Source organism: Quercus lobata, chromosome 2 (assembly GCF_001633185.2).
Source record: "Quercus lobata isolate SW786 chromosome 2, ValleyOak3.0 Primary Assembly, whole genome shotgun sequence".
In the NCBI taxonomy this organism is placed as follows: Eukaryota; Viridiplantae; Streptophyta; class Magnoliopsida; order Fagales; family Fagaceae; genus Quercus; species Quercus lobata.
Window position 1 is genome coordinate 89,006,419 of NC_044905.1, and position 72,089 is coordinate 89,078,507.

At 36.8% G+C, this 72,089-nt stretch overlaps 5 protein-coding genes across 6 annotated transcripts; 3 read left to right on the forward strand and 2 right to left on the reverse strand.

The window, feature by feature from the left end:
• Window positions 1–5,144: 5,144 nt before the first annotated feature.
• Window positions 5,145–6,542, reverse strand: LOC115973743. The gene has a single exon (XM_031093993.1). The coding sequence runs from the start codon at window positions 6,540–6,542 to the stop codon at window positions 5,145–5,147; it is 1,398 nt and encodes a 465-aa protein (XP_030949853.1).
• A 738-nt stretch (window positions 6,543–7,280) lies between these two features.
• LOC115973760 lies at window positions 7,281–9,353 on the reverse strand. The gene is made up of 2 exons (XM_031094008.1): window positions 8,146–9,353; window positions 7,281–7,974 (listed from the first exon to the last, which is right to left on the reverse strand). The coding sequence occupies exons 1-2, from the start codon at window positions 9,351–9,353 to the stop codon at window positions 7,281–7,283; spliced, it is 1,902 nt and encodes a 633-aa protein (XP_030949868.1).
• Window positions 9,354–23,941: 14,588 nt separating this feature from the next.
• On the forward strand, window positions 23,942–29,929 carry LOC115977081 (glucan endo-1,3-beta-glucosidase 11). Of its 2 annotated transcripts, XM_031098732.1 has the most exons (4): window positions 23,942–24,519; window positions 25,498–26,534; window positions 26,768–26,842; window positions 29,557–29,929. In XM_031098732.1, exons 1-4 carry the CDS (start codon window positions 24,456–24,458, stop codon window positions 29,638–29,640), a joined length of 1,260 nt encoding a protein of 419 aa, XP_030954592.1. In that variant the 5' UTR covers window positions 23,942–24,455; the 3' UTR covers window positions 29,641–29,929. The 2 variants fall into 2 exon arrangements, with proteins under 2 accessions (XP_030954592.1, XP_030954593.1); XM_031098733.1 differs by lacking the exon at window positions 26,768–26,842 and having other exon boundaries at window positions 23,946–24,519.
• Window positions 29,930–45,739: 15,810 nt separating this feature from the next.
• LOC115957004 (umecyanin-like) lies at window positions 45,740–48,569 on the forward strand. Its single transcript, XM_031075255.1, has 2 exons — window positions 45,740–46,038; window positions 47,972–48,569. Exons 1-2 carry the CDS (start codon window positions 45,849–45,851, stop codon window positions 48,388–48,390), a joined length of 609 nt encoding a protein of 202 aa, XP_030931115.1. The 5' UTR covers window positions 45,740–45,848; the 3' UTR covers window positions 48,391–48,569.
• Window positions 48,570–59,644: 11,075 nt separating this feature from the next.
• Window positions 59,645–61,096, forward strand: LOC115977082 (umecyanin-like). The gene is made up of 2 exons (XM_031098734.1): window positions 59,645–60,017; window positions 60,477–61,096. The coding sequence occupies exons 1-2, from the start codon at window positions 59,831–59,833 to the stop codon at window positions 60,833–60,835; spliced, it is 546 nt and encodes a 181-aa protein (XP_030954594.1). The 5' UTR covers window positions 59,645–59,830; the 3' UTR covers window positions 60,836–61,096.
• The last annotated feature ends 10,993 nt before the right edge of the window (window positions 61,097–72,089 follow it).

Below are 72,089 nucleotides of genomic sequence, written 5' to 3' on the forward strand. Positions count from 1 at the left end.
AAATCTTAGAATTCATACCCATTATGGGAGATTGTAGGTTCGTGGAACGAGAATCTCACACTTCAATTCATGCCCATTGATTAGGCATTCAGTTATAAAAGAGAAAGCACCAGAAACCCAATGTATGATCAATTACACACAAACACTCTACAGAAATCACTCTCCAGTCTATTTCTCTCAAAAATCTTTCTCCCTAAAATCTTTCTCCCTTACTAACTTAAGCATTGGAGACGGTTTGATTGATGCCACACCGGCGTGTTACTCTTCCACCTAGTTCATTTTGCAGGTTCTCTCTCTATAGAAATTGATGACGAACTGATCGTCAGAATATTATGATCGTCCAGATGGAAGCCGTCCCTCACCAATCCAATCTTCTGCAATTTGTGGACGAAATAAAGGAAATAGTTCGTCGGCGTTGTGCCTGCAAAAAGGTCTCCGATGCCAAAGTCAGAAAGATTGACAAAAGAGAGCAATGAGAATCAAGTGTTAGAGTATTTTTCTTACCCCACCCCTTTTGGGGTTCAGTCTTTATATATGTGTGCTTGCAGGTGATTTCTTTTAGCCGTTGGTGGAGTCTTGATGGAGGCTTTAATCTTGCCTGGTAACGCCCTTGCTGGGTGTTAATGATGAGCTGTCATTCCCAACGGTCTGAAGGTTGATTAATGTCTTGTAACGGTTCCGCGAAGAGTGAGAACGAGTGTTCAGGTTTTTGAGCGACGACCTTTTCCCTCTGGACGATTTTAGTAAGGTCGTCCCTATCCTACATTGTATGGACGACTACCATTTTGGTCGGGCGTATCAGCTGCCCCCTATTCCATGGTCGTCCATTTCTTGGACGATTATAGGAATATGAAAAGATTGTTATTATCATTATTTTTGATTTATTTATTTTTTTCAGTTATGGCGCTTGGAGTTCTGCTCCGCATTGATTGTGTAGTGGCGGCTGTGGCTCCTCTCAGTGCCACGTGTTTGATTTCTATTGGTGGGAGTGCCTCGTTTTCGATGAGTGCCTTTTCAGTTTTCCCGCACTTTCCAAGGCAGAGTCCTTTGATTTTTTGTCTTTTCCTTTTTCCATTTCCCCATTCTCTGTGCGGTTGATCTCTCCTACGCGTATTTTGCTCCTCACCTCCTCAGTTTTCTCCCTAACTTCCAGGTACACCCATCCCCATTTACGCTTTTCTTTCCTTTCTGGATTTTCCTTGCATTTGGGTCACTTAAGTTCCTTTTCCTCTCCGTACTATTCTCTCTTCTTACTGAGTGGTGGTGTTAGTTTTTTTTTCTTTTTTCTTTAATGGTGGATAATTTCGAAGTTAGGCGTAACTTCCCTTCCGTAGCTTTTCTCCTTGCCCGCTTACGTTCCTTGGTAGAGCTTTCCGGTGACCTATTGGGTGCGCCTTCGCTTGCCGGTTCGTACCCACTAGTTGAGGAATTTGTTAGTAGGGGTACCGGGTTAGGTTCGGCATTGGGTGTTTTATACCCTCTTTTGTTAGAGTCTCAAGCTTGGTTTCGGTCTATTAGAGGGCTCCTAAGAGAGGAAAATATGGGTTTAGAAGAAGGGTTAGGTGATTTAGAGAGGGGTTCGTCCTCAAACGTGGTTGAGGAAGAGGCCGGGATCGTCGCAACGACCACCGCGCTTTCCTGTGCTCCTTCGTCCTCCCATTCTCCTGCTCCAGCGACGGTCCGTCAATTTCATGCCCTCAAGGAAAATTGTTCCTTGAAAGTTGAGGTTTTTAGTAAATTTAAGGACAGATTCCAATTTCTAGAGGGAACTAAGGCTCGCCTACCCAGGAAGGGCGAAAAGGCTTGCGCCTTTGCCCACGGAAAAGTTTGCTTTTACGAGGCTGCTTTTTCATGTGGCCTCCGATTTCCCGTCCATCCGTTCATAATGGAGCTTCTTTACCATTTTAACCTTGCACCGGGGCAACTTATGCCTAACTCTTGGAGAATAGTAATTAGTTGTATGGTGATTTGAATGACCATTGCTGACGGGGATATGATCTCAGTTAATGAGTTCGTCCATCTGTATCGTTTGAAAGAGTCTAGAGAATTTGGGTATTATGAGTTCGTACCCTGGAATAGGAAGGCTCGTTTGGTAGCTGACCTTCCGTCGTCCTTTCGCTACTAGAAATCAAGATACTTCTTTGTATGTGGGGACAGTTGGGAAACATTGCCTGATGATCTGTAGGGGAACGTACCTAGGTTGCTGCGACGATGGGAGACCCCTTTGATTGGTGCGTTTACCCCAATGTTGTTGGCCCCCTTTTTTTTTTTTTTTTTAATTGATGTCGTCCTTTGCAGTGAAAGATCGTCCAGAGCTTGAGGCTAAATTTGTAGAGCGAGTGCAGGCTGCGATCAAGTACGCAAGGACGATTAAAGATTTTGGTGAGCTGATTGATCCACGTACCTTAGCTCGTCACTGTCTGGGACCAGAACCTTCCCTCTACGTACTCAGTACCCTCGACCGTGAAGAGAGAAAACGTAAGTTGTACTTCAAGTCATCTCTTTTCTTCGTGTTTATCTGCATTCTTTTTATTCGTCCTTACCCCTCTTTTGTGTAGAAATGACGTCGAAGTTTAACAAAGAGATGTATGACAAAATTAAGGGCAAAAAGAATGAGCCCCTTTCTAGCATAGGCCAGAAGAGGCTGAGAATCACAGATAAAGAAAAGGAGAAGGAGAAAGAGGTGGTGGAGAGAGGATCGTCCACACCTACCCTTGATCTGGACGAGGGTCTGGCTGCATCTCCTGGCATTTCGATTGAGGAGGTGACTCGTCCTTTGAAGAAGCAGAAGGCTGCTAATAAGGGGAAAGAGAAGATCGGTGCCAGCGTTTGGTCGGACGCTGGGATGGCCATGGACCGTGCCAACGAGCTTTTTACCCCTGGTGAGATGAGGGAAGTCACGAGCATTCCTTCGCACGAGATGGTGAGCCGTCACGTTCATAAGCTCGTGCAGGTGACCCATCATACTTCTTGTCTTTTTCTTCGTGTCTAACTGCTTCACCATTTTGGTTGCTTTTGATTGAGCTAATTTTTTAATGACTCTGTTCTCGTCCATAGGTGTTGGGGGAGACCATGCACATCACCACGCAGTATTTAGCGAACGAAGAGAAGGCCGTCGTGGCCAACTCGAAGGTGGAAGCTTTGGAGACTGAGGCTTCGGGCCTGCGGAAGGATTTGATCACGACCATGAATTCCCTCAACGTCTCCAAGGAGCAGGTTCGAGTACTGATGGAGTAGCTGGACGCTGAGAGGCAATCTTTGAAGCAGAAGGATGAACTCCTGGCTGCAGCCGCCCAAAAGATGAAGGTTGCTGTGGCCAAGGCCGTTACTGCCTTCCAGTCCACGGAAGAGTATAACACCATCCTTTTCCAATGGTACTTCAAGGGGTTTGAGCTGCTGCGGAGGTACTTGCTCAAGCATGGTCCTGGTGTGAACCTTGAAGATCTAGACTTTGAGGCCGTCGACAAGGAGATTGAGGAGGATGAAGCGAACCAGGCAGTGGCGTCTGCTGGTGGTGAACCATCTCAGGCTACTCAGGACAATGACATTTCCCTTATAGCTTGACTCTGCTTAAAGAAAATTTCTTCTCTCTCTTTTTTTTTTTTTTTTTTTTTTGGTACTAAGTTAAGAACAGCTAATGTTTGGATGCCCCTCCTGTTTTTGGGGCCCTCCCTATTTTTGTCTTCAGAACAATTTAACTCTATGTTTGATTTTTGGCTATAAATGTCTGTGTGTTTATTTCTGCTTTTCATGATTGCATGAGTTGTGCAAGGATTTTTGTCCTTTCCTAGGGGTTTTAGAAAGGTTTCCCCATTTACTGACTTTTTGTACGTCCTGCATGGACGAGGTCGTGTTGGTCGTCTTGAGGAGTTTGATCCTCTTGCTTTGTATATCCGCTTAAGGAATTTTAACTTTTGAGACGGCGTGTATCCCCTGGAGGGATTTTATCGTCATTAAGCTTTTTAGGGACGATGTACATCCGTTTAAGGAATTTTATCGTCAGTGAGCTTTTTGGCGACGATGTACATCCATTTAAGGAATTTTATCGTCATTAAGCTTTTTAGGGACGATGTACATCCATTTAAGGAATTTTATCGTCATTAAGCATTTTAGGGACGATCTCGTTTTTGCGTTTCTTTGAAAACCGTGGCGCATGATTTGCTCAATAACACTTAAGAAATGCTGGACGATACTTATGATTCGAATAATTGCTTACATAAGATAGAAGTATCAAATTGGTTTTACAATGAATTTTATGGTTCCTTTTCGTAATACCTCTTTAGATGTTCGACGTTCCACGGACGAGGTAGCCTTTTTCCTTCGAAGTCCTCCAGGTGGTAACTGCCTTGATGCGAATAATGGACGACTCTGTAGGGACCTTCCCAGGACGGTCCCAATTTGCCATGTGCTAGATCCTTTGTTGCAGGGGTGACTTTTCTGAGGACGAGGTCACCGATGTTGAATCTTCTGAGCTTCACTCTTTGATTATAATATTCGGCTATCTTCTGCTGGTACTTGGCCATTCTTTCAGCTGCTTGATCTCTAATCTCGTCCAGACTGTCTAAGTTTTCTTTCAATTGGCTGTCATTGGTTTGCTCGTCAAAAAATTCTCTCCTTAGGCTTGTGAGACCAACTTGAACAGTGTTTCTCCAGTTGGTGTCCGCGCTGTCGTCCTATATGCCTACAAGACGCTTGGTAGTTCTTCAGGCCACATTCCTTTTGCCCCCACCAACCGGGACTTGATGATCTTGAGCAGGGTCCGGTTAGTTACTTCCGTCTGTCCGTTGGCCTGGGGATGACCTGGTGATGAGTACTTGTTTTTGATGCCTAAGCTCGAGCAAAATGACCTAAAGCTTTGGCTGTCAAAACTGACGGTCGTTGTCTGATATGATCGTCCTTGGTATCCGGAACCTGCAAACAATATTTTTCCAAACAAAATTTTGTACCTTTGCTTCGGTGATTGTTGCCAAAGCTTTTGCCTCCACCCATTTTGTGAAGTAGTCGATGGCGACCAGCAGGAACTTCACCTGTCTCTTTCTCGGAGGTAAGGGGCCCATGATGTCGATCCCCCACTGTGCGAATGGCCATGGAGACGATATTGTGGTCATCTTTTCCTCGGGGATTCTTTGAACATTCCCATATCTCTAGCAACTGTCACACGTCCTCACGAAATCAGCTGCGTCTCGTTGCATTGTTGGCCAAAAGTAGCCTGCTCTCATGATCTTCCTGACGAGGGACTTTGCCCCCGTGTGATCTCCGCAGATTCCCCCATGTACTTCTTCAAGGATGTACCTGGCTTCCTCCTTTTCAACACATCTCAGATACGGTTGGGAGTAGCCCCTTTTGTAGAGTTCGTCATTAAGGATCGTAAATCTGGCTGCTCGATTCCGTACCTTTTTAGCTTCTTCTGGATCAGGCAGTAGTCGTCCTTCTTGAAGGAATGTGAATATCGGGCTCGTCCATCCATGTTCTGTGTGGACGGAGGAAATTTGGAGTTTCTGTATGCTAGGACAGTTTTGTTCTTCTATCTTCCAATCAAACCTCTTACTTTCGTTCTCCGTCGAGGCACTTCGGGCCACCTCGTCAGCTTCTGCGTTCTGATCCCTGGGGATCTGGACGAACTCTATGTAATTAAAGGAGCTAATCAATTGGTTCGTCAGCTTGAGGTATTTCTGCATCCTAGCCTCCTTTGCTTCATACTCCCCTTTTACTTGTCCAATGACGAGTTGGGAATCGCTTTTGAGTACAACATTCTCAGCTCCTAGGGCCCGGGCTACTCTCAATCTCGCCAACAAGGCCTCATATTTTGCTTCATTATTGGTTACGGAGAATTTAAGTTGGACTCCATACTTGAGGACGTTCTTTTCTGGGGAAGTGAGGACGATGCCTGCTCTGCCTCCCCGTTGAGTGGACGATCCGTCAGTATTAACCGTCCAGATATTCTCTACGATTCCAGGGACGGTGAATTCCGCTATAAAATCGGCCAATGCATGTGCTTTTATCGCTGTCCTTGGATGATATTTTATGTCGAACTGGCTGAGCTCGACTGCCCACTGCACCATTCTTCTTGCCGCTTCGGGCTTGTTCATTGCCTTTTTTATAGGCTGATCCGTCATCACGATGATGGGATTGGCTTGAAAATATGGACGAAGTTTTCTCGAAGCCATAATTAGGGCAAAGGTGATCTTCTCTATACGAGGGTACCGCGCCTCGGCACCCTGGAAGGCCTGGCTGACGTAATACACGGGAAGTTGCAAACCATCATCTTCTCTAATCAATGCCGCGCTGACAGCCGTGACCGAGACGGCTAAGTACAGGAATAGATCTTCACCTTCTTTGGACGGGCTTAAGAGGGGCGGGTTGCTAAGATATCGTTTCAGTTTTTGGAACGCCGTTTCGCATTCCTCCGTCCACAAAAACGCCTTCGTCAAAGTCTTGAAGAATGGGAGGCATTTGTCCGTGGCCTTTGAGACGAACCTATTGAGGGCCGCAATTCTCCCTGTGAGGGACTGCACTTCTTTGACCGTCCTGGGTGAAGACATTTCCAGGATGGCCCTGACTTTCTCGGGGTTTGCTTCAATCCTTCTCTACGATACTACAAACCCGAGAAACTTTTCCGAGGAAACTCCAAAGGCGCATTTGGACGGATTGAGCTTCATGCTGTACCGCCTGAGAGTATTGAACGTCTCTCTAAGGTCGTCCAGATGGTTCTCTTCCTCCTTGCTCTTGACGAGCATATCGTCAACATAAACCTCCATATTTCTCCCGATTTGCTTCTCGAACATCTGGTTTACCAATCTTTGATAGGTGGCCCCTGCGTTCTTGAGCCCAAAAGGCATGACTTGGTAGCAGTAAAGTCCCTGGCTGGTGATAAAAGCGGTCTTCTCTTGGTCTTCCTCAGCCATTTGTATCTGGTTATATCCCGAAAACGCGTCCATAAATGTGAGAAGTTTGTGCCCTGCTGTGGAGTCCACTAGCTGGTCGATTCTGGGCAGTGGGAAGCTGTCTTTTGGGCAGGCTTGGTTCAGATCTGTGAAGTCGACACACATTCTCCACTTCCCATTTGCTTTTTTGACCATGACTACGTTGGCCAACCACTCTGGGTAGTGGACTTCTCGGATGAATTTTGTTGCAAGCAATTTATTTACCTCGTCCATCACTGCCTTGTTTCGCTCGGGAGCAAAGACTCTCCTTTTCTGCTGGACAGGTTTCTTCCCTGGATCAACATTCAGGTGATGCTGGATAAGGCTCGTTGGGATCCTGGGCATATCCTCGTGGCTTCACGCGAATATATCGAGGTTACTTTTCAGAAAGCTGACGATTTCACCTTTCGTCTTTTGACTCATGCTCGTCCCTATTTGGGTCGTCTTTGGAGGATTCCCTTTAGCCAGCTCTACCGTTTCAAGTTTCTCCATAATCTCTGGTGTTTTCTCTTCAATCGTCCACGTATGGTTTTCTTTTGAAGCCAGGACGGCATGGTAGCATTCTCTTGCCAGTACTTGATCTCCTTTAATCTCCCCGACACCACGTTCTGTTGGGAACTTCACCTTTAAGCAGTAGGTGGAGATAGCAGCCTTCCAACGATTAAGCATTGGTCTCCCTATGATCACGTTGTAGGACGAGGGTGAGTCTACTATGAGAAAATTGTGCTGGTTGGTTACCTGCAGGGGGTATGACCCGGCTGTTACTGTCAACGCCACGATTCCTCTAGGGTATACTTTGTCTCCGCTGAAACTAACGAGGGGAGACTCAAAAGGACGGAGCCTTTTTGGGTCCAGCTTCAGTTGTTGGAAAGCAGGAAGATAGATTATGTCTACTGAGCTTCCGCCGTCGACCAGGACTCTTCGCGTGTTGAACCCCTCGATCATGATCATAATGACGAGTGGGTCATCATGGGGCTGCTTCACACATCTGGCATCTTCCTCAGAGAAATGCAAGTCCTCACTGGTGCGTCTTTGCTTTGATGGAGGTATGCTGTGGACATTGTTTACCTGTCTTTGGTATGATTTCCTGAGAGACTTGAATGATCCCCCGGTGGTCAGTCCCCCAGCAATGGTCTTTATTTCCCCCAGTGCGCTTTGTGGACGAGGTTGGAGGCGATCTTCGTCTCTCCGTGTATTAACTGGCTAGCTTTTCTGTCCGTACCTGCTGAAATCCCCCCTTTTTACATATTGTTGTAGTTTCCCGTTACGGATGAGCTCCTTAATCTGTTCTTTTAGGTCCCTGCAGTCCTCTGTATAATGCCCGTGATCCTTGTGGAAACGGCAGTATTTCCTCTTATTGCGCAATCCAGGTGCTGAATGGAGTGGTTTTGGCCACTTTAGGGACAGGTCGTCCCTTATTTCCGTTAGAATTTGATCGACTGGCATCACCAGCGGGGTGAATTTTGATGGACGAGGGTTTTTGTCCTCCCTCCTTCGATTTCCATCGTCAATTCGTCTATCAGCCCGATCTCGTTTTAGCCCTCTTCGATCGTCCTCTTTTTCTTTCTTCTTTTCCCTACTCTTATCTGCTCCGTCAATAGCTGTTGGGGCTTCTTCCGCGTTCATGTACTTCTGGGCTTTCAACAGCGCCTCGGCCATCGTCTTAGGGGGGTTCTTTGCCAAGGATGCCACAAAATCCCTGGACTTCAATCCTGCCTTGAAGGTCGTGAGATGTACCTTATCATCTGTCTCGTCTATTTCCAGCATTCCTTGGGTGAAACGTGTCATGTAAGACCTCAGTGGTTCCTTCTCTCCTTGTCTGATGGTAAGCAGGTGGTCGGCAGTTCTCTTTAGTCGCTGCCTGCCTACGAAATGACGGACAAAGGAACTGCTCAACTGCTCGAAATTGTCAATGGACGATGTTGGCAACTTGTTGAACCATTCCCTGGCTGCTCCTTTGAGGGTCGTAGGGAATGAGCGACACAAGATCTCGTCAGGCGGCTGTTGGAGGCCTAGGGTCGTCCTGAAGGTGTTCAAGTGATCCAAGGGGTCTTTCAGCCCGTCGAAAGGTTCCAGCTGGGGTAGACGAAACTTTGAGGGAACAGGGCACTCCTGGACGGCTATGGTAAAGGGTGAATCCGTCTTCCGGACGATTCTCTCCAAACTTTGGTCCGTCTTTCCTTTGATGGCGTTTCTTAGTTCGTCCATCTCTTTCCTCATCTCTCTTAAAAGATCTGAGCTTGCTTCCTCTGGAGTGCTGGTTCGCCTTCTGTTGCTGTCTTCGTTGTCTCCCCTGTCTGTACGATTACTTTCCTGCAGCAGTCGTTGCTTCATCTTTTGGTTCTGTCTTGTGAGTTCTTCCACAGTTAGTGATAGTGACTGGATTTGTAGGGCCAGCGCAGCAAGATCTGGGTTTGTACTGGATTCCATTTGGATTGGAGACAGATCACGTGTTGAATCGTCGTCCCCACAGACGGCGCCAAACTGATGACGAACTGATCGTCAGAATATTATGATCGTCCAAATGGAAGCCGTCCCTCACCAATCCAATCTTCTACAATTCGTGGACGAAATAAAGGAAATAGTTCGCCGGCGTTGTGCCTGCAAAAAGGTCTCCGATGCCAAAGTCAGAAAGATTGACAAAAGAGAGCAATGAGAATCAAGTGTTAGAGTGTTTTTCTTACCCCACCCCTTTTGGGGTTTAGTCTTTATATATGTATGCTTGCAGGTGATTTCTTCTAGCCGTTGGTGGAGTCTTGATGGAGGCTTTAATCTTGCCTAGTAACGCCCTTGCTGGGTGTTAATGATGAGCTGCCATTCCCAACGGTCTGAAGGTTGATTAATGTCTTGTAACGGTTCCGCGAAGAGTGGGAACGAGTGTTCAAGTCTTTGAGCGACGACCTTTTCCCTCTGGACGATTTTAGTAAGGTCGTCCCTATCCTACATTGTATGGACGACTACCATTTTGGTCGGGCGTATCAGAAATGACTTCATTCACAGCATCGTCCATTCGCTATGACAAGGAGCTCAACTGTTGATTTTTTGCATTATTAGTTTGGCGTCGTCTGTAGGAAATGCTAATCATTCAAGCCATCTTTCCCAGTGATAAAGGAGTTCCTTGGAGTACGAGATGGAAGCAGAGAACACACCTCAGCCAGATGCTATTCAACAACAACAAATCCAAGCCCTTTTGGCCAATGTGGAAAAACTGACTCGCCAAAATGAAAAACTGTGAAAGACAGTGGAATCCCAAAACGTAGAACGTCGGCGAACAGGTGAAAAATAAAATGAAGAAGAGTCAAACTCTTAAGCCAACAGACAAGACAGTACCTTAGGAGAAGATTCCACTAGGATGGAGAACGAACTTCGCAACATGAGGAAGGAGATGGAGGAATTGAAAAATGCTATGAAGGACAAAGGTGAAGAGAATCTGGATGGGATGATTCGAAGGATGGACTCACCATTCACTACTGAAGTACTGAACCGTCCCCTTCCACCAAAATTCAGTCTCCCATAGTTGGAGTCGTATGACGGTTCCAATGATCCCTTGGATCACATCGAATCATTCAAGACACTGATGCCATTGCAGATAACCCCAAACGAGGTGATGTGTAGGGCATTTCCAACAACACTGAAAGGAGCAGCCAAAGTATGGTTCAGTAAGATATCTCCAGGAACTATTGCAGATTTTGAACAACTCAGCAAGGGTTTTGTTTGTCATTTTATTAGGGGTCAAAGACACAAAAAGCCAACTGGCCAACTTCTTAACATTCAACAAGCAGAAGGAGAATCACTAAGACAATATGTCACCCAATTCAATAAGGAGCTACTGCAAGTAGATGAAGCTGAAGATCAAGTTATCCTAACAACCTTCCAAGCGGGTTTGCTGTCGGGAGATTTCTTCTTCTCAATCACTAAAAGTCCACCGAAAACAATCGCAGAGTTGCTCCGTAAAGCTCAAAAGTACATGAATGCAGAAGATGCAGTGCTTGTAAAAGAAATGAAAGGAAAAAGGAAGAAAGACGAAGGAACAAGCAGCAATCGCGACAAGAAGAAGAAGACATAAACTGTTGGGCAGACCACAAGGAAAAAGAATGAACTTCCAGAAAGGAAACCTAAGTTCACTAATTTTACTCCTCTAATAATGCCAAATGAGCAGGTCCTTATGCAGATAAGAGACGATCCTTCCCGGTGGTGGCCAAAGCCAATTAGCACTCTAGTAGAAAGAAGAGTCAAAAGCAAGTACTATAGGTTCCACTAGGACCACGGGCATCATATTGATGAGTGAAGACATTTGAAAGACCAAGTGGAGACTTTGATCCGACCCGGAAAGTTACAAAAGTACGTCAGAAAAACGAAGCCCCACAGATACCAACGGAAGGATGACCAGGATAGAACTTTGGAGGCAGGGGATAGCAAACCCCCTGCAAGAGAGATAAAGACGATCTCGGGAGGACTAATGGCAAGCGGAACACAAGTCCTTGAGAAAAGCACAGGGGAGAGAAATAAACAACGTCCATTCGTGGCTCATGAAGATGCCAAAGAATGAAGAACTTGACATCGTCTTCTCAGAGAGAGACGGTTGCGGCTTCGGGCAATCCTATGACGATCCACTAGTAATCATGCTCAGAGTAGAAGAGTTCAACATCTACCGGGTGCTCATTGACAACGGAAGCTAGGTGGATATCATCTATTTGCCCGCATTTCAGCAGATGAAGCTGGATAAGAAAAGGATCAGGCCTTTCACCTCACCTCTGGTAAGCATCACAGGGGATAGAATCGTCCCTAAAGGCATCGTCACTCTAACTGTGATTGCAGGAACTTACCCAGCACAGGTTACCAAGGAAATTGATTTCCTCATAGTTGATTGCCCTTCAACATACAACATCATCTTGGGAAGACTTGCACTCAATAGATTAAGAGCAATAACATCAACATATTACTTGAAGGTGAAGTTTCCAACAACCCATGGAGTAGGAGAAATCATAAGAGACCAAGTTCTGACAAGAGAATGCTATTAAGCTGCCTTAGCATCATGAGAGAACCACATGTAGGTGATCAATGAACCAGAGCCCATCCCCGAACCATCAGAAATACCACAAGAAGTTGAGATTGTCCTAGGAGATTTGACCAAGGTATTGAAGATAGGAACTACACTCCTAACTTCAGAGAAAGAGAAGATGATCTCCTTCTTAAGGGTAAACCAAGATGTTTTCACCTGGAAACATGAGGATATGCCCAGGATTGATAGGAAGATCATACAGCATCATCTTAACATCAACCCAGAATGCAAGCCCATACAGTAGAAGTGGAGAATATTTGCACCAAAGCGCAATAAAGTTATAACTGAAGAAGTAGAGAAGCTATTAGAAACTGATTTCAACAGGGAGGTCTTCTACCCAGATTGGCTAGCAAACGTGGCCATGGTAAAGAAAATGGCAAGTGGAGAACTTGCATCGATTTCACAGACTTGAACAAAGCCCGCCCAAAAGATAGCTTTCCCTTACCGAGGATTGATCAGCTGGTAGACTTAACTACTGGACACAAGCTCTTAAGTTTCATGGACACATTTTCTGGATACAACCATATTCTTATGGATGAAGATGATCAAGAAAAGACCTCATTTCTTACTAGCCAAGGGTTATACTATTACAAAGTTATGCCCTTTGAATTGAAGAACGCAGGAACCACCTACTAGAGACTAGTGAACTACATGTTCTCTCACCAGATTGGAAGGAATGTGGAGGTGTACATAGACGATATACTGGTGAAAAGCAAGGACGAAGCCAACCACTTGGACGATCTCAAGGAAACCTTCAGCACACTACGTAAATACAATATGAAATTAAACCCTGCCAAGTGTGTTTTTGCTGTTATTTCAGGAAAATTCTTGGGATTCATGGTGTCCCAACGAGGAATAGAGGCAAATCCAAACAAAGTAAAAGCAATAATCGAAGTCAAATCACCAAAAACAGTGAAAAAGGTGTAGAGGTTGACAAGAAAAGTTGCAACCCTAAACAAATTCGTCTCTAGGGCAGCAGACAAATGCATGCCATTCTTCAAGGTATTGCAAAAAGCCTTTCAGTGGAATGATGAGTGCGAAGAAGCCCTTGCCAAGTTAAAGGAGTATTTGATGAAGCCACCACTATTAAGCCCCTCGGTGATGGGAGAGAAGTTGTTCCTCTACTTAGTAGTATCCAACATTGTAGTAAGTTCGGCACTGATCAGAGAAGAAGGGAATATTCAGAAGCTAGTTTATTATACTAGTCAGGCATTCCAAGGAGCAGAAGCAAGTTACCCAAGGATGGAGAAGATAGCTTTCGCATTATTGGTCGCCTCTAGAAAGCTTCGTCCTTATTTCTAAGCACACCCCATCGTCTTCATGATAGACCAACACATAAGAAAGACGATGAACAAGATAGATGCAACAGGACGACTCATTCAATGGGCAACTGAATTAGGCCAGTTTGATATCGAATATCGGCCTTAAGTAGTAATTAAAGCCTAAGTACTGGTAGACTTCATTGCAAAATTCACTTACCCTTGTAAAGAAGAACCCCCTATAGAAATATGGATGATCCAAACAAATGGGTCAACCACGAAGAAAGTGGGAGGAGTAAGAGTAGTTCTTATATCTCCAGAAGGAGAAACATTGAAATATGCAATTAGATTGCATTTCCCAGCAACAAATAATGAGGTAGAGTACGAGGCATTTTTGACAGGGCTAAGCCTAGCAAAAGCTCTAGGAGCAAAGAGTCTCATTGTCCAAGCTGATTCTCAGCTAATAATAGGACAAGTGAATGGAGATTATGAAGCCAAAGAAGAAAGGATGCAGAAGTACTTGAAGATCATCCAATGACTCTCATAGCACTTCGACAGCCTAGACTTCATGCAAATCCCAAGATCCAAAAATGCAAAAGCCAATTTCCTAGCAAGATTGGCCTCGTCAAATGACTACATTGCAACCTCTAAACTATGTATAGAGATAAGGGGGCAGCCAATCATAGAAGGTGAGCAAGTTCTGAAAATAAAAGAGCAAGACAAGTGGATGACTCGAATCATTCGTTATTTCAAAGAAGGATGGCTCCCTGAAGATAAGGCAAAAGCAAGGAAGATACAGATTAGAGCAACTCGCTTTGTCATTATTGACGATGTGCTGTACATACGAGGATACTCACTCCCATATCTAAGATGCGTCAACTCAGAAGAAGCAAACTATGTGCTTCACGAGATACACAAAGGAGTCTGCGGAAACCACATTGGGCAAGATCCTTAGTAGGAAAGGCACTCAGAATAGTATATTATCGGCCAACCCTACAAAAAGATGCATACAACATCGCCAGAGAGTGTGACAAGTGCCAACGCTTCACAAATGTCCAAATGAGACCAGGGGAGACAATGACACCCATATCCTAACCATGGCCTTTCACCCAATGGGGAATTGATATTATGGGTCCATTCCCTCTAGGGAAGAAACAACTCAGATTCTTGATCGTTGCAATCGATTACTTCACAAAATGGATAGAAGCAGAGCCAGTGACGATGATAACAAAGGCTAAAGTCACAAGCTTTGTGTGGAAAAACATCATCTACAGGTTTGGAGTCCCACGCGTCATAATATCAGACAATGGAAAACAATTTGACAACCCTAAGTTTCAAAAAATTTGCCAAGACCTAGGAGTAAAAAACCACTACTCTTCTCCAAGACACCCTCAGGCCAATGGCCAGACAGAAGTGACGAACATAAACTTGCTCAAAATTATCAAAACTATGCTTGAGGGGGCAAAGGGGGTGTGGTCTGAAGAACTACAAAATGTCCTTTGGGTATATAGGACAACCACAAGAGTTCCAACAGGAGAAACACCATTCAGGCTGACATTTGGCATTGAGGCCGTCATACCAGTGGAAGTGGGACTGACAAGCTTCTGAGTCAAAACTTATGAAGACCAGAAGAATCAGCAGGAGTTTAATAGTAGCTTGGACCTAATTGATGAAGTCAGAGAAAAAGCAATGAAGTGAATGGCCAAACACAAGGAAGCAATAGCCAGATACTATAACAAAAAGGTCAAGGTAAGAAGGTTCAACACAGGAGACCTCGTCCTTAGAAAGGTATCACAGGCAACAAAGGACCCATCCCAAGGAAAACTGAGACAGCTTGGGAAAGCCCCTACGAAGTAATTTGTCATTCTAGAGAAGACTCCTATTACCTAAAGTCTCTAGACGACCAAGAATTTCCTCGACCATGGAACATAGAACACTTGAAGAAATACTACCAGTAAGGAATGATAGGCCAAGAATGTATTGACCCCTTATGATGAATTAACCAATTAATTAGCCAAGTTAATTGATTAATTTGATTAATATGCAATACGCATGGTAACACAAACAAATCACCAACTAAGTTAATATGCAACGAAAAATAAAGTTGACACAGTGATTTGTTTACAAATAGGGAAAACCTCCAAGGCAAAAACTCCCACTGGATGATTTTAAGGTAACCATTCCCGAGAATCCAATATTATCACAATAAGCGGTTACAAGTAAAGAAATCCTAATACCTTATACCAACCTACAGTTGAACCTTTACCCAATACCTAATTGGACTTATTTGTAGTGACAATTTCTCCTTTTTAATGCACGACTCCCAGTATGTGACTAACCAATTGATGTATGGATCCAAGTACGTGACTAATCACCAACTTGAGAAGGATGTTGGCTACAAAGTTCTCCAGTTCATTAACACGATGAAGATCACGAAACTCCTTGATTACAAAACCCTACGGTGTACAAACGCAGTAGTTTCTTCAGGAGAAAGATGAACTAGGGCAAATTGTCTCTGGACACAATGTGCTTGAACAAAACCTTTACATCAAGTTGCACTCGCTTGCATCATCTGTGATGACCTTTAAAATAATCCTTATATATGTTTAGGATTGTGAGAAAAGAAAGCCTAAACATGTATACACGGATATGTGTGAAATCAAATCTGAAAAACTGATTTTCGTAAATCTCGATAGATAGGTTATCTATCGAGTAGCTGTTAAGCATTAGGCTGAAGATCCCTTTTAAACCTCGATAGATGCTATTTATCGAGCTAGCTGTCGAGCTTTAAAATGCAGCACTTCTTCACTTGATTCTTGGACAGATTTGCATGGCTTTAACACTTGAACTTGAACTCTTGTTCCTTGAAGTATTAAAGACATTCTAGATCTACCCAATTACAAGTAAAATACGTTTTTTCAAAAGATTAGCCAATTCTAGATGACATATGTTCCTAACATGATTCACATATGTCCTAACAAGGAATGCTTTACATTTCAAGTTGCCTAATCTTCATATTAGTATGTACGACAGTTATTACTTTCGTCATTCATAGATCAACAATACATGAAAGCATTATCCATATGTATTTATCAATGATTTTTCATGAGTTATTTGTTAATGAAAATATGTGCAAAACTCATGAGTCATCCTTGGGAGACGTCTGAAGGACCTTCGTCATTAAAATTCTAAATCAAAAGCTATTCACACACAGCCACCAAAGTCGACTAAATCAGAGTTGTTTAAACACAACCAATATGATCGTCATTCACGAATAGACAAAACATAAAAAATGGTTAATCTAAAGACGCTCCAATACCATGGCTTTAAGCCACAAGTACAATGCAACATCGTCATTCAAACATGACCCAATAAAAAGCTGTTCAAACATAGCTAAAAAACATTCTAAATTGTTCAAACACAACTAAAATCGTCATTCAAGCATAACTTGATAAAAAGCTGGTCAAACACAGCTAAAAATACTAAGTTGTTCAAACACAACAAAGATCGTCATTTAAACATGACTTAATAAAAAGCTGTTCAAACACAGCTAAAAAACATTCTAAGTTGTTCAAACACAACTAAAATCATTATTCAAACATGACTCAATAAAAGCTATTCAAACACAACTAAAAAATATTAAGTTGTTCAAACACAACTAGACTCGTCATTCAAACATGACTCAGCAAAAAACTGTTCAAACACAACTAAAAATACTAAGTTGTTTAAACACAATTAAGATCGTCATTCAAACATGAATCAGTAAAAAACTGTTCAAACACAGCTAGAAATACTAGTTCAAACACAACTAAGATCGTCATTCAAACATGACTCAACAAAAAGCTATTCAAACACAACTAAAAATACTAAGTTGTTCAAACACAACTAAGATCGTCATTCAAACATAACTCATCAAAAAGCTATTCAAACACAGCTAAAAAATACTAATTTGTTCAAACACAACTAAGATCGTCATTCAAACATGACTTAGCAAAAAGCTATTCAAACACAGCTAAAAAAATACTAATTTGTTCAAACACAACTAGACTAGTCATACAAACATGAATCAATGCTAAGATGTTCAAATACAGATAGGGATTGTTAGCCAAGTATGACTCGATGAAAAATTATTCCAACACGGCTGAAGGTAAAAAGTTGTTTGTATGCAAGCTAAGTACGAGAAAGCTGTTCAAATGCAAGCTGAACATAAAAGTTGTCTCAACACAACTAACATCATCATAAAATGTTGTCTAAGCTTAAAAAAGTTGTTTACTACCGCTAAAAGCAAGAAATCCATGAACCTATCTATCATCGTCAAAGGAATTGTTCAGTTTCCCAAAACAATGGGCCCAAAGAGAAAAATTGTTCTTGCCTTGCAAAGAAATAAAGAACTGAAAGGGAAAAAAATAAAAGATTACTGCTCATTAGGGACAGGGTTTGCAGGGGCCTCCTTCATCACTTTAGCAGCGTCTGTGGCTCCCTCCGACACATTCTCCGCTATAGCCTCAAAGGGACGATCAGACATAATTTCCTTCTCAACGTCATCCACAACCAAGCTAGGATGATGCTTCGCCATCCACTTCACGAGGAGATTGAAGCCCTCCATGTAGTACTTGCACAAGTCGTCAAAATACTCGTCAGAGTCTTTGAAGTCTTATATCACCGTGGCCCTAACATTCTGCAGTTTCAGCTCTAAGTCACCGATCTGCTCGTCCTTCAACTTGTAGAAGTCCTTCTCCACTTGTAGGCTTTTCTCCAAAGTTGCCACACACTTCTTATCATTTTCAACCTTGACAGTAAGATAGCAACCTTGTTCTTTAGCGTCTCATTCTTAGCAGATAAAGACTTGACCAAGGGCTCGGACGTGGCCACCTTTTTTTCTAATTCCTTGAGCTTACCAAAGACGAATAGAGACTCCCCCAAAGCCTACAAAGAAATTCTCCCTTAGCAAAAGAAAAAAGAAAAAAGAAAAAGAAGAAGCTAAAAATAGCTTACTTGCATAAGCCTGTGGATATGGGATGACATTACCTCGCTAGGTGACTTCGCCATCAGAGGACCCAGATCATCCACAAAAAGTGCCTCATGGGCCTTCAAAGCTGCTGCGTTAGTGTCATCCCAAAAGGTAGGAAGGAAAGATTTACCACTAGCCTTTTTCTTCTTCCTAATCTCCTCTCCACCAGAGACAATCATCTCCAATGACGAAGTGGGAGAAGCAGGGCGCATGGTAGGTGAGTGGATAGGAGAAGGCGTTATCATAGGATCTTTTTTAACAATGTCACTAGCCTTTTTCTTGGACAAAAGACCACTGACGATGCCACCCTTGGCCTTCTTTTCTTGGGCCTAAGCTAATTTTTGCTTGCTAAACCTAGTCGTCATTCCTAAAAGGATGAGGCAAAAGTAATAAAAAAATAAAAATAAAAAAAAAGAAGAAGAAAAGAAAGAAGAAGGCAGAAATATGTATTCTTTCTCACAACTTCCAAATTCTTCCGAACCTTAGTAGACGGTTCCGGACCCAAAAAGTGTAAAAACAAAGACTGAGGAGAAACGAGTTCATCAAAATCCTTGACAGACTCAAGATACTCCTTTACTTTCTTAGCGCGACGCTGGTACCTCTTCTTCAGATAAGGACACTGGGCAATTGCAAAACAAGAATACAAATAAGTCACCTATCATCGTCACTCATAAAAGAAGGGAAAAGCAATTGAAAAGATGAGAAAGACACAATAGACACAGGAACTCCCCAACTACAAAAAAACTTGGGGGCTTCATCCAAGTCCTCACCAGGGATGAACTCCCAACCACTTCTAGAGATAAAAAAAAAATTTGGCTTCTAGTTTCGGAGAGATGAGGGGTAATTAAGGATTAGCCTAGAAGCCTTATTCCATAGCTTAAACTCATAATAGTCGGGGTCCTTAGATTTCCTCAGGCGATAAAAATGGAGGAATTTGTCCCTCCTGATGACATTACCATCATTGGTGGACATCCATACCACCATGCAAGAAACGAGAATCCGCCAAGAGTTAGGCACTAACTACGCTGAAGCAAGATGCAAATAGGAAAAAAGTTCCCTAACTAAGGGATGAACAGGGAAACAAAGGCCACTGACAAAATTGGCCTCGTAAAAACAAACCTCATCAACGTAAGAGTGACAAGCCCTCTCTTCGTCACTCGGGATCCTAATTTTCACAGAATCAGGGAACTGAAACCTATCCCTAATTGGCTGCTCAACCTTTCTCGTAAAGGAACACGAGATGTTCCAAGCTTTATAGGGGGTGGACACAGAAGTGGCCTCTGAAACCACGCAATCTTTAGATGAGGATAGCCACATCTCTAGATCACTAGATCTCACCTCAGACATTTTCAACTACCTAGCTACCCTAGCAGAATGGGAAACCAGAGGAAATAACGAAGAAAGAACAGAGGTATACGGGCAGTCCCTTCCTACAAAGAAACTAATCCTCTCAATGCACTCCCCTCTATGGACCCAAGTAAACTACCTAAATGAGTGAAAAAGAAAGCTATCGAAGGACAATTTACTTTAATAGCAGAATAATCTACCATGGAAGAATCAGAAAAGAAGAAATATTATGAAGAACTTACCAGGAAATGCAAGACAGAGAAAGGAGGCTTAGAGAAGAAACAAACACTACAACGGAAATTGAATAAGGAAAAAATACAGAAGAAAGGAAAGAGGAGGGAAAAATGCAAAACAAGTGGCCAAAACATGCACGGGAAAACCGAGAGATGTCCGTACGATGAACGCATCTTGGCTGTACACGTGGCATTCAACTACTTAAACATCAAAACCGTCATAAATGCGCAATACACGAAATACGAAGCGTCACACAAATTTGTTCTTATCTCGTCTAACAGACGACAATTCGAACAAGGGGGCAGCTGATGAGTCAGAAATTTATGGTCGTTACTACGTGAAGATCATCATTTACTCAGAGAAGATGTTACACATTTATGATGATCATTGATGACAAAACATAACGGACGGAGTTATGGTCACAGAATGAGTTATGACCTTTAGACAAAGATTTTGTAACGCACTAGCCATTGAGCATAAATACAGTAATTCATTGCCCATTAATTAGGCATTTAGCTATAAAAGAGAAAGCACCAGAAACCCAAGGTATGATCAACTACACACAAACACTCTACATAAATCACTCTCTAGTCTATTTCTCTAAAAAAATCTTTCTCCCTTACTAACTTAAGCATCAGAGGCGGTTTAGCTAATGCCACACCGGCGTGTTACTCTTTCACCTAGTTCATTTTGCAGGTTCTCCCTCCACAGAGACGACTCCATTCACAGCATCGTCCATCTAATACGACGAGAGCTCAACTGTTGATTTTTTACATCATCACCCATCATACCATATTACTAACTCAACTTAAACAAATAATTAAATCATTGATTCAAACTTCATGTCTTGTATAAATTCATTTTGAAATATGAAAATTTACAAATCCAGCTTATGCTCAATCCTTTATATTGTTCTCTTATTCTTTCTCTACATACAAATCAATATTTCTTTTGGGAATAATTTAACAAATATTCATAATATGGTTTGTAATGGGTCCGTTTGGTTGGAAGGATGGAAAAGTGGGAAAATAAAAATTGGGGAGAGAGTAAAAAAGTGGGTGGATAGAAAATATTTAGTTTTCCTTCTGTGTGTTTGGTTGATGGAGTGGAAAAGTGGAGAGATGGAAAACTTTTTTGTTTGACTGAGTAGAAAAGTGAGAGAATAGAAAATGTAGTTTGTAAAAATTTACTCTCATGCCTCTAGTACATAAAAAACTATTTTTTAATAATTTATAAAAATTAATTTTTTTTAATTACTGCAAACTAACACAGCTAATAATAATAATGAAATGTTTCCTTTGGATATAAAATATATAAAAAAGAAGAAGAAGAAGAAGAAGGAGAAGGAAGCAAAACATGAAAACAATGCCAAAAAAAGAAGAAGCAAAAGGCAATTTTTTTTTTTTTTTTTTTTTTTTTTTTGAGGAACAATCAAAAAGCAATACATGAAAATAAAGTCAGGTTCAACGTCAACCAAAAACAAAAAGAAGAAGAAAGAAAAAAGGAAAAAGGAAGTAAAATGAAAAAGAAAAAAAAAAGAAAAAAAAAAAAGAAACGTTAAATAAGAGGAGGGTAGATGGGTAATTTCTCATCAAACTTACTCCCTCTTCACTTTTCTCTCTAGTTTTCTCCCCAAAGTGTGTAGAAATTTTTTCTTCTTGAATGGTGGGCCCGGGGAGAAAACTCCCCCACTCCATCTTCTCCTCCCCTAACCAAATACCCTCTATTCTCCTTTTCTCTCCTATTTTCTATCCCCTCTATCATTTCACCCCAACCAAACATACCATAAGTGTTTACTTCTCCTTTTTGGCCAGTTTCCCATACTTAATTTGATAAAATTTTACTAACCAATTCAACTTGTCCTAAAGCCTTTTAGTTTGAGAATGTGAACTTTCATAATCTAAGGCAAATTTTCAATTTTTGATAAAAATCTAGAATATAATTTGTAAATGGAGAAGAATTCACTAATAAGGTAATAAGTTCAAATGACACCTAGTTCGTAAGAATAAGATGATGATTGCGATCATCAATTCAAGATTCAAATGTGTACGATAGATAATTTCAAAAAAAAAAAAAAAATCAAAAAAACATTTTTTGTAAATTGATGTAGTAAATTGTGTAATATTTTTAACATTTTCCTATTCAAATTATTCTTATCATTATGGGTAAAAAAAAAAAAAAAAAAGAGAGCTTGAAATGGCCAAATTGCATGAATATCCACAAGTTATTCATAGAGATAGGTACAAAGTTTTCCATTGGCATAATAGCATCCTAAGAGATTCTTCTCACCTTTATAATTCTTCGATTTTTGACTGTAGATCCCTATTTTAGCTTTTTGATGAAGCCTAGATCTAGCACATTCACCGTAAAGGGCCCCAATGTGCAAATTTTTTGGCAAAGGATGGAAACAATTATAAGATCTTTTTATGTTGTATTATAATCCTCTTTTTTTTGTATTTTGTACCAATTTTTGGCTAATGCTTGGGAGTTGTGGTGTTCACCAAACTGCACAACCACAACTAAACTGACCAAATCTGCTCACAAAATGGAGTAACTACATGGCAATTGGTGGTGAAAAAACCGCATCACACCTATATAAATATATATATTATATAAAGTAATACTGTTATAAAATATGATCCCTTTCACACTTAAAAACTTGATGATCTACTCATCAGCCCAAAATAAAAGAAAAATCAACCCAACATTTTAAAATTTGGCCCAAAACAAAGGAAAATGCATCCTTGGGTTAGACCAATCTAGCCAAAAATTTTGAAAACTGTTCCAACTCATAATCGACCAAACTGTATTGAACCGCAAATGTGACTGCAAAATTAAATTGTTGTACAGTGATAAAAATGGACAAAAATTGCACCATGAATACCTCTATTTGGTGTAGGGGTGTAAAAAAAACCGATAAACTGAATGGACCGACTGAAAACGCCTGAACAAAATTCAATTTTTTTCATGTTTTCTTGATTTTATTTGGTTTTGATTTGAATTTTTGAAAAAACTGAAATTTTTGGTTCAGTCTCGGGTGTAGAAAATATTAATCCAAACCGAACTGAAACTAACCTATATGTATTAAATATTAATATGTAAAAAATATTTCAAAAATTATACTAGTAGTTTATTGGTTAGGACACACATGTTTCACCCTTTTATCCTAAGTGGGATCCCTATAGAACACATTATTTATTTATTTATTTTTTCTCTTCTTATATCAAAACTATGTCATTTTGGGTTTGTTTAAAAACAAACCCTACTCAACTTTCTATTCTCTCTTTCTCCTTGTCACGCCTCCCTCTCTCTCTCTTCGTCAACACTCTCTTCTCTCTTCACTTCAGCCTTTGGTTGTTCTTCTGCCTTTGTCTCTATTATGCCTCCCCCTCTCTGTCATAACCCACTCTCTATTTATTTTGGGTATGTTCTTTGAATCTTTTTTTTCCTTCTTCTCTTTTTTACTTAATTGTGAGCTGTTTGTTTGCGGAAAAATATTTTTGTTGTGTTTGCTTGGTGTTTTGGCATTTGGGTGCTGAGAAATTTTGAAAAAGTAAAGGAAAATAGTTTTTTATTCTCTTTGATCTGTTTGGTTTCTAAGAAATTAGAAGAAACTGAAAACCGAACAAACTGTATCGATTGAAATCTAGTTAGTTTGGTTTGGTGTTCCATCCCTACAGTTCAATTTCAGTGCCAAACATGGCAAAATTGAAAATTTTAGTTTGGCTGAAAAGTTGCCCTTCAAATTGACTGAAATCGACTGATTACACTCCTAATTTGGGGTGTTATATACCTTAAAATTTGTAGTACTTAATTTTATCTTAATAAATTATTTTTAAAATTAATATTATAGTTGGGGAGAAGGATTTCAATCCTAATTTGAATTTGAGCTACAAGGCTCTTTTTCAAAGCAAAAACCAAATATGTAAAGCGCGTGCGGATCAATCATGGAGCTTTAAAAGTAGTGCGCGTGGGAGCGTAGAGAGTAGTATCCTCCAAAGTATTTATAGTCAAAGTGTAAAACTTTCGAGATGGCCAGTTACACGCTTCAATTAGTAGCCCAACCAAACTTAAAAAACAAATAGAAAAAAAGAAAAAAAAAAAATTACACACCAAACTGAAAGACGGAACAACTATTTTAGAGAACAAACTCAACAGCGCCACTGTAACACAAACACTTACACAAAGCAAACTGAGGCACAGAACAGAAATAATCACTCAAAAGCCCAAACAAAACCCTCTCTCTGTTCCACAAAGTCAAAGAGAAAACGACCGCCAAAACCGCCCACTCTTTCTTCCTGTTATGCTTCTTCAATCACTTGCGTACTGAAAAGATAGAGAGAGAGAGAGAGAGTGTGTGTGTGTGTGTGTGTGTGTACGAGATTTTTTTTAATAAAGAGAGAATAAGAGTGGTATGGGAGTGGAAAAAGGTGAAATTTATTGAAAGAAAGCAAAGAGGGAATCTTTTTTTGTCTTATGGCATGCCTAAGGAAGAAGAAGAACACCATTGAAGGCCTCGTAGTTGATGATTCTGCTCTTTTCTTGGTCCACCCCACCAACCCACTTGCCGATCTTTGTCAAAAATTTAATCTTTTGTTGCTGATTTTCTCTCCAACTCAATGAAAATCTTCTGGGTCCTTTTCCGGTTTCTTACCATGTTCTTGATCTTCTTCTCTTCAATTGGTACTTTCTGTTACTCTATTGAGTTTCTTCTTGAAGTTTATTGTTATTGGGCTGTACTGAGTGTGTTTTTCTTGCTATCTCTCGTGACTGGTTGTAATAGAAACTTCTTGCTTCTTTTGGCCAATGGGTCATAGTATTGAGATAATTACTGAGAGAGATCGATTCATCTTGAAAATTGGGATTGTTTTTCTTTATAAGGGGCTGCTATTTTTAGATTGATCATTCAAAATTTTTTATGTTATTGTTTAGTGAACTATTGGTCCATAATTCCATAATTTGAAATTCTATTAATTATGTTTTTTGGTTTGTGGTTCTCTTGGTCTTTCTGTGTTTTGATAGAGTACTATTTTTGGATTTGGAGGAATTAGTATAGTTGTGTTTGTAGGAACACAAAAAAATCCAATTACAAATTGCCACGTCGCCTATCAAAGACAGAGATTTCTCTACCGTTTATTGTAATCAATAGCAGTGTTCTAAAATTTGTAGTATTCTACTGTTTGACCTTGTTGTGTTAATGCTAATTTTCAATCAAAATTGATGTATTCTCTCATGCATGGATGCTAGTCTGTCTCCTTAATCTATATCAAACTTTGAAGAAGAAAATTTTGAATCTGATTCTGTTGTACTTTTAGTTTTCTGTCAATTTCATTAATGATCATATACTGTAAGTAGATAGAATTCGTAGAAGGGCTCATGAGACTCGTTAAAACATAAGTCGAACAAATCTGCACCCCTTAACATATAAAGAAAAAGAGGTTGGAAAAAAGAAATAAGGAATATGGAAACTAAAATGGTTCACTAAGCTAAGCATCTCAGATTGGCCAGTATAAATAAATACCACTGAGTCTCTTTGATCCTTTTTTTTTTTTTGTCCATGTTTTGACTGATTTTAGATGCAAGGTATGGCACCTAAGTTAGTTTTCATCTATTTTAACCACATGACAAAGTGGTAATGGAGTTTTTTCTGTTTTTTTCCAGTTTCTCTGACAGTGCAAGGATTCACTGGAACCTATGGAATAAATTATGGACGAATTGCAGATAACATCCCTTCGCCTGATCAAGTTGTTACTCTTCTCAGAGCAGCAAAAATAAAAAATGTAAGAATTTATGATGCTGATCACAGTGTATTAAAGGCCTTCAGTGGAACTGGGCTTGAATTAGTGGTTGGACTTCCAAATGACTATGTGAAAGACATGAGTGCCAATGCAGATCATGCAGTGAATTGGGTTAAAGAGAACGTGCAGTCGTTCCTTCCAGGGACAAACATTCGTGGCATTGCTGTGGGCAATGAAATTTTAGGGGGGGGTGATACTGAGATGTGGGCAGCTCTTCTGGGTGCAGTGAAAAATATTTACAACGCCACGCAGACGCTTCATCTAACTGATATTCAGATTACCACAGCACATTCACAGGCTGTTTTTGCTAATTCCTATCCTCCCTCTTCTTGTATATTCAAAGATAATATTGTTCAATATATGAAGCCACTCTTGGAGTTCTTCTCACAAATGGGTTCTCCTTTCTGTTTAAATGCTTACCCGTTCTTGGCCTATATGGGTGATCCAGAGAATATTGATATTAATTACGCTCTTTTCCAGTCAACCCAGGGGATTGATGATACGAAAACTGATCTGCATTATGATAACATGCTTGATGCACAGATTGATGCAGCATATGCAGCTTTGGAAGATGCTGGATTCAAAAAGATGGAAGTCATTGTTACAGAGACTGGATGGGCGTCACGTGGAGATGACAGTGAAGCTGCAGCCACAGTAAATAATGCAATGACATATAATTATAACCTGCGGAAAAGGCTTGCAAAGAGGAAAGGAACTCCTCTTCGACCAAAAATGGTGGTGAAGGCTTATATTTTTGCAATATTCAATGAAGATTTGAAGCCTGGTCCAACTTCTGAGAGAAATTTTGGACTGTTTAAGCCCGATGGGAGCATTGCGTACAATATTGGGTTTCATGGGCTTAAATCTTCATCAGCGGATACATTGCTTTTGTCTTTGAAGGTATGAGGTTCCTTAACACCTGACAAAACGTCTATTTGCCTGCTAACATCTAAGGGATTAGTTTACATTTTGAGGTCTCTCTTTAAGAATAACAGATTTGTTTTTTGGGAGAGAATGCTATGGGAAACATCTCTCTTAAAAACATAAAAATTATTATGAAAAAGATCAATTTAAATCTCACTATATTTCTTTCTATCTCTTTGTCACTGAAATGCTATTATTCTGCTGGGCAGCATTTTTATTTATTTATCTTTTGTGTACCGGAGATTATCATATCAATAAGGGCAAATATATGGGAAGAATATATGGTGAGTTTGGATTTACATCCCTATTTGTTTGGTTTTAAATTATTTTCAAAAAACGTTTTCTGTATTTTATAGTGTTAGGTGTGACTGAAAATGTTGGTCAATGTAAAACATTTTTGGAGGTCAAGGAAAATAATTCTAAATGATGGAAAAGTTTTATGCTTTTCAAAACCGTAAAAAATATTTTCCAAAAGAAGCCTTGACTTTATTTGCATCACTCTCACCCCTTCAACTCCTCTACTACTAGTATGACCCCCCCTCCTCCAACATCACTGACGGCCGCTAACACCACTGTTTGGGAGAGTTAATATAACATTTAGGGACATTACTTGACTTAAGGGCACACTATTGGTGATGGTGATATATGACACTTGGATTGTTAAGAAAAAGGCTTCCATTCAACAAGGAGACTAATTGAAGTGCCAAAAGTGACTTGGTAGCTAGAAGACTCACACGTGAGGGGAGAGATTTGTTGTGATGTTCACGGTTGAGTAGTGAGGTTCATTAAGGAGTGAAGTCCCACATTGAATGCTAATGAGAAGAGTGAGTAGTTAATATAATATAGTTGGGCTTATAATCACAAGCTTAAGCTTTTGGTTAAGTGTTGTCCCTATATGTTATATTAATTGCTCAATTGTTATCTCCCCAAGGTGTTAATCTCTCCAACAACCACCACCCGGCTGCCAATGGGGCCCACCCTCTGACTGGCCATCACTGCTTGCTTGCCTATCCTAAACCATTAGTCACTGTTCGTCAACCACTGTCACACCATTTCTAGCCGCTAGCTATCACCAGTCATTGACCATTGCTGCCACCACTTGCTCCAACTGCCACTGTCATTGGGAATTTTCAATGAAACCAATTGCTAGATAATTATTGTTCGTGTTGCAACCAAATATTGGAAAACAAATTCATTTTTCTGGAAAGCATTTTCCACTGAAAATATTTTCAATAGGAAAACTTTTTTTTGTGAACTAACAGAGTAAGCACTAAGCATCATTAAATTATCCTGCTAATAAAGACTCATAAGAGATAGACCATAACAAATAATCATTGTATTAGGAGATTGCTCATGTTAAAGACGTATTTACCCCACCCTAGAAGTTTCCCTTATATTAGAAGACTCAAAGATATTCAGTCTACCCTACTCTTATGCATCTCTTCTTGTATCTTTTGTATAGTGTGTGTTTTGCAGTTGACCTATTTTTTGTGCCTTTACTAAGTGGATAGAAAAATATTCAAAGAGATCTTTCTACTTCAGATCCTTGTAAGAGCCCACAAGGGCTTCTCTGGACCATCACTGAGGTGGATTTAAGAAGTCCAAGCAAATAGTGACTTTGAGGTTGGAAAAATTGGGGAATTTGTCCCCATGTGGTTGTATTAGGTCTAGGAGGAATTGTGGATTTAGGAATTAAAACTTTTCGAAAGAAGAGTTAGGGTTCAAGGAATGATTAGTAGGAAAGGAAAAATATTTGATTTTGGATAATTAAAAGGGTAATGTGTCTTATTACTCAAAACGCTCAATACTTTTATTAATGAACTCCTCTTATTTGAGTATGATAACACACTTATCGGGGACTAAATCTAAACTTTTCTTAATAGATAATAACTACTTTGACTACTAAATCAAATCCTAATTGAATTGGAAACATAAAAAGACCCATAAACTAGATAAGACTTGCCTATTGATAAAAATAAAACTAAACTCAAGACCCACAACTGACCCTCAACTCTAGAGAAACCAAATAAAACATAAATTAAAATACTAAAAACCTAATTAACTACAAATGGGGACTTATTATTAGGCTATGCCATAAACATAATCTTAGGCTTCCAAAGAGGAAATTTTTGTTTTCTCTAACCATGCTATGGTTGTGCCATCATACTTTCTTCCCCATTTAGAAAATCTAGTTTGCTCAACATGTGGGCTAAGAAACTGCCCATACACATGGTCATATTCCTTCATTGAGTCTGATTATAAGTCATGTGGACACTAGCAAGTGGACTCAATGGCTTGAAAATCTGAACAACAATTGATCCTTTCAAAGGGTTGGATGAAATGTAATTGAAGTTCTTATTTGTTTTTATTCGTCATGTTTCTTGAAGAGAATTTACATTCATGGAGTAATGGTTCAAGCTATCTTGAGTACCAAACACTCAATTCAAACTTGACACAAATTCTTGTGGTTGAGAAGTGGATTTTAACCCATGTGACAGAACTCTCAATTAAGAAAATCTATGTGCTTTACTGTTTTATCCTTCATCCTCCCCCTTTCTCTCCCCCCCAACCAAAAAAAGAAGAAGAAGAAATAACCCATAAAAGATGTTGCTTTATCTTGAAAGTGGTAGAATGACTACTCCATTAAAAGAATGTTGAAGGGAGTGTGAAACTATCTTTTTGTCATTTTTTGGCTGAATGAAAGAGTTTTTTTTTTTTTTTTTTTTTTTGGGGGGGGGGGGGGGTGTGGGGGAGGGGGAAGATGCAGCTGGGGGGACCCTACCTGGGTGTAACTATTGTAGTTTCTCTACCCACTGAGGAACTAATGGCCCTAGATAGTAAGGGGAGTGCAAGCACTCTCTCAAATAGATTGAGCTATGCTTGAGGGACTTAAATAACCTTTCTGTGTTTGCATTTACTCTTTCAACTTGGTTCGTCATTCCATCCAAGTGCTACCTTCTTGTTTGGTGATTTTTGTTCCTTCTTTCCACTGGTGCAGGATATTCGAGCTCAAGATTGGTCCAGGCCCCACTTCTTGGTATCAGTAATCTCAGCAGTGGCACTGCTTGTGTTCTTAAGATAATGAATGAATGAAAAATGTCCAGGCTTGCCAGACCAGCAAAAGGCATTCAAAAGTTCATGATTTGGTACTATTTCATGTCACACTCCAGAGACAGTACATCATTGATCCTTGTCTTCAATATTTGCTAGAAATTGGTGATTATTTTTTATACGTCTCAGCAAATGTATATTGGTTTTTGCCTTATAAAACCGTTTCTTTTAATCTGTCTATTTTGCATTCTCTCATTGGCTTTCATCGGTTTAAGTCTTTCGTGGACCCATTTATCTATATTTGGTTGTGTTCTGTACCACTTATAATTTTTCTTCTTCATCATCTTTATTGTGATAGGCATATCCTTTGATTTCTAAGCTTAATGTTGCATCTACAGTACAAACACCATGTGTCTCCACTTTTGCTGTTATTGAATAAAAAGGGCAAGAGTGACTCCTTAAAAAGGGGGTTATTACGCCTTCATAAGACGTGAAAAATTAAAACAAACTTAATTTTAGTGTTTGGTCAAAACATAGGTCTCTTGTTCTTCTTTATTCAATCAGAGTTATACCCGCAGATGACCGCCAGTCTGTAGAGCTTTAACCTCACATGGGGATAGGGCAGTCATTCTGTCCCTCTCCAAATGCCTTTATCTTTGGTTATATATCAACCGTAAAGGATCTATGCACAATTTTATACTTGAAATTCTCTTCTGGGCATGCTCTTGTGCCAACGGTTATATAATTACATCATTGCTCTTCAGTCTCTATTCCATTTGGCTATTTGACTTTTGAACACTGAATCTAGTTTGCCTGGTTATTGCTGCTCATCTCTTGGACTTATTAATGCTAATCTTCTGCTGCCAAAGTGGTCTGATTATAATTGGTTTGCTCTTGATTTCCATTATTTGTCTGGGGGTAGGGGCCTGTGATGCAGTGACAGGGAGGGGCAGGGTAGTTTCTTCTGTGGAGTAGGAGCGGGGCACCTAGATACTGCCCCGCCTAGTTGTCTTCCCTATTTTTTGAGCAAATGATTCACTTAGTTCTAGTGTGTAAGACATGTTAACTCTCAAATGGAATCTCTCTGTTTAGTTTTGTATTGGGCCAATCAAAACCATGAATAGTTAACTTTATGTTAGTCATTTTTCTTTATTTAGTTGCATTTAGGGTTATGTTCAAATTATATTCAATTAACTTTTGTTAAAATTACATCATAGTTGTACATTATACTAGTCGATAATCCGTGCGATGCACGGAAAAGGTGTTAAGTATAATATATGATTTAATTTCTTTGATGAACATATATGATTAAATCTTGATTTATTTTAATACAATCAAACAAATTGAATTTGTAAATTACACTATATGGCTAAAATATATATATTAACAGTTATATGTTATAGGACGAAGAAAACATAAAGTGGATTTCATCTTCAAAATCAAATAAGGTGGTCCTGCAATATGAACAACTTGGATTTCATATGTTTTTTTTTCCTTTTTTTTAGTGAAAAGATGGGATTTGCTCTTCCTACACTCTAGAATCAAGAATTGGATAGTCATATAAATTAACTAATTAAGAAATTCAAAAACTGGAAATCAAAGCCAAAGGAGTGGAAAAATTAATAAGCAATTGGAATCTTACGAAGGAATTGAAGGTTGATGGTAGGGGATTTGGGAAGCTCACCCTAAATTTTTATTTTTATTTATTTTATTTTTTATTTATTTTATTTATTTATTTTTTATTTTTTTTCATAGTCCTCTCTGATCTTTTGTGTTTGCATTTTGAAAAAAAAAAAAAAAAAATTATACACTCCATTATGCAAGAGCTTGGAAAACCCATTAAAAATTAAAAATGAAGTTCTGCCTAGACTCCTTTCATAGCCAACAAAAGCTAACACACAAAAGTCTTGGAATAACATTGCTCTCAAAGAAGCTTGGCTCACTCCATTGGGCCATAATCATCTGCAACAACCTTGCCATCAAAAATCTTGATGAAATTTTTTATTACCTTCAGCCTTGAAATAACGTTTCTCCCTATGAAACTCTTAGGGTTTTGTTCTTCTCTTCCTAAACGTAGGATTATAAGTCAGAGATAAAATAAGAGGTTGCGAAAGATTGGCTGAATTGGTAAGATTGGAGAGTGGAGTGGAGATGGAGCTAGGGAGAAGAGGAGTCGGGTATAAATTCTTTTTTTTTTTAAGAGAATTTAGTCAGCTATAAAATCGTAAAATAATATTTATTAATTAATTATAATATTTATTTAAGTAATACTGACGTGGAAAATTGTGAAGAGATCAAAGGCTTCGGTTTTATATATATATATATATATATTGATTATTGTTTAATCCTACTATTAGATTATATGTATACATGCCATCATATTCATTGATAAACATGATAGGTATTAAAAAAGCATATAATCCAATGTTAGGTTTGGATATACTAATTAGTTCATTTAGTCAACTCGAAATTGGATCGATCCAATTTGTTGGCAACCCTAGGGAAGACATTGAATGTGTCAGTAAGACTAGTAATATAATTAAGAAATAGACCAGTAATATAAGAAATTACACGTATTTAAAAAATATATATTTAAAAAAAAGAAAGGTGAATAGGAAAAGCCCTAAGATTAAATAAATATTATAAAGGTTAGTAAATGAAAGTGATTCACACCACAGATACACCCTCATGCATTTGATCATGCCCACAAAAATATGGGTTGTTTCATAATAGGATGCCATTGTTTAGTGAAGGGTTGTAACTTGTAATCCTTGAGAGAGACTTAATCCTTCACTAGGCCTAGGATTATGACTTTAATGGAAGGAAGGGCACTTCTATAAATAGGAAGGATCTTAGAGCATTGATGCCAATTCTCAGTCCCCTACCAACTTCCTTTCGTATGTGATCATCGGTCTCATGATGAATCGGTATCTTTAATTGTCTGGATGTCTACACATGCATGTGATTGCTATTGGAGAAACCATTGGGCTCAAAATTAGAATGGTGCTGGCAAAACATGGTTTTTTTTTTGGTAAAACAAAAGTAATCATTTGGATCATAGACAAGAGTCTATCGATTGTTCTCGGTATGAAAGTAAGCGAAAAGACGTGTTCACAAAATGAGGCTGAACTAGAAGAAAAAAAAAAAAGAAAAAGAAAAGAAAAGAAAGGGTCCCCTGTGTTTAATCAGTTGGTAGCCTCATGTGTGCAATGACAAATACCTGACTTGATGCTTGTCGTGAAGTTGGATCAATTAATAGATTTTGGCCTAATTCTGAAGGGGCACATTGGTAGACGATGAAACAGATATTCAAATGTCTGCAAAGCCCCCAAAGTATGAAATTATGTTTTGGATTAAGAAATCTAGAGATACTAGGTAGACTGAATTAGATTTTTGTAGAAAATGGTAAGTATTCCCATTTGGTGGATTGGCAGTTTCTTGGTTAAGCAAGAAATAGAGTTGTGTTGCGAAATATATAATGAAAATTGAGTATATAGCTTGCAACGTTGATTTGTGTTTCTTGCAAGTATTAATGAAAATTATGTTTCTTGGTTAATACAACGGCAGGGCAAATATTAAAACCACAATATGATATCATGTTATGGTGTGTGCTCAAGTGAGAAATGTTAGTAAATGAGGATGATCACACACCATTAACACAATACACCCTATAATGTATTTTATAATCCTTGACCCTTAGAGAGACACAACCCTTTACTAGGGTTTAATTTTGACTTTTCATGAAAGGATGTAAACACTTCTATAATAGGAGTGATCTTAGAACATTCAGACCAATTCTTATTCAACTCAAACTTTTCTCGGTATGTACACCACACCAACCACTCTTGCCGGATCATCTTTCTCTGTCTCGGGCCAGTAGAGAAGGGAAAAAAACTTGTGCATTTACACACACTTGAGTCTTTATAATTGATTTAAAATCATGTGTAATATACGGTGCAAAATAAACACATCCATTAAAGAAATATATATATACACAACATTTGAAAAGGCCAACTGCCAAGTAGCCCTATTACTCGAGAATGATTCAAGACCACTAGAGATGTACACGCCACCTTTGAAGAGGATCAAGATTTCTTTGTAAAGAAAGAAAATCAGACAGGAACATTCCGCGGATTGATTATATTAGTGCAGGCATGAGGTTTTTCCAAGATAGTATACGACTTGTGCAGATGGGATCTATAACATGGCTAGGATACGTGTTTGAATTGGTGTCCTAATGGGGCCCTTTATGTTTTATATGATTTTCCATCTTTTGACTAACCATAAAGTTCTTTGAACGCACAATTTCTTCAAATTGTCGTTATATATATATATAAATTATTTTTCCATGTGAATTTAATATCTTTTTACAAGCCATGTATATATTTAAAAATACCGAATAGTTGTGTATTTTCAAATTTCAATAAGCACATTTTTGGAAATAGACACTTTTTTTATTTTTATTCAATAAGCATATTTTCAGTCAATAGACATCTTTTGATAAATCCAATATAAAGGGTTATAACATTTCAATAGGCACTTTTTGATATATTCAATTTGAAGGATTATGACTTTTTTTTTTTTTTTTTTAATAGGAGGATTATGACTTTTCAATAGACACTTTTTGGTGTATATATTACAACTTATCTTACATATACCTATGTATACAACACAAATTAAACTAGAGATGCAATATTCAGTCTTTTATTCATTTTCATAAAAAACTAATAAATAATACAACATTTCTTTCTTTTGCCTAACTAATTAAACTTTGTGTTATTTCTTTCAATATCATATATATATATATATATATATATATATATAAAAGTATGTATGTATTTAATTTCATGCATTTTTGCTGACTTCTCCAACTTTTTTTTTTTTTTTTTTCCCTTCTTGAAACTCATCCTCTACGCTATTTCCATGCATTGCACGGGTTAGTAACCAGTAAACGTTTGACTTTTTGTACGTTGATCACTCCTTATTGTGCCACGTGGCTATATAAATTTATGCTAGGTATATATTTAAAAATATTGAATAGCTGTGCCTTTCATTTTTCAATGGGCACATTTTTGATCAATAGACACTTTTTTCATTCAATAGGCACATTTTGATATATCTAATATGAATGGTTATAATGTTTCAATAGACACCTTTTGGTATATCCAATTTAAAGGGTTATAACATTTCAATAGACACATTTTGGTATATATTAGAACCTATCTTATATATACCTATATATACAACACAAATTAAACTAGAGACATAATATTCTATCTCTTATTCCTTCCCACAAAAAACTAATAAATGAAAAAACATTGCTTTCTTCTACCTAACTAATAAAACTTTGTGCTATTTCTTTCAATGTCTTTTTTTTAATTTTTTAATTAATTTTTTTATTTCATGTATTTTTGCTTACTACTCCAACTCAAAAATATTGATTTTTTTTCCCTGAAACTCATTCAATAGTTATTACCGTGTATCGCACAGGTTAGCAACTACTTCACTTATATACAAAACTCTTTACAAAAGAAAGGAAATTTAATTTAACCAAATATGAGACATCACATATTTGGTTCATAAATTTCGAAGTATGGGAATGCCAAACAACTAGTCATTCATATCCATAAAGGGGACAATTCAACCGAAATGAAGGGGTCGTGAAGCTTCCAGTAGTTCAATTATAAAGCAATTATTCTCCAAGGAATTGTCTTCTTCCACCAATCAAGCTTTCTGTTATAGTTTAGTTGCCAGAGCCAGAGGAGCACCCTGCCTGTACTCTCCTTGTCATATTTCTGTTCTTCTCTGTCCATGTGCATTGCATGTGTCATTTTCTAGGGAAAAAAAGGAGCATGGATAATAGAATTGACAATTAAGCACCGAAAAATAAGTTCATATGGATTTTATAAACCTTTGTCCGTCGGTGACTATATGGTTGATAGTATAAGGTCCAACGCACAATATCAGACATTCTAAAACAGAGATATTCTTATTTAAAAAAAACAAAAAATAATAATAAAACCCAGAGTTTGCCTCTACGATCCCACACTAGAAACAAATTCACCAAACGTGGAACCGTGACATTTTTCTTCTTTTGAAATTTTAACATTTCATGGAAAAAATATGCTTACTATGAGTTATGGTTTTTTATCCTTAGCTTTGATGTTTATGGATGTTTACACGTCTAGATCCATATATTTATAGAGGTTTACACGTGTAGATTCATAGAGTGACAGTCTATACGTTGTTAATACTTAATAATATTATAACATATAGAGATACCACTTGATCCAAAATGTTTAAATTTATGAATTTAGACTTATTATATTATATTAATAACTCACTCTTTTTATTATATATTATTCAATATAAAATTTTACTCACATTATATGGCAAACAAATAAATCCTTCTCGCTCCCTTTTGTTTATGTGGTTTTCTTACACTAGTGTGTCATCTACGAGCCTTGCATATGCCATCAATGGAAGTTACATGTCAACACTGCACACTTATCCATGGGAATCTAGTCCACACATCTATATTCAATGGAGCCTCGCACCTCACCATGATCTAGCACCATTAACAATATTCTTTTGTGGGCCTTTTTCCAAGATCATTTTTGTGGGCCCTAGAGGCTTGCCCTGTCCTCAATCCAATTGCGGAAAGAATCTTAAACACCTTGCCACCTTTGCTATACACCACCACAGGTTTTGATACTAGTTGTTGGGGAGATAAGTCAGATAACACCTTTGTGAGACTCCAATTGAGTTTCTACCAAAAAAAGACTCTAATTGAGAGGTTAATATAACATATGAGAATGCTACTTGACCTAAAAAGCTTAGGCTTGTAGGTTTGATCCCGATTATGTTATACCAATCACTTACTCTTATTATTATTATTTAATGTGAAATTTTATTCACATGTGTCTACCCAATATGTTCTTTAGATTTCTGGTTCAATTTCTTCTTGATAATTTATTGATTTGTTTGTTCATGCCTTTCTTCTTTAACGTCACAATTGCATGAATCTTTTTAGAGTCACAATTGCATGAACTTTATAACATAATTAGTAATATTTGTGATATGTTTTATTTAAAAAATGGATATTAACAATACTAAATCTGAAAATAATTTTGAGCAAGTTAAATCTGCAGGTTTTGAGGATTTTGAGACATCTCAAACTATAAGTGAGCAAGTTAAATATGAGAGTTCAGTTTCAAACAAGTTTGCAAGTTTTAAGAATTCTGAGATATCTCAAATTAAAAGTGAGCAAGTTCAATCTGAAAGTTCAGTAAACGTGGGAGCAGCTTCAAACAAATTATCCAACACCAAGAAGTCTTTCACATTAAGATTTAAGAGGTTTAAAGAAGACCTAGCTAGTTGCATGCAAGTGAACTGAATTTCCTCTCTAAGCAAACTTGTAAGATGCTTAAACAAAAAAAAAAGAGATTATTATTATTATTTTTGATAATAAAAACAGTAAGCATTGGAAGGAGGGCTTGAACCTCTGACCTCGTGGTTAACAGCCACACACTCTAACCAATTGAGTTTTAACCATAGTTGTTAGTATTATATGATATGCGATACATATTTTATCGTATACATTCGTATAGGTTTAAAATGAGTTTTTTTTTTTGGTTAAAATTTATGATTTTACTTGATTTAAACAAGTTGTTAGACTTTTTTAACACAAAATTATTGGGAAACTAAATTGAGTCTAATAAAATAGCTAGTCCATGAGTTTATTTTCCTCTCTTCTCTTTTTCCTACAAAATTTAGACTATAATCATAACATTCACTTTCATATTGACAAATTTATTTTCTATGCTATTAATAATGTTTTAGATGAAAATGTAATTATTTTTTATTTTTTTATTATTATTATGAGTCTAAAAAGCTAGAATGCCAAGGAAAAATACAAAGAAAAAATTATTAGAAAAAAAAATATTGATAATAATGAAGAAAATGTCCATGAAAAAATAATTTTGCAAGATGCTGAACATGATGATAACATTGACTTAGATGATTTTTTTTTTTTTTTTTTTTTTGAGAAGAAGATGAAGTTGATTAGCTAAGATGATGAAAAGTTCTTATTATTTTGTTTCATATATTAGGTATTATCACTTTTGAGTTTAATCAATTTGAACATGCATGTTATACACATAAGTTGATTTGATTTATTTAGTTAGTTTTGTTAAATTTTATTGCATAAGTAATGATTATATTGGTCATTAGTTGAATATATTTTGAATTTATAATGAATATACCTTTTATATATATATAATTATTTTATAATTTTATTAGATGTTTGTATATCTTACGATACACGATTTGATACGATACACAATATAGAAAAATAAAAAATTGATTCACAAATCACAATACGATTCACGATTTAACAACTATTGCTTTAACAATGCAAGAGTAAAATTAGAACTGTGGGGCCCAATAACTTACGGGCCAGGCCCATTTATCCGTGGGGAATCCAAAGGTCCAAGCCGAGGAGGGCTATGGCCCAAGCTCGATAAAATAAAGCACAAGATAGCCTTGGGATACCGCCGAGGACAGTTTAGTCCTCGGCAGAATCCAAAATCCCACCAGACCAAGGGACAAAAACGGTAGAGGACGGAGCTTGAAAGAAAATCCCAAAATATCCAGGGAAAGCTGCCCTCGCTGCCATTCAATGCTCTGCACCTGACAGAGCCGCATTCTTTGGCTTTTACAACCACCTCCAACGACTTTGAGTATGGACTGATAGGACAAATATCAGTTTTGGAAAGTTTAAACCTACACGTGGATAAAGGACAGTGGACACAGGCTGGTATAAAAGGAAAGGTAAGTAATCTATAGAGGGGGCTGGAAAAAATGGCCAAAAACCAGAGCCTCCCAGCCCACCTCTAGGAGTAAGGCTCCAGGGGTGAAGAAAACTTTACCATGTGTGAACACCACGGAAAACCCACCGCCTGGTGACCAAGGCCTAGCCTTTCAAACCCACGCTCTACAAATGATATTGTTTGAGCCTTTCTATGTGCGAACCCAAACTGTTACGGTTCGTTACGAAATCGTGTCCTTACAATTGGCGTCGTCTGTGGGAAAGACTTGTGTGTTGGCATAGACGGTAGGTTGAGAGAGTTCCTTTGCCATTTTTTACAACTGGTTATAGAGTTTTAGTGTAAAGTTCCGCTAAGGTCTATGCTTCTTGTCTAGGGGCTACGCTTAGTAGCGTTAATCGTACAGACAATTCTAGGGGCTTAGCCGAGGATCTAACTCCCCTAAAGCCAAGGTCCAACGCAAAAAGAAAATTAGGTTTTGGACAGAATCAAGGCATTGCATGGTCCTCGGACTCAAACCTATGGGGAAATCAACTACTTGGATGAGGAAAACTAGGTTTTGGACAGAACCAAGGCATTGCATGGTCCTCGGACTTAAGCCTATGGGGAAACCAACTACTTGGATGAGGAAAACTAGGTTTTGGACAGAACCAAGGCATTGCATGGTCCTCGGACTCAAGCCTACGGGGAAACCAACTACTTGGATGAGGAAAACTAGTTTTTTGACAGAACCAAGGCATTGCATGGTCCTCGAACTCAAGCCTATGGGGAAACCAACTACTTGGATGAGGAAAACTAGGTTTTGGACAGAACCAAGGCATTGCATGGTCCTCGGACTCAAGCCTATGGGGAAACCAACTACTTGGATGAGGAAAGCTAGGTTTTGGACAGAACCAAGGCATTGCATGGTCCTCTGACTCAAGCCTATGGGGAAACCAACTACTTGGATGAGGAAAACTAGGTTTTGGACAGAACCAAGGCATTGTATGGTCCTCGGACTCAAGCCTATGGGGAAACCAACTACTTGGATAAGGAAAACTAGGTTTTGGACAGAACTAAGGCATTGCATGGTCCTCGGACTCAAGCCTATGGGGAAATCAACTACTTGGATGAGGAAACTAGTTTTTGGACAGAACCAAGGCATTGCATGGTCCTCGAACTCAAGCCTATGGGGAAACCAACTACTTGGATGAGGAAAACTAGGTTTTGGACAAACCAAGGCATTGCATGGTCCTCGGACTCAAGCCTATGGGGAAACCAACTACTTGGATGAGGAAAACTAGGTTTTGGACAGAACCAAGGCATTGCATGGTCCTCGGACTCAAGCCTATGGGGAAGCCAACTACTTGGATGAGGAAAACTAGGTTTTGGACAGAACCAAGGCATTGCATGGTCCTCGGACTCAAGCCTATGGGGAAACCAACTACTTGGATGAGGAAAACTAGGTTTTGGATAGAACCAAGGCATTGCATGGTCCTTGAACTCAAGCCTATGGGGAAACCAACTACTTGGATGAGGAAAACTAGGTTTTGGACAGAACCAAGGCATTGCATGATCCTCGGACTCAAGCCTATGGGGAAACCAACTACCTGGATGAGGAAAAACTAGTTTTTGGACAGAACCAAGGCATTGCATGGTTCTCGGACTCAAGCCTATGGGGAAACCAACTACTTGAATGAGAAAAGGATTGAGTTTTGTAAGGTGGGCTACTTAATAGCAATTCTAAGTTATTCAATCCTCGGCGCAAATGCTGTAAAAGGTCAATGCCAATAGGAGTGTTAAGAAGATGGTGAAACGCGCTATTATTCAGTAGCCTAGGGGGGCTGTTTATTTTGCGGGTGGTGCGTCCTCGGATGGTTACTTCCTACACCGCATCGAGCATTGAGCTGTCATCTCGGCTAGTTTTGAGGTAAGTATCGTTTTTTACAGGTCGGCATTGTTGTGCCAAACAACTCTATTAAAGTTATGATGATATCTTTTTCTTAGCAAGCATTTTGGCCGTAGATGTCATTAATTCAAATACTACATTATTGTGCTGAATAACACTTGCAAATTCGTAATAACACCCTTATCTTTGATGAAGGACTAGGGCCTCAAGTATTGTACTCTAAGGTCGGCGGTATTGTGCCAGGCCGATATAGTAAGCTCATCATAATGTCCTTTCTTTTCCTTCCCAATGGTAGTTTCAGCCTTAAGTGCCATTTGTTCGATTCAGTATTATTAAGCTGGATTGTTTTTATAAACACAGAACAAGATCTTTTTATTAACTGGGACTTTGGTCCTAGACATCGATCACGGTTTAAAAATAAAAAGAATTCACAAGATTGTGTGTCTACACATTGCGCTATTACTTCGAAAAGATAAAGGTAGAATATGTGAAGTAAAGTAATAACAATTTGTATTAATATAAAGATGTATTACAATGTACAAAGAGGGGCTTAAACAAGCCTATACAAAAGGTAGATTGCCAAAACAATAATAATAAAAAAAAAGCAGTACAATAAATAAACAGCTAGACATCTTTTTAAACTCGTCTCCGAAATCCTTCCAAAACTCTGTCTCAGTGGAGCCCATATCGAGAGAAGGACCTTCTTCAGAAGAAGATGGAAGAGATGGAGGAGATGAATGAAGAAGATGGAGGAGATGAATGAAGAAGATGGAGGACATGAGTAAAGAAGATGGAGGAGATGAATGATAAGAAGGAGGAGAAGAAGAGAGAAGAGATGAAAAGGAAGAAAGAGAGGCGAAAGGAAGTACCAGTGAACAAAGAGAGGAAGAAGCAGGGGCACTTAGTCCCTGTCTCAGTCCTGACTCCTAACACACTGGTGCCATGTTAGATATGCTCGTGAGAGGCCGGTTGGTACTGATAATGGATGTCCTCGGCTCAATTATGCCGAAAGGTGGACGTGACGAACCCCTGCTTCGGATTTTGGCTGAAAGGAAAGTGAGACAAATCTTGAGTCTCCGCCATCCTTGCCCTGACCGAGCCATTTCGAGCTTTATTAAAACATGGTGTTTTTGAGAGGGGTACAGTTCCTTCATTGCCTACTACTATGGTGAAGGTATTACAACTTAAGGAATAACCAAAGGATAAAATTAAAACTCTGAGAAGAGTCTAAGGGTTTCAGATTTTGGGGGGGGGGGGTTAAAGTGGTTCGGGTGTGAGTGAAACAACTCTTGACTCTTCTTTTTATTTGAGGGGTTACAGGGAGGGCACTTAATACGTTCAGATCTCCAAGGAAATCTGCAAACAAGAATATGCCCGTTCCGTTTCCCTACGCCATCAATAACCGTTAAAATCTGGAAGATCTCGTAAAAGGAAATTATTAAAGACACGCTTTGAATAGTCAAACGGCATGAGGGCGTCTTGAATGAATTAGGGGGAACGTCTCATAGACCGGTTCGTCTCCTGGGTAGGTAGAGAACCGGCAACATCGATGAAAGGCAGAATTAATTGAGCCATAATAAAAGCTCGGTATTACCAAAACCCTCCTTTCCAATCAGGAAGTCGGATAGCAGGGTTTTGAGGGGCTATTGTGGGGCCCAATAACTTACGGGCCAGGCCCATTTATCCGTGGGGAATCCAAAGGTCCAAACCGAGGAGGGCTATGGTCCAAGCTCGATAAAATAAAGCACAAGATAGCCTTGGGATACCGCCGAGGATAGTTCAGTCCTCAGCAGAACCCAAAATCCCACCAGACCGAGGGACAAAAACAGTAGAGGACGGAACTTGAAAGAAAATCCCAAAATATCCAGGGAAAGCTGCCCTCGCTGCCATTCAATGCTCTGCACCTGACAGAGCCGCATTTTTTGGCTTTTACAACCACCTCCAACGACTTTGAGTATGGACTGATGGGACAAGTATCAGTTTTGGAAAGTTTAAACCTACACGTGGATAAAGGACAGTGGACACAGGCTGGTATAAAAGGAAAGGTAAGTAATCTATAGAGGGGGCTGGAAAAAATGGCCAAAAATCAGATCCTCCCAGCCCACCTCTAGGAGTAAGGCTCCAGGGGTGAAGAAAACTTTACCATGTGTGAATACCACGGAAAACCCACCGCCTGGTGACCAAGGCCTAGCCTTTCAAACCCACGCTCTACAAATGATATTGTTTGGGCCTTTCTATGTGCGAACCCAAACTGTTACGGTTTGTTACGAAATCGTGTCTTTACAAGAACAACTGTGAGGAGGAAGAAGAAGATAAAAGAGATTGAGAGAAAGGATAAGAGAGAGAATACGAAAATTTTATATATTTCTTGCATGAATGAATTATACTTTGTATTGACTATTTATAGCCGTCGATTACAAAGTATCTCGCAGATAGATTAAAAGGTCTAATCTAAGAAACTTTGGACTGAAACATAATCCAATAATGAAATCAAGATTCTGTAAGAAACTTTTGCTTAGACTTGTAAGATGCTTAAACAAGAAATAAGAGATTATGTTTGTTTGATGTGACTATGTTGGTGTTTCATTGGATAGCTTGTAAAATGTCATATTATATAATGTTCTATTGGAATATTGAGTGTCTAGTTCTTCACTATATACACAAGCTTTTCTTTTCAAGTATATTTCAATTCAAGTTTATTTCTTATTTTAGCTAGTAGTATGCTCATGTGACGCATGATTTAATTAAAAATTATATGTACATAAAAATTAATTATATATAAATAAAAGAAAATATTTTAATATATAGTTTCACTTAAATAATTTATGTATTTTAATAATTAATGAACCTCATGTCAAAAATACATTAATTTTATGATGTGCACTATATATAGCCAGTTGATATAAGCATGAGTTGTAGTGTGTAAATTATACTATATTAAAATATAAATTCTGATATATGATCAAAATAATTAAAATAATATTAAATTTAATATAAATTACATTAAACTTTTGTTAATAGAATTTTAGTTGGAGCATAATTTATATCTCTTGAAACTTGGATAATAAGGTTACCCAGGGTAACTAACTAACTATCCTAATAGTAATAAATTACTTGTTTATTGAGTTAATGATTAATGAGATTGTAGCCACTTATTGCAATTCACAAAGAGAAGATAGTCACTTGGTGCAACCACAACTTCAACAACCTAACTTTAATTATATAGAAAAATTTATGAAATATGAAGGCATGATGATGTCAATGTGGTCATTCATTTTAAAAATTGCCTTTACCTCCCTAAAAGCTTATATAATTTTGTTTTGTTTTGTTTTTTTTTCCCCTTTACCTTAATTTTTAATGTGAAAAAAGAATGCAAAAATTTATTATAAAAAAAACCAAAATAAATCTCCTCCTATCTCTTCTCACACTCCTATTTTCTCTCTTCATCTAAAATCTAGAGATGATCAAATGTCATCTAAAATCCAGAGATTATCAAATATCAAACCACAATGAACCAAGCCTGTACATCTAAAATAGTAAAATCTAGAGATTGACATCTAAAATCTTGGATTAATTTCATCTAAAATAGTAAAATCTACGGATTGACATCTTAAATTTTGGATTAATTTTCATCTAAAATAGTAAAATCTAAATAAATTTATCTTTTTCATCATCACTGTTATGCTAAATCAATTTATCAATTCAAAATCAAATAATACATATTCTTAATGTTATTGGAACATGTTATACGTAAGTAAAATAAATAGAAAGTAGAAAAAAAAACATATTCTTAATAAGGAAAATAAATTAAAGAATGCACATGTAAGTAAATAAAATAATGAGAAAAAAAGGAAATGGGTTTACAATTAAAAAGGTTTTTTTATTTATTATTTGTTTTGTCTTGTACAAACTAACCAACATTTAGCAAAATTGACTAAATTTAGGCTGAGGAGGATTGGAGTGATGCTTACCAGTTAATTAATAAATGATATGAAATAATTTAGACTGAGGAGGATAGAAGTGATTCTTACTAGTTAATTAAACGATATGAAAACAAATAATTTATTCTCGAATATAAAACTTGTTAAAGAGATGTAGAGTTGTTAAAGAGAACTTTTTTTTGTTTTTATTTTTGTTTTTTTTGGAGGGGAATTGTTAAAGAGAAAAGGTATAAGAAGAAGAAAAAGTAGAATTATTCTCGAATCTAGAATCTGTTGAAGAGAAACAGAGTTTGGTAATCTACTTCTTAAGAATTGTGCTCCATAATTGGCTATTTGTTGACCTGTTCATCCAATTGACTTTCTTTGATGAGCTAAGCTGATAAGACTATCAGTCAAGCAGTTATTAGCACCGGTGGTAGTTCTGGTTGGTTCATTTCCATTATATTTTTAATGGGTTATGCAAACGAGTGTTCTTATTATATTAGTTAATAATCTAATTAAATAAAGTTTTTATTAAAAAAAGTAATTAATTTTTTAATAGTTTTTTTTATTTCCTATAAAAGTGATGTCAAAACTTTCATAAAATAGACTTTTAACCAATGGTCTTAAGGGTACTCTCGTTAGTATTTTCCATTTTAATATATGACATTCTAACATTGGTAGAGTATAACATAGAACACAAAAGTTTGAATAATTAAATTGATTGGTACAGTACAAAGTTGAATAAAAAAGTTTGAATAAATAAATTGCAACCACTCCTCGCGTTTTCAAATTAACTATTTTCCAATCTAGTATCTATTATATATAAAAAAAAATAGATTATTAATTAATGTACTTAATTGAGTTAATTCGTAAAAAAAAAAAAAAAAACGACAAAAAGAAGAAAAAGTTGAATTGTTCTCTAATCTAGACACTATTTGAAGAGAAGCAGAGTTATTAATCTAATTTTAAAACTTTTTGTTCCCCATTTGGCTATTGATTTGCTGACATGTTCTTTCCATCGACTTTTTTTGGTGGTGCTTATGAGAGTATCACTACTCTGTATGTTTTGGCAATAATTGTTTTTAGAAAATGAGTTTTTTTTTTTTAAAAAAGTATATTTTCTATAAAAATATCTTATTTTTCTATGTTTAGTAGTAACCTTAAATAAATTTAAAAATATTCTCTGAAATTCTTTTATTTAGCTTGTTATGAGATGAAGTTATTTTCTAAAAAATTTTAGTAGATAACAATTTCTAAAATTAAGCTATACCTTTTTCTATTAACCAAATATAATTTTGGTTTAACTCATTTTTTTTCTAATACAACTAAACACAAAAAACTATATTTAGACAATTTTCAATTAGCACATGTACAGCCAGCCATTAAAATCGCTAAACTACTCCCCGCAATATTGGTAGATTTCCTATTATTATATAGTATCTAACTATAATAACGCATTTACCCGAACCAAAAAAGAAAAAGGAAAAAAAGAACGCAAGCCCTTTAAAGCCAGACACAATCTCTGAGACCTAGAAAGCCAGAAACACACAGAAGAGAATATCAGGGTGACCAGAATCACTGAGAACACACATAGATCAAGATGGCCAAACAAATGAGCATGACAATTCTTCTTGTTGTTGTTCTAACTGCAGTAGCAGCAGTGGTAAAGGTAACAGAAGCTGCTACTTATGTGGTAGGAGATAGCAGCGGTTGGATCGTTCCTATGAACAATCCAACCTTTTACACAACCTGGACTTCAGGGAAAAGTTTTTCCGTTGGTGATGTTCTAGGTAAGCTCCTCTACATGTACAAAACCACCTAATTCTACTAGAGCTTTTCATAAATTTTATTGGGTTTTAATTGATTTGGACTCTTTGAATTCATTTGCACTAATTCTATCATCTTAGACACTATAAAGTTTAGCATTGAGCCATTTTATTACGTACCACAAGTTTATAATGACCACTTTTACCGGTGATGGTTCTAGGAATTTTTTCTAGAATATTTCTTAAGAAGCATAAATTACACAATCTAATAAAAAGAGAAATTCATATATTGACAACAACAACAATAAAAAAAAAAATGCAAATATATAAAATTTATAATTGTCTTCTACGAGTTTTTATATTTTAAAATCGTTGTATGATAGTTTCATTATCAATGCTATAAGCTAAATCTCTTGCACAGGAGATGAATCTTGGGTACGTGGTTTTCTTATCAAATATTTGTCTATAATTCTAGTAAAAGAATAAACAAAAAACTATAAGTTTATTTGAAATATTAATAAAATTATTAATTATTGTTGTTTAGTTGTTTTATTAATTTGTTTATCTTTTATAAACTATAATTTATTATATTGTTGTTTCATTAATTATAAAATTATTAATTGTTGTTTAACTAAACATAATTTAATTTGTTTGTCTTTTATTATGTATTGGTTAATTAAATTATTAATTATTGTTTATTAGTTGCTTCCCCCAATTAAATATTGGTTAATTAAATTATTGTTTATTAGTTGCACTAGCACACACTCCATGTGCATTTACTTCCCCCAATTCAAATATCCCACCTCGGTCCCATACCCCCCATCCATCCCCCACTCAACAGACAAGCCTCATGGCCCCTAATCACAATAGCTGATCAGATAAATTCACAATCATCATACACTAGAAGACAATTAATTGTATCTCACCAACACCAACACCAACGGATAAAGCCAAAAACAGGGACAAATATTAATAAAGTTATAAAGTAAAGAAATAAGCCAATTACAGTTCAAAGAGAAAAAGAGAGAGAAGTTAAGTGTAAAGATGAAATACCTTGAGGTTGAGGGAGTAGGGAGGCCTGAGGCTGAGGGGCGGCACTGTTGGGCAGCATGTCGAGGTGAGAAAGACCGATCTTCGATCCGATGTGTTCTGCTGTTTTGGAGCTCGAGTTCGAGGCCCGATCTCCGTCAGTTGGTTGTTGTTATCCGTTGATTTTTTTTTTTTGAGAATCCATGGGTTTGCTACCATAAGTAATCTGTTGAGTTTGCTTTACCCTTTTTTTTTTTTTTTTAGATTGGGTTTGCTTTACCATTTATGTATAGGATTGATGTTGGACTTTTTTTTTTTTTTTTTTTTTTTCATAGTGGGCTTGCTCTGTTACAATTTTTATTTATTTATTTTTATTTTCAGATTTTAGTTCAATTTTTATTTTTTTGCTTAAAAGTAGAACAAATAATTTATTTATTTGAGGGTGTTCCTAATTTTTTTTAAAGGGTACACAAATAAATTTTTTTAATTATTATATATAATTTTTTTTTTCAGGTCAGGGTGTTCTTGGAAATACCCTGGACTGAACGAGACGCCACTACTGACTTTTGCCCTTTAAAAATTAATAGTGATGTATTTTAGTTCCTATAAAAACTTTAAAATGATTGATTTTAATACCTAACAAATTTAAACCAATAGCTTTTAATCCTTTATGTATTTAATAAAGTGATCACTTTAATATTAATTAGGTCTAAAATTTTTCAAAACTAACAAATTTAGTCTTTAAAGTCAACTTAACCCCTAAACAGTTAGTTATTTTTTTTCAACTATTTTAGGGACTAAATTGATATTAGGGATCAAATTAGTTAATTTTTATTATTATTTTGCAGTATTTTAGGGGTGAGTTTTTATTTATTTATTTCTAGTTTGCGATGAACTCATGATTTATTTATTTATTATTATTTTGCAGTGTTCAACTTCATGAGTAATGTACACGACGTTGCCACAGTAAGCAGAGCCGATTATGATGCCTGCGCCGTCGACAATACTCTTACCCGTGAAACCACAGGACCATATAACTACACCATCAATTCCACTGGCACCCACTACATCATTTGCACCGTCGCAAATGGTGGTCACTGTCTGGGTGGACAAAAGTTGAGCATTAGCGTCGGGAACTCCACAAGCGGCACTTCACCGGCATCATCTCCTACAGGATCCTCTACTCCTTCTGGATCCCCTACTTCTCCTACTCCTACTGGATCCCCTACTTCACCTTCTGATTCACCGTCATCAACAGAAACACCAGCCGGCAGCTCATCAGCCTCATCTCTTGCAGCTACTTTGCCTCTTGTTTTCATGACCATTGCCTTGGCTTTCTTTTATTAGTTTTACGTTAGTTTAATTTCTGGCTTGTGTCTCATGTATTAATTAAACTCAGCTTTATTGTTGTGTGGCTGTTGATAGACCATTAGTTTGATGACATTTGAGCTGTATTTGAATAAATCGCTTTGAGAAGTACATTTATGACTGTTACAGAAATCTGAATTAAGGTGTTTGATCATGGAACATAGAGCTTATATTGTTTTAGGAGTTCTTTTAAGACCACAAATTTAGTCACACTCTTTTCTATATTTATCTATGGACCAAAAAATAGATTATTAATTAATATACTCAGTACTACTTTGTTTGTCCTGTTTGAAAAGTCAAACTTTTTAAGGAAAATTATTTATTATTTTGTCTACCTTTTAAAAATGTATAAGTTTATAAAACTACCATTAAATAAATTTATCAAAAAATTGAATTAATAAATTAATAGGAGTATAATAGGAATATTAGTAAATTAATGACTTTTATTTTTAGAAATAGGACAATATTTTAGGACATTTCAAAATGGAATAGAGGACAAACAAAGTGGGACATAAGGAGTACTTAATTAAATTAATTTGTTACAATAAAAAGGAAAAGTTGAATTATTCTTGAATCTAGAAACTATTTGAAGAGAAGCAGAGTTGTTAATCTAATCATAAATATATATTGATAGATACAGGTTACACTCCTTTCAAACCGTAAATTTCTAAAAGATTTAACGGTTAAAAAAAATACACCATTCTTTGACGGCAAAAATGAAGTTACAATTTTTTCTCCCAATTTGGTCGATTATGTAATCTTTTCATCCTATATTGTTTTTGAGTTTCTTTTTAAATACAAATTTGAATATGGTTTATTTTTTTTCTTTTTTTTATAATGAATCTGCTTACGTTGATGAATGAGGGGTCATTGTTTTCGAACACAAATTAATACGACATCATTTTATTGAAAAGGAAGTTGAAGAATTGCTAAAGTGTAATTTCAATGAAGAGGATTAATGAAGCGTAGAAGTAATAGCAACACAAACCCTGAAGTTTTGTTTAGAGAAAATTGTACAATTCTATAGTTTTTTTTTTTTTTTTTTTTTGAAATAAAATTAATTATCGTTTCTTGAAATTAAAAAAAGAAAAGAAAAGAAAAGAAAAGAAAAATAAGAAGAAGTGGTGGCGTGTCCTTTAAATGAGGAGAACTTTAGAAAGCAGTAGATAAAGAGAGAGGAAAAAAAAATGCAATTAATTAGGTTAGGATGTCAAAAGTAATAGACATTTAGAGATCCATTTTTTAACTGCTGGATCCCTTTGAAATGTAATCTCTAAAAAATGTGTAATTTTATAAAATTTATATTACCTGATGTAATTTTAAGTAATTTTACATTACCCAATAATTTGTTATTAAATTCATATTTTCAAAATTTCTTTGTTAGATTACATGTTCTATATGTTTTTAATAAGCATGTAAATTTTTATACCAATTAGATGTTATTTACTATTCGATTCATAAACTCATATTTAATGCAATATTTTAAACTACAAAAACTTGAACTTAAACAATTTATTACATGGCTATTGATTTTTTATTGTTTTAAAATTTTGCAAACATGAAGAATATATAAAGATAATTTAATTCAACAGTGGATTTATCAAAATTCGCATCCAATTAAAATAATATTGAATGATGTAGCATTACTTAAAGTTACATCTAGTATAACTTTAACTCAACTCATATATATATATATATATATATTACACAAATCCATATATTTTATGTAAGGACTCAATTTGTAACGATCCCAAATTGATATTGGGTTCGAACATTAAAGGTTCAAACAATAAATTTGTAGAGAGTAAGCTAAAAGGCTAAGCCTTGGTGAACGGACAATCGTTAGTCATGGTGTTCATGATGATAACACAGAGGTGAACTAAGCGTATCTAAGAAGACTTTCTCCTCAACACGGCCTAAGTGGCTCTGGTCCTTGGATCTCGTCTGAGGGGCTTAATGTTCTTATTATTCTTTTTACGCTAGGGTTCAATGGCCCTGGAGACGATCTGCTTCCTTTTTTCGACGCGCTTCCTCCTCCTTTTATACTAGCTTTTTCCTTTTCCCGAACGTCTACGTGTAGGTTCTGCTTTATAGGGCTGATACTGGTCTTATTAGCCCATACCCAAAGTGGTTGGGGGTGGTTGTAAAAACTGAGGAGCATAGCTCTGTCAGGCGCAGAGTACTTAATTGCAGTAATGACAGCCTTTCCTTTGTTCTTTGTCGCCACACTGTTCAGGGGTCCTTTCCCCATTAATGCGGCCAGGACATTTGTTGGGGCATTTAATACGGAGGTGACAACTTTTCCTTGAACCGCTCCTACGCTGTACTCGTCATTTCTTCTAGGAGCGCTTTGGGGACTGCCTTTGATGGCATGCCATTCCTTCCTTCTAGATTTTGGGATGCTGAGGACAGGATCGTCCTTGGCTATATCTCTAGGCCATTTGGATTTTCGTTGCACGTCCTTGGCAACACCTTTCCTCGGCACGGGTCTTGGACCCTAATGGAAAGTTGGTCGAGATCACAAATTCTCTGGCTACACAATAGCCCCTCAAAACCCTGCTGTCCGGCTCCTCGGACGGAGAGGAGGGTTTTGGTGACGTCGGGTGTGATGTCCCAATTTGATTGATTGTGTGATGTGTGTGGGTGTGTGATAAGTCCCACATTGGGTATTTACTGGGTAGATCTGAGTTTTATTAACAACTACGTGGAACCTCAATTGTGACTAGTCCTTTTAAGGTATAGCGCAGATGTGGCTAGCGCTTTTCCTTGGGTCGTTACATATGGTATCAGAACCGACCCGGTAACCCTATGTGGGCTGAGAGACACTACTCTACAAAGTGGGCCCTAACGAGGACGTTGGGGATTTAAGTGGGAGAGATTGTGATGCCCCAATTCGATTGATTGTGTGATGTGTATGGGTGTATGATAAGTCCCACATCGAGTATTTACTGGGTATATTTAGGCTTTATTAACAACTACAAGGAGCCTCAATTGTGATTAGTCCTTTTGAGGTATAGCGCAGATGTGGCTAGCGCTTTTCCTTGGGTTGTTACATAAGAAGTGTAATGAGTTTCACATCGGGTATTTACTGGGTAGATCTGGGCTTTATTAACAATTACAAGGAACCTCAGTTGTGACTAATCCTTTTGAGGTATAGCGCAGATGTGGCTAGCGTTTTTCTTTGGGTTGTTACATATGGTATCAGAGCCAGCCCAGTAATTCCATGTGGGCTTAGAGACACAACCCACAAAGTAGGCCCTAACGAGGACGTTAGGGATTTAAGTGGGGGATATTGTGATGCCCCAATTTGATTGATTGTGTGATGTGTGACTAGTCCTTTTGAGGTATAGCATAGATGTAGCTAGCGCTTTTCCTTGGGTCGTTACATATGCATATGTAACAACCCAAGGAAAAGCGCTAGCCACATCTGCGCTATACCTTAAAAGGACAAGTCGCAATTGAGGCTCTATGTAGTTGTTAATAAAGCTCAGATCTACCTAGTAAATACTCAATGTGGGACTCATCACACATCCACACACATCACACAATCAATCAAATTGGGGCATCATAATCTCCCCCACTTAAATCCCTAACGTCCTCGTTAGGGCCCACTTTGTGGGGTAATGTCTCTGAGCCCACATAGGATTACCAGGCCAGCTCTGATACCATAAGTAACGACCTAAGGAAAAGTGCTAGCCACATCTGCGCTATACCTCAAAAGGACTAGTCACAATTAAGGCTCATTGTAGCTGTTAATAAAGTCGAGTTCAACCCAGTAAATATCCAATGTGGGACTCATCACATAATCAATCAAATTGGGGCATCACAATCTCCCCCACTTAAATCCCTAACGTCCTCATTAGGGCCCACTTTTATGGGGTAGTGTCTTTGAGCCCACACGGGATTACTAGGCCGGTTCTAATACCATATGTAACAACCCAAGGAAAAGCGCTAGCCACATCTGCGCTATATCTCAAAAGGACTAGTCGCAATTGAGGCTTCTTGTAGTTGTTAATAAAGTCTAGTTCAACCTAGTAAATACCCGATGTGGGACTCATCACACACCCACACACATCACATAATCAATCAAATTGGGACATCACATCGGGCCTATGTCATGGCTTGCCAAGTCTTGTCCTTCATCAATGTCGGAGCCTCTTCGTTTGCCTGGGACACGCTCCTGGTTGTGAGACATTTTTTTAGTTTACCCACGCCGCGTTCCTGCCATTTCAATACATGAGGCGCGCCTTTAATAAGGTCTCTTTATGAGGCGACGCAAATCCAACGGTTGAAGACTACTTTGGGAATTGAGCGGGACTTATCTTGTTTGTGGTTTTTCTTGGAGATTTGTACAGATTAAATGCCACCAGGCTTACCCCCCATATAAGAAGCATGGTGGGAGGTCATTTCCTTTATTTGCAGACCTTTTAAACTTTTCAAATTCCTAACCCTCCAATTGTGCCTAAAGTCCCCACTACTAGTGTGACTGAGCCTTAGGGGGTGACATGGCTAAGGCCAGGATGAGGGTGAAAGGACCACACCCTCTTCAAAAGCCTTGGGTATCTTCGAGATCCAAGATGGCCCGGTCAGGGCAAGGGAGGCAAAGACTCAAGACATGTCTTCTCCTCGATAAGGCAAGAAAGGAGCCTCTTATTCCTTCAGCCAAAATTCGAAACAAGTGGAGGTCGCATCAGATTTTTAGTGCGACGGCACTGAGATTTCCCATCGTTGGTACCAGCCGTTCTCGCTCGATTATTACTAATATGATTCTTGCTCGATTGCTGTTAGAGCTGGTACGGGGGTTTGGCATCCCCACTTCTTCCTCACTTCCATCACTGGTTCCACCTAGGTGCCTCCGCTTCTTCTTCTCTTCCATCACTAGTGCCACCCAGGTGCCTCTGCTTCTACTTCTCTTCCATCACTGGTGCCATCTAGACTTGCTTAGTCGTTGCTAGAGCAAAATTGAAAGTTGAAGGATCCATCGTTTTCGTGTATCCCCCTCCCTTTTTTTTGTTTTTTGTTTTTTGTTTTTTTTTTGTTTTTGTTTTTTTTTGTTTTTTTTTTTTTTTTTTTTTTTTTTTTTTTTTTTTTTTTTTTTTTTTTTTTTTTTTTTTTTTTTTTTTTTTTTTTTGTTTCTGTAGTTAGCTTCTAGTATAGGCTTGTTTAAGCCCCTTTTTTGTATGCTGTACTACTTCTTTGTCTAATAAAAGCTGACTTTATCCCATTTTGTGTGTTATTTCTTTTCCGCAATAATTATTTTGTGAATGGATGTGCTGGTGTCCTTTTCTTTCGAACAGTACTTAGGGCTGATGCCCTTGTTAGCAAAGAGTTATCACTTTGAACTTTATTAAAACTGACGGGCACAAAAATGCCGACTTCAAGTAGGCTAATCTTATGAGACTAACCGGGATAATAGCTGAATATTCTGTATTGCATATGAGGTGATCACCCGAGGACGTGTAACCTAAGATGAACTGTCCGAGGGGGTCGCCGGGCACTAGGGTGCTTTGCCACGTTTCAGACGATAGTCATAACCTTAACTTGTTTTGGGCATCCGGTCTGAGGACCGAGGTATGACTGTACCGGGTCTAAACACTCGGTTGTGTTAGTTTCCTTAGAGCTGGTGGTTCGAGGACCGTGCGAGATTTCTACCCTGTCTAGGACTTAAACCTTTCTTAATGTAGTTAGTTTCCCGTAGGTTTGGGCCCGAGGACCATGCAAGACCTTGGTTATGTCTAGCACTTATATTTTCTTGAAGTAGCTGGTTTCCCCATAGGTTTGAGTCTGAGGACCTTACAAGACCTTGATTTTGTCCAACACTTATATTTTCTAGTGACTAGTTTCCTCATAGGTTTGAGTTTGAGGACCATGCAAAACCTTGGTTCTATCTAGCACTTTCTTTTTGAAGTAGTTGGTTTTCCCAAAGGTTTGAATCTGAGGACCATGTAAGACCTTAGTTCTATCCAACACTTATATTTTCTAGTGACTAGTTTCCCCATAGGTTTGAGTCTGAGGACCATACAAGACCTTGGTTCTGTCTAGCACTTTCTTTTTGAAGTAATTGGTTTCCCCATAGGTTTGAGTTCGAGGACCATGCAAGACCTTGGTTCTGTCCAACACTTATATTTTCTAGTGATTAGTTTCTCCATAGGTTTGAATCCAAGTACCATGTAAGACCTTGGTTCTGTCTACCACTTTTTTTTTGAAGTAGTTGGTTTCCCCATAGGTTTGAGTTCGAGGACCATGCAAGACCTTAGTTCTATCTAACACTTATATTTTCTAGTGACTAGTTTCCCTATAGGTTTAAGTTTGAGGACCATGCAAGACCTTGGTTCTGTCTAGCACTTTCTTTTTGAAGTAGTTGGTTTCCCCATAGGTTTGAATTCAAGGACCTTGCATGACCTTGGTTCTATCTAACACTTATATTTTCTAGTGACTAGTTTCCCCATAGGTTTGAGTCCGAGGACCTTGCAAAACCTTGATTTTGTCCAACACTTATATTTTCTAGTGACTAGTTTCCCCATAGGTTTGAGTCCGAGGACCATGCAAGACCTTGGTTCTGTCTAGCACTTTCTTTTTGAAGTAGTTGGTTTCCTCATAGGTTTGAGTTTGAGGACCATGCAAGACCTTGGTTTTATCTAACACTTATATTTTATAGTGACTAGTTTCCCCAGAGGTTTGAGTCCAAGGACCATGCAAGACCTTGGTTCTGTCTAGCACTTTCTTTTTGAAGTAGTTGGTTTCCTCATAGGTTTGAATCCAAGGACCTTGCAAGACCTTGGTTCTGTCCAACACTTATATTTTCTAGTGACTAGTTTCCCCATAGATTTGAGTCCGAGAACTATGCAAGACCTTGGTTCTGTCTAGCGCTTTCTTTTTGAAGTAGTTGGTTTCCCCATAGGTTTGAGTCCAAGGACCTTACAAGACCTTAGTTCTGTCCAACACTTATATTTTCTAGTGAGTAGTTTCCCCATAGGTTTGAGTTTGAGGACCATGCAAGACCTTGATTCTGTCCAACACTTATATTTTCTAGTGACTAGTTTCCTCATAGGTTTGAGTCTGAGGACCATACAAAATCTTGGTTTTGTCTAGCACTTTCTTTTTGAAGTAGTTGGTTTCCCTATAGGTTTGAGTCTGAGAACCTTGCCAGACCTTGGTTCTGTCAAACACTTATATTTTCTAGTGACTAGTTTCCCCATTGGTTTAAGTCCGAGGACTATACAAGACCTTGGTTCTATCTAGCACTTTCTTTTTGAAGTAGTTAGTTTCCTCATAGGTTTTAGTCCGAGGACCATGCAAGACCTTGGTTCTGTCCAACACTTATATTTTCTAGTGACTAGTTTCCTCATAGATTTGAGTCCAAGGACCATGTAAGACCTTAGTTCTGTCTAGCACTTTCTTTTTGAAGTAGTTGGTTTCCCCATAGGTTTGAGTCCGAGGACCTTGCAAGACCTTGGTTATGTCCAACACTTATATTTTATAGTGACTAGTTTCCCCATAGGTTTGAGTCCGAGGACCATACAAGACCTTGGTTCTGTCTAACACTTTCTTTTTGAAGTAGTTGGTTTCCCCATAGGTTTGAGTCCGAGGATCATGCAAGACCTTGGTTCTGTCCAACACTTATATTTTCTGGTCCCTCGAGGATTAGCCCCTTTGCATGTGTGTGGGGCATAAACTTGATGTTAGAAGCCCCTAGAACTGCCCGCGCCACTGGCACTTCGAAATGTAGCCCTGAGTGGGAGCTGAGTTAGGGCAACAACCGCGTGCTGCTGGAAATGATGGAGGGGCTTTCGCATAGCTTGCACCATTGCCAGAACTATTTCTTTCGAGGGACCCTTATTGACAGGGGCCTGATCTTACCATGACTAACCGCCGCCTGCGCCAACGCACAAGCCTCCCCACAGACGGCGCCAATTGTAAGGACTCAATTTGTAACGATCCCAAATTGATATTGGGTTCGAACGTTAAAGGCCCAAACAATAAATTTGTAAATAGTAGGCTAAAAGGCTAGGCCTTGGTGAACGGAAAGTTGTTAGTCATGGTGTTCATGATGATCACACAGAGGCGAACTAAGCGTATCCAAGAAGACTTTCTCCTCGACACGGCCTAAGTGGCTCCGGTCCTTGGATCTCGTCCGAGGGGCTTAATGTTCTTACTATTCTTTTTACGCTAGGGTTCAATGGCCCTGGAGACGATTTGCCTCCTTTTTTCGGCACGCTTCCTCCTCCTTTTATACTAGCTTTTTCCTTTTCTCGAACGTCCACGTGTAGATTCCGCTTTATAGGGCTAATATTGGTCTTATCAGCCCATACCCAAAGTGGTTGGGGGTGGTTGTAAAAACTGAGGAGCATAGCTCTGTCAGGCGCAGAGTACTTAATTGCAGTAATGATAGCCTTTCCTTTGTTCTTTGTTGCCACACTGTTCAGGGGTCATTTTACCATTAATGCAGTCAGGACGTTTGTTGGTGCATTTAATACAGATGTGACAGTTTTTCCTTGAACAACTTTTACACTGTACTCGCTCTTCCTTTTGGGAGCGCTTTGGGGGCTGCCTTTGATGGCATGCCGTTCCTTCCTTCTAGATTTTGGGATGCCGAGGACAGGATCGTCATCGGCTATGTCTCTAGGCCATTTGGACTTTCATTGCACGTCCTTAGCAACACCTCTCCTCAGCGCGAGCCTTGGGCCCTAATGGAAAGTGGGTCGAGATCACAAATTCTCTAGCCCCACATTTTATTACTGTAATCATTATTATTTTATTTTATTCTATGGGAATCATCATTATTATATTATGGTGATATAGTTACATACTCACATCTCATAAACAAAGTCTCCCTCTTCTATTAATCTTTTTTTTTTTGGTAAGGCAAGTTTTTACCTTATTTATTTAAAAGTTTCTGATTTTGTAATTGTGTAGATGCATTAATCATAGCTTGCCTCCAAAATGATGTTTTGCTTTTTTCTTTTTTGTTTGCACATAGAGCACTCACAACAGTGTAGCTAATTTTATATAGCTATTTTAGCTACACTAAAACACAAAAAAAAGAGGATTGTAGCAGTGGAGCTAAAGCTAAAAATTTTAGATGTGCACTGTAGTTCAAAGTTCAAAAAAAAAAAAAAAAAATTATTACACTTTTCTCTCTTCTCTCATTAAACAAACATTTCCTATTTTCTTTCTCTCTCTCTCTCTCTCCGGCTTTTCTTCTTTTGTCTTTCTTCCTTAATTTGTTTTTTCTCTCTAGCTCACCGACCAGCTCCCTCATCTCCCTCAGCTCGCCGACCAGCTCCCTTATCGCTGATCTGTTCCACCGACCCACCCCAAGCCCCATCGCCGATCTCCCTATCACCAAGTCGACTCGATTCCCAAGTACCCAAATGGGTTACTATTGTTTTCTTAGTTGGCAAGCTGGTTTTGATGGGTGGGTGGGACCCAGCGAGTTACAACTCGGTTGTCGATGTGTTCGTCTACGACTTCACGACTTATCGTTGGAGACGCAGCAACGACATGCTATCTAAGCGCTCATTTTTCACTATCGAAGCCTTTTCGATTCGGGTTTACATAGCGGGCGGGCACCATGAGAACAAGAACACGTTGGAATCGGCGTGGGTTTATGATCTGAGGAAGGACGAGTGGGCCGAGTTAACTCGGATGAGTCAGGAACGGGACGAGTGCGAAGGGGTGGTGATTGTGTGTTGGTTTTTTCTTTCTTGCTGTGGGCTATTGGTGGTGGTGGATGATTGTGCTGTGCTATGCTGGTGTATTTTTTATTTTAGTTTTTTTTTTTTCAATGGATGTTTTTATTATTATTTTAATGAGTTATTTGTATTATTTTAATCAAATAGCTAAAAATATAGCCCCATTGCTATGGGGTGTGAAGAGGTAAAATAGATAAAGTGATTTTTGTAGGTGCCAAATAACTATATTTTTTGCTCCACTGTTATGGATGCTAATGTAGTTATCAATATTTTGCTATAATGATTAATGTAGGATTTCCTAAACCTTTTACTCTCCAACCTCTCTCTCATGCATTCCATTCCCCTCTCAACTTCGACTATATGTCTCCATTCTCTTTCTTTCTCATTGGAAAACACTTTCTCTCTCTCTCTCTCTCTCTCTCTCTCTCTCTCTCTCTCTCTCTCTCTCTCTCTATATATATATATATATATATATATATAAAATCCTTTAATAGTTAAATTTCCTAAAATACAGCTATTCTCAAATTTTGTTTCCATGCTCATAATTTTTTAAAACCCCAAGCCAATAGAAGAAACCTGTTGCTCTTGTGATCTTTCATTGTAGCTAGTGGCTATCCATCAAACATTAAGTGGCCTTGACATGTATGAGTTCAAGCTATCCTTTGCTACTTTCAAAAATTGAGTTCTTCACTTACAAATAGGTAGAGTTAAGATAGTGAGATCCTTTGTTTTGCTATTTTCTTTTATAGGTTGTGTTATTGTGTATATCGATTTCCAAATTAAAAGATACTTGAAGTCTAGAACTGAGAAATTGATAATTGTTTATTGTATTGAAAAAGTCTCATTGTTATTGTCCTTTTCAAGTTTGTTTAATCTTAGCATATGGCTTGAGTAAGCTGGTCTTTTCAAAATAAACAAAAGCTAAACTTGCTGTAAATCTTAAATTGGATTATAGGGATCAAACAATTGTTGTCTAGGATGGAGGGGATTTAGTTAATGGCAATTAAATATGCAGAGGAAAAACAAAACAACTATTCAATCCTCATTCTTTAGACTCCAAAGCTTCTTTCTTGAGTAAACCACTTGATATTTCAATAAAAAAATACGTATGGACTTTTTCCTACAATAAATTGAGTTTTGCTTTAATGGTTCATTAAAGTTTTTTTTTTTTTTTTTTTTTTTAAATATTAAATTTCTGTATTTTTTATTATTATTTTGTTTAGCTTGAAAGGTGTGCAATTTATAATTGTCAATTACTTATTATAATGAACTTATTACTAATAAAGTACTATAACAATTATACTATAATATATATACAATATTATTCAAAATTGTTTCACATAAAACGTTACAATATAATCAATGCAACATAATCAATGCATCGCAGCAACTTACTAGTTTTTTTTAATTTTTTTTTCCCTATTTTGCTATTTGCTATTGATTTTTGCTGGACTGTTCTTCCCATTGACTTTTTTTTGGTGATGCTGATGAGAGTATCGGTCATGCAGTGACATTTCCATTGGCTCTAATTCTAACATGTGCAGCGAGCCATTAAAATCGCTCAACTACTCCCAACAAGATTGGTAGATTTCCTATTGTTATATAGTTCTATATAACAATAAGAACACCAGGCATTTAGAGACACACAGAATCTCTGAGACCCAGAAAGCCAAAAACACACAGAAGAGAGTATCAGGGCGACCAGAATCACTGAGAACACAAAGATGGCTAATCCAATAAGCATGACAATTGTTGTTGTTGTTGTTCTAACTGCACTAGCAGCAGTGGTACAAGTATCAGAAGCTGTTAATTATGTGGTAGGAGATACTACCGGTTGGGCCGTTCCTTCCTCTTCAACCTTTTACACAACCTGGGTTAACGGGAAAAACTTTTCTCTTGGTGATGTTCTAGGTAAGCTCCACTACATGTTCAAAACCCCAAATTCTACTAGAGCTTTTCATAAATTTTATTGCGTTTTAATTGATCTTGGACTCTTTCAATTCATTTGCACTAGTTCTATAATCTTCTTTTTTTTTTTTTTTTTGGTAAACACTAGTTCTATAATCTTCGACACTATAAACTCTAGCATCGAGCAATTTTAGTACCACAAGTTTATAACGATCACTTTTACCCCTAAAAAATTAATAGTGATGTTTTTTAATTAGTTCCTATGAAAACTCTAAAATAATTGATTTTAACACCTATCAAATTTAAACTGATCGCTTTTTATCCTTGATATATCTAATAAAGTGATCACTTTAAATTTAGAGAATAAAATCGATTATAGGTTAAACTTTGTAGGGATGATTTTATTTATTTATTTTTTCCGTTTGTGATGAACTCATGATTTATTTATTTATTTATTTGCAGAGTTCAACTTCATGACTGGCCAACATGACGTAGCCACAGTAAGCAAAACCGATTATGACGCCTGCTCCATCGCCAATGCTATCACCAATGTAACCACAGGACCATATAACTACACCATAAATTCCAATGGCCCCCACTACTTCATCTGCACCTTCTCAAACGGTGGTCACTGTAGGAGTGGACAAAAGTTGACCATTAGCATCGGGAGCTCAACAGAAGCCGCTTCACCAGGATCACCCCCAACTACACCTTCTTCTTCACCACCACCACCACCACCACCAGCCGGCAGCTCCGCCTCTCCTCTTGCAGCTACCTTGCCTCTTGTTTTCATGACTATTGCCTTAGCTTTCTTTTATTAGTTTTATATTTGTTTAATTTCTGGCTTTTGTCTCGTGTAGTAATTAAACTCAGCTTTATTATTATGTGGCTATTTTTTCTTTTTTTATTGAGAGATATTATGTTGCTGTTGATAGACCATTAGTTTGATGAAATTATTGAGAGATTATGTGGCTGTTTTTTTTTTTTTTTGGATAGGGTTTTATGTGGCTGTTAATAGACCATTAGTTTGATGATAATTGTGCTGTATTTGAATAAATCTTTTTGAGATGTTCAATTGTGTCCGTTACAAAAATCTGAAATTAAGGCATTGGCGAGGAAAATTATTGTGTATTTTTAGAGTATCATAAATATATATTTTCTCATTTCATATAAATAGTAAGTCTTACTAATTAAATTCATGGTGAGACTTATTATTAATATGGGAAGAGAAACTACATATTTACCAATCAACTCCTGTTTGCTGAGATATTTAGGTCCACAAATTTAGCCCACATACTGTGATATTTTGCCACTCTTACGTGGATTTATCACTTTTAATTGTTTTAAAAATAGAACACTAATCTAATCGGTTATCATTAAAAACTGAAAATTAAAGAAAAAGCAAGGAAAAAACGAAAGCCGCTGGTTCAACCTAAACAACCGGGAACAGCTACGGTTAAACCGGTTCTTGTATCCGAAGAATAATAAGAAGAAAAGTACAAACTTCTTAGATTTGCACAGAAATAGTGAAATGAGATCGGGAAAAATCTCAGATTAGTGGGTGAAAATAAAATAAAAGAGATACTTGTATTGGATGGTTGAGAATCAAGCTTTGTTTTTGTTAAGTCGGCATCAACTACAATGACAGCGGCAACGGAAAATTTGACTTGGAGCTCGTCGATCTGGACATGGACATGGACTCATGGAGGTCAACGTCGCCGTCTAGATCTTTAAGTTGCAGGCTTGCAGCTGTTGGCTACACCGTTGCCGATTGTAAAGAGGTTTCTTACTTTCTCTTTCTCTGATGATGGGTGGTGACTATTGTTTTGTTTTTGATTTAAATATATTTTATTTTGGGTTTAGTTTGTCTCTATTATTTTTTTTTTTAATTCGAATCTCTTTTGTTTAATGAGAAATTGTTATATCATTCATTGACTAAATAAAAAATGAAGATTAAAACTCGTTACTACTTACTATTATGTATTTAAAATAAAAGCACACTTCTGATAAAAAAAAAAGATGTAAATGTATTTTTAGTCTCTACATTTTGAATTTTTTCCATTTTGGTTCATACATTTTAATTTTACCACTTTTAATCCCTAAACCAATTAACGCGTGTTATTTTCGTTTTTTCCGTTAGTCAACCGACGGAAATAACTGAAGTGACTGCCGGAGAAATTAAAATATTATAAAAAAAGCCACATCAGCATCTAATTTTTTTTAAAAAAAATTTATCAATTTTAAATAAATAAATAACAAAATTAAAAACAATAAGAACACAAAAACAAACCCAGAACCAACCCAAAACCAAACACAAACTCAAATTTAAAAACACAAACTCAGCTCAACCATAAACCCAGAACCAAACACAAACCCAGAATATTGTAATATTATAATCGATTGCTCAACCACAAACCCAGCTCAACCATACCAACACAAACCCAGCTAAATCCCTCTGTTTTTCCCTTTAACCTCCACATCTCATTTTTGTGGATCAAGTGTCGTTCAAGATCTACATACCTAGAAATTTGAACCCACAAACCAATCTCCAACTCGAACACCCACTGATCTCCACCATCCTCTAGATCCCACCATTTTGCCACAAACCCATAAACCCACTGATCTCCAACTCAAAAACCCACTCATCGGAATCACAACCCACAAACCTACCAATCTGCCACAAATCCACAAACCTAGATCTCCAACTCGAACCCGCTCATCGGAATCATAACCCATAAACCCAGATCAACAAAACTCATAACCCACAAACCCACCATCAGAAAACAAGACCATCTATCTCAACCTCAACCGTGATCTCTACCACTAAGTAGAGAGATAGAGAGATGAAAGAGAAAACACCCACTAATTTGACAGAGACCCACTGATCTGAGAGAGAAAAACACCGATTTAAGAGAGAAAGACACCGATATGTGAGATGGAATCTAGAGAGGATGAGCTTGAGCCATTTGGGTATGAGTTTGAGCGAATCGAGAGATATAGAGAAGAGGGTTGGTCAGAGAAAGAAAAGAAAAAACCATCGCCGATTGTGGTGGTGGCGGCGGTGATGAGTGAAGGAGGCCAGCCATGGAGTTTGAAAGATATTTGTGAGAGTTTTGGAAGAGAGAGAGAGGAAGGTTTGAGAATGTTTTGGAAGGGTTGGCTCTGGGTTTGTGTTTGAGCTGGGTTTGTGGTTGAGCTGGGTTTGTGCTCTTGTGTGTTCTACCATTTTGGGATTTTGAATTCCTTCTTTTTTGTTTGTTTTTGTGTTCTTTGTGTTTTTAAATTTGAGTTTATGTTTGGTTCTAGGTTTTTTTTTTTTGTATTCTTTGTTTTCTTATTGTTTTTAATTTCGTTTTTAAATTTTTTTATTTAGTTAAAATTGATAATTATTTTTTTAAAAAATTAGATGCTGATGTGGCATTTTTTTATAATATTTTAATTTCTCCGACAGCCACCTTAGCTATTTCCGTCGGTTGACTGATGGAAAGGACGAAAATAACATCCATTAATTGGTTTAGGGACTAAAAGTGGTAAAATTAAAATGTAAGAACCAAAATAGAAAAAAAAAAAAAATCAAAATATAGGGATTAAAAGTACATTTACGCCTAAAAAAAATTATGAAGGTAAGCTAAACCATTTTATTTTTGACATGCAGATACTTAGCTGGCAAAAATTGGAGAGACTAAAAAAAATACCGTGGGCAATTGTTACTGCACATACATACATGCATGCATTGTCTGCCGCACTTTGGTTTCGGTGTTTTGCTTTTTTTTTTTTTTTTTTTTTTTTTTTTTTTTTTTTTTCCTCTCTGGAATATTGTGTTTGTAAAACTTTGTATGATGTTATCTAATAGATGATGTTATCAAATAATCAAATAGGGATTACACTAACAGTGGGTAATTGTTAATAAACTATATTAGAAAATCTTATAAAAAAAAAAAAAACTATATTAAGAAAATTTTGACGTTACTTTTATAAAAATGATCATACTAACGGGTGCTTTTAAAGCAACGGTGAAACCAAACCCCTGGACTGTAATTTACTTTAGTTCATTGTAGAGAAAAGTTGGTGTATGACATAATGACTAGACCCTGAAACGTCTTGAATTCAAGTGGTTGAAATCTGGTGAATATTGATAGTTGTCTTATCACTTATGGACCAATTTAGATTTTAAAGGCTATTGTAACTTAATTTCCGAAGGAAAATATTCTTAAAACAGACAGTAATCAATATATGTTCCGTAAGCAACCTTTAGTTAACTTGAAATAACTTCTAAAAGCTTTCTAGATAAAAAAAATAAATAAAAATTGTAGAAATTTAAAAATTAGAACAATATTTAAAAATACTTAGGGCCTGTTTGGTGGAAGAGTTTAACTAATGTTGTTTGGATGTTTTTAATATACGTATAAATAAAAAAGTGTGTAGAAATATGTATAATGTTATTTAAAATGCTTAAAAATATGTTCAAACTTACTCGCCAAACATGCTCTAAAAATCTTCCACTAATGCATACCACGTCTTACATAAAAAAAGTCATGTCCTTTCGTCACATTCATAGAGTTTGGTTAGGTAGCTAGAAGCCTAGAAGTCACGTCTTTTAGCCTTTTAAGTTAATTTGATCTCTGAAACTTCTTGGCTTGTGCAAGAGACTTTGATGTAATTTCGCTTTCATTTGAAAAAAGAGGGACGTAATGAATTCGTCAGGCCGACTTCAAAAGATCTACACAACTATTTTTTGCTGTAACTTTTATGTGACAAACATTGAGTGGTAAAGAAAAAATGATTAGTTTAAATGAAAATAATAATCGATCATTCACAATCACTCATGTAAATGAATTATAGCAAAAGTCGTAAATTTATTTGCGGTAGTACTCGGCCAAGCTATGTATCTTCCTTCGTTAGCTCATGGGTCATGTCAAGTGGGGCTTTCCACAACTAAAAGCTTTGTACTTTGATTTCCCTCGATAAAAATTCGAAAGTTGCATAGACACAGAAATCCAAGGCACCAAATAGGCATATGACCACAACAATAGATGCTGCAGTTCTAACTTTCCCTGCACTAATTTTGCAGAGAAAATGCTTTCTCATTGTGAACCAATGCGTTGGAATTACACACGGATTGTCCACTATTCCTTTCAGTAGAGAAGTTCCTTTCTCTCCACCTTCGCCCTCTATGAAAGGGCACCTGCGTTAACTAACAATGATCAATCTAGCTAATTGATTTTGACTATTTCTTTGAGAATAGATGGGACAGTTTATTCTGAAAAAAGAAATACGGTTTATTTGGGATTTCGGTTCTCTTCAGAGAGCTTTTATGCCGTTATTTTAATCTCTTATAAGGTGAAGTTTTCTTCTTGAATTATCACCAAAAAAAAAGAAAAAGAAAAAAGGTTTTATTCTTCTCATGACGTAGGCATGAAAACCACGTAAATTTTTTACCTTTTTATTTATTTATGTGTGTTTGTTTATTTATTTTTGTCTTAATTAATTAATTAATTACTCGATTTGTATTCCAATGCTGCTACTGCATATCCTGTGCTTACCATAGGACTGCATGCTTCTCATGAAAACCTTACTTATGAGTTATAATTAAAGGAGGTTGGTTAGTTTTCTCAACTTCAATCTTACTGACGGTTAGAATTATAATTAAAATGATTAAATTTATTATTTTTTGACAAATTAAGTTTTTGGGATAATACCTTTTCAAAAAAAAAAAAAAAAAAAAAATTAAGAAAATTGGTATTTCAACATAATATCAAAACATAAAGTACTGATCGAGTTCATTCCGAATTTGAATCCTACCTCCCAGTCCTCCCCCTCCCCATTATATATCTATAAAAAAGACTTAAAAGACATAAAAATAAAAATACTTAGGCGTGCATGCATATGGAGCTCAATCAAATATAAATTTCCCCATCAAGGGGGAGCTTTTACTTGGGGAAATATAAATATAGGACTGTGGTGTGACCGTGAGAGAGAAAAAGAGGAATAAATCTTTTAACATTTCTTTAATTGTTGTATTCATTAGGGGCCCAATAAATTTATGGGCTTCGTAATGAGATCAGCCAATCCGATGGCTCATGATAGTATGGCACCAAGTCGCTGAGTAAAAAGAAATTTTCAGATGGCCAATTAAGTATATTTTAAAAATGTAAATCTAAAAAATGATAACCTATTAATTATAGATAATATAATATAACTATATATCAAGTATGTTTAAAACATAATTTAACATATGTTTTATTTATTATATATATGAAACAATTTTTTTTTTTTTTTTTATATTAAGTTAGTCTTTACATTGGTCAAAACACTTTTTTATCCAAGCATTATAAACTATTGCTATAAAAAAACCTATTAACTATTTCTTAATAAAATTGATTAGAATTAATATTCTTTGAACATTTCAATTAAAAATTTTTTGTTAAATAAGTTAGAGAATGCATAGTTAAAGTATACTAAGTTACTAACTGAGTAATTAATAAACGTCAATTTACATGCTTGTTATATATCATGACAATATCCTCCCTCCATTACATAAGAGAACTTGACAAAGAAAAATTGTTGGCCAATTCACCTTTTCTCAAATTTTCTAATCCAAACAGTTCAGACAAAAAATATGGGTCCCCTTTTTCTTATAATACTGCCATTGTGTCATGATATATCACAGAAATTTAGTTTCTCCCCATATAACCCTTCAGATCTCCTCTCAATTACGTCTGTGAATGTGTCATTATGAGATGCTTATTGCCGCTAAAAAAATACAAGAAAGAGTTACTTTTGCTGTCTTGCACTTGTGAAGTCACATTAGTGGTAGAGCAATTTGACCCAGGGTTGGCGGCTCTTTGCAATTTGCGTTTTAAAGCAATAGAATATAAAAACAACTTGACTCAAAATTGATAATATACAATTTGAAGTTTAGATCCAGAGATAATTATGAAATTGTTGATAAATTATCAATTGTACTAAAAATTTAAACTACTAAAAAATGATGAATTTAATTATTTAATCATAACTTTAACATTTCTTACGTGTGGGTCTAAACTCCCCCTTAGTAAGTGGAGTCCAACATATGGAATTTTTAACATTTTAAATGGAAGTTAGAGATCAAATTCAAGATCTCTTACTTTGATACATTGATAAATTACCAATGGTTCCAAAAATTTAACTACAAATAAATTGTGAATTTAATCATTTAAACATATAGTTCTAACAATCGCCCAAGTGAATCATTGAATGAAATATTGTTGGTCCAAAAATTGTATAAAAAGGGAAGAATAGTACACCACCTTGATGTTAGGTGTACATATGTGAGTAAAGTCCCACATTGAATAAAAATTAGAAGAATAAGTAGTTAATATAACATAATTAAGCGCATACCTATTGGGCTTAGACATTTTGGGTTAAAGTGTGTCTTTATATGTTATATTAATTATTCAAGAAAGCTCGTCAAGATGTTTATCTCCCCAACAAATAGTATCAGAGCCCATGGTGGCATGGGACAAAGGTGGCTAGTTTATCAAGATTCCTTTCGTAGTTGGAGCAGGAACGGAGTGTGTGTACTTGAACTCCTCGCACAAATAGAGCAAGGGGGGTCCCTTTCGTAGTTGGAGTGGGGATGATATATTACACCAAGCAAGCCCATAAAACCCACACAAACGATCCTGGATAAGGCCTAACAAAGAAGTATTATTGCCAATTGTGCTAAACAATGATGAGGTGCGAGTCAGAGACTCACACGTGATGAAGAGATTATTGGGTGTACATGTGTGAATAAAGTCCCACGTTGAATAAAAATTAAAAGAATGAGTAATTAATATAATATAATATAATTGAGTACATACCTATTAGGTTTAGGCCTTCATATGTCAACCACTTGTTGGGGAGATAAAGCACATACCCATTGGGTTTAGGCTTTTTGGGTTAAAGAGTGTCTCTATCAAGGAAACTCTTCAAGATGTTTATCTCTCCAACACTTAAAGTATTGAAAATCTCAATTTCTCAAAGGATGATTTTTTAAAATTTTATTATTATTGTTTTTTCAAGTATAGTATTTAAAAAAAGATCTAATTAATTTCTAAAAAATCTAAGAAATAAATTTCCCATAGTAATGGCATTCTATGTTGTCTTATGTTTGTAATTTAAACTACAAACATTCTCATTTCCCAGCATCGATCTACCTATCTTAAAAAAAGTGTAGGTTCGAGTTCAGTCCATAAATTTTTTTTTCCTCTAGAGAATGTGAATCTTTTAGTGTCGCCTTATGTAAAAAAGCATAGAAATAAAAAAAATTTAATAAAAAACGGAAGAAAAAGATCCATTGCTTTCACACTTATTTGTTTTACTGATGACTCTATTTTTTCAGGAGTATTCAAACACGAGAAAGTTACGTATTGTGAAGAGACTAGTTCATGCTGCATATATATTAGGCGCTACATGTTGTTGACAAAATTTACACCATCTATTTAATTAAAGCGGCAGTTCCTGGAAGGTTCGGTTTTTAATTTAATAAAAATAGAGGTTTCTTGTGATGTGAAAGAAAAAGATGGTAAAGTAGCTAGCAAACAAAAGAAGGATTCAAATTTTTCTAGAAATCTAATAATCGCCTTCGAAGCAAGCTACTAGATGCATTAACTAATATATTGATCAAACTGGGTACGGTGTAACCTATCTCTCCAAAGTCTACCTAAAAAAATAAAACTTGAAAGATCTTCTTCTTTTATTTATCTTATCATGATTCATCATATTCTTTTCCTACTGCTGATTTTGAGATTTTATAATTACAAAGTTTAAAATACCCTTTTTGTTATAATTTGTTTATGGGGCAGAAGAAAAAAGGGAAAAGGACTTTGAGAAAAGAGGTTAGTGGAAAAAAAGTAAATGGTTAGGTTTAACAAGGGTAATCCATTCAAAAGATGGCAAAATGGGAAGCATATATATATATATATATATATATATATATATAGTTATATATTATTTCTTTTGTGATTGGGATTCTGACACTTATCTTGAAATGAAATAAAATGGATTGGAATAATCCCAATATTCAAAATTCAATACCATTCAACTTTGGTTTTATGTATAATATACATTTCTTTCACATAAATGTGGATCTTATGTGTCAATGAGCCAATATTAGGATAAGTTCGGGCTCAAAGCAATCCCTATGGGGGCACCTTTTGGTTGTGAGATGCTCATTTAACCTCCGTATTTATCTTTTCTTATTTAGCTGGGTGCACTGTATTTTCAAAAGCTTCCTGTTGAACCGGATTCTATTTCAATCCATGGTGGCCCAATTGATATAACAATAATAATGTCTTTAGTCAACCGGTAGAATACATCGCATCAACCTAGGATTATCAATGTATTACTTTAATTTACCTATTCCACACTATAATTATTGTTAAATATCAATCATCTCAACAGCTCCTCTCCTAATAAGTTAATATGGTTAACAAGATACAATTGAATATCGAGTTGAGTTTCTTGACTTTTACTTGCTCTTTCTCAAAAAAAAAAAAAAAAAAAAAAGGTCCTTGAAATGTCATTTATTTATACCAAATTGCCGTGTCATGTTTCGGGTAGAGTTTCTTGACTTTTACTTGCTCTCAAGTCCTTGAAATGTCCTATCAAAAAAAAAAAAAAAAAAAAAAAAGTCCTTGAAATGTCATTTATTTATACCATATTGCCGTGTCATGTTTCGGGTAGAGTTTCTTGACTTTTAGTTGCTCTCAAGTCCTTCAAATGTCCTATCAAAAAAAAAAAAAAAAAGAAAAAAAAAAGTCCTTCAAATGTCATTTTATATATACCATATTGTGTCATGTTTCATATGTTCACTAATAAATTAATTAAAATTACAATTAAAATTTTCTAAGCATTTTTATTATCTATATAGAATGTGTCTAAATGTATTAAAATATAGCCGCTGTTAATAAGACAAAGGTGGCGGCTATTGAAAAGAAACCTTCTCATCATTTTCCATGACCCAACTTTAAAAGTATTTCCTTTGTGTATCAATATGCCTGACACTCCCTGGATATGTAAGAAAGATAAAAATTTCCAACATCTTAGCTAAATCTCAGTAATTAGAGTCAAGGAACAAGATAATCTATTTCAGTTGAGAAATGAAGAAAGTTTATTTCACGGTTTGAATTTTATTTTCTGAAGCTGAAAATTTACTAACATTATTTAAAATTTTAAATGATGTGATATTAAATGCATCTTTAAATTTTTAATATTTAATATGAATCATGAAATTGGTTCAATTCAAATGTAGAGGATCCTAATATTTTTAAATAAATTAATTTAATAGTTGTAAGAAGGGATTTGAACCATAGACATTTTCATTTGAAACACTAAAATGTGATAATTGAATTACAAGACTCTTGACATGATTCTAATTCTCAAAGTGATTACTTTTTCCTTGGTTTATAACCAAGGTTTATTTATGGCTTTAATGGCAGCGTAAAGAAATGGTAATAAGTCATAGTATAGTTGTGTCATAGACCATACCATGCTTGATCAAGGTTATACGGAAGTTTATGTACACAACTCTTTTATTTTATTTTAATTATAATAATTTATATATTGATATGTCAAGTTTTGATTAGTGAATAATAAATTAAGAAGGTGATACAGGGATGGACCTTTAAACTTATTACTAATTACCAGTCACGACTTATCACCTTAACTTATTAAATAAGTTTTGTCCCTAACCAAATTGTAAACAAGGTGTTTTTTTGGATCACCACCTTTGTATCGTAATTATACAAACGAAGACTTACTATTGGAAAGCCTTTGGATTTCTTCTTAAGATGCAGGTTTGATTAATGTGAATATGCAAGATGGGTTTTTTTAACATTATTAATTGTGGGTTTTTTTTTTTTTTTTTTTTTTTTTGTCTCCATCATTGAAAAACAACTGAAAAATGAATGCATCATTGGGACGAAGTTTCATGCTTGAGTAGATTGACACGCAAACCAAGCTTAATATATATATATATATATATATATATATATTTTTTTTTAAACTAATACGAATACTTTTACAAAGATCGATTTGCTCTTTCCATTATAGTTTGTTAGTTTGTTTGTTTGTTTTTTTTTTTTTTCCAAAATCCTTATTCTTCTGGTAGGAAATTATCCTTCGCCTAATGGTAACACCTAAACGTACAGTAACGTTGACAGGGCAGGCTAAATGCATAGAAAATTTGTAATAATGGCGAATATGAAAACAGCATGCGCAAGATATATAAAGTAAAAATGGGAACCAATCGCACTCGTAAATTCATGCTAATAAGCTATGTTGGAGTCTCGGACAGCAATATGTTGTTCTCACTGTAGGCTAATGAAACTTGTAGTGTCTTACATGTACTGTACATGTATATATATATATATATGTATATATATATATATATATATATATTAAAATAACTAATAAAAATTTGGAAAAGTCAACTGGATATTGTTTTAGAAAATATTTTTAGAAATTTTTTTATGGAAAAAAAAAAAGAAAAAGTAACTAATTTATTTTACAACGTTTTATATTTCTTATTGTTATTATATAAGTCCAATGGATTTAGGCCCATAATATAGGTTATTTGTACATCACACCCTATCTACCCTTGTATATTATTATACACAATTTAATATACTATATTTCAGACTTTTATATGACATCAAAATAAGAGGTCTTGGGGGGTCTACATGTGAAGGAATAAATTCATCATCTCTTAATTGTAGTTTAAACTTTTAAGATAATCAGTAATTTAACACCCATAAAAGTGATATGATCAAAACTTTCTTAAAATTGTCAATTAATAAATATATTAAGGGCACAGGTTAATTCACTCATAAAAAATTATAGACTAGAAAGTCTTTCCATGTCTACGTGTGGGCGGGGTAAATGTATAATTTTGGACTTATGGTAATGGGTCAATAACACGGTAGTTGAAAGATTGGGATTTTACTCTCTAATGGCTCCTTGAAAATGGTAACAGATATTGGAATTAATGGACAGAAATTCCATTTCGGCTTCCCAAAGGCCATTCCTCTTTCCTGATTGTTTATTGCCATT

Bases quoted from the DNA above. Each gene is read 5' to 3' on its own strand.
- LOC115977082 (XM_031098734.1), top strand. From the start codon at position 59,831: ATGGCTAATCCAATAAGCATGACAATTGTTGTTGTTGTTGTTCTAACT. The intron at 60,018-60,476 runs GTAAGCTCCACT...ATTTATTTGCAG, and splicing joins TTCTCTTGGTGATGTTCTAG to AGTTCAACTTCATGACTGGC.
- LOC115973760 (XM_031094008.1), bottom strand. From the start codon at position 9,353: ATGGAATCCAGTACAAACCCAGATCTTGCTGCGCTGGCCCTACAAATC. The intron at 7,975-8,145 runs GTACGGACAGAA...CAATGTCCACAG, and splicing joins AAAAGGGGGGATTTCAGCAG to CATACCTCCATCAAAGCAAA.
- LOC115977081 (XM_031098732.1), top strand. From the start codon at position 24,456: ATGAAAATCTTCTGGGTCCTTTTCCGGTTTCTTACCATGTTCTTGATC. The intron at 24,520-25,497 runs GTACTTTCTGTT...GTTTTTTTCCAG, and splicing joins GATCTTCTTCTCTTCAATTG to TTTCTCTGACAGTGCAAGGA. The intron at 26,535-26,767 runs GTATGAGGTTCC...TCTGCTGGGCAG, and splicing joins CATTGCTTTTGTCTTTGAAG to CATTTTTATTTATTTATCTT.
- LOC115973743 (XM_031093993.1), bottom strand. From the start codon at position 6,542: ATGTCTTCACCCAGGACGGTCAAAGAAGTGCAGTCCCTCACAGGGAGA.
- LOC115957004 (XM_031075255.1), top strand. From the start codon at position 45,849: ATGGCCAAACAAATGAGCATGACAATTCTTCTTGTTGTTGTTCTAACT. The intron at 46,039-47,971 runs GTAAGCTCCTCT...ATTATTTTGCAG, and splicing joins TTCCGTTGGTGATGTTCTAG to TGTTCAACTTCATGAGTAAT.